Source organism: Anticarsia gemmatalis, chromosome 8, assembly GCF_050436995.1.
Source record: "Anticarsia gemmatalis isolate Benzon Research Colony breed Stoneville strain chromosome 8, ilAntGemm2 primary, whole genome shotgun sequence".
Taxonomy (NCBI): domain Eukaryota; kingdom Metazoa; phylum Arthropoda; class Insecta; order Lepidoptera; family Erebidae; genus Anticarsia; species Anticarsia gemmatalis.
In genome coordinates, this window is record NC_134752.1 from 7,301,241 (window position 1) to 7,373,329 (window position 72,089).

A 72,089-nucleotide genomic window follows, 5' to 3' on the forward strand; every position below is an offset into this window, starting at 1 on the left:
ACTCTAAGTAAAAGATTGATGATGACCTACAAACAAATTGTCTCTCATTTCTTATACTTTCTCTAAAGAACACCTTAAAAACGTTCTATATTTATACTAGCTTGTATATCTCTCGCCTAAAAAATACAGGACGTCCAAGCTGCGTTAATACTGCGGGAACTAATCTTCAATAGCATTTCATTTTCTATACTTTCTCTAAAGAACACCTTAGAAACGGTCTATCTATATTTATGCTACTAAATGATACGGTAGGTCCAAGCCGCGTCAATACTGAGGGAACTAATCGTCAATACCAATTCATCCATACCCTATCTATACTAATATTATAAATGCGAAAGTAACTCTGTCTTTTGGTCTGTCTGTCTGCTACTCAATCACGTCTAAACTACTGAACCAATTTGCATGAAATTTGGTATGGAGATATTTTGATACCCGAGAATGGACATAGGCTATAATATCATCACGCTACGACCAAAAGGAGCAGAGTACCAGTAAAAAATGTTACAAAAACGGGGAAAAATTTCACCCTTTCTCTCTTATTGGACGCAAGCGAAATTGCGGGGGTCAGCTAGTTTTCTATACTTTCTCTAAAGAACACCTTAAAAACGGTCTATATTTATACTACCTTGTATATCTCTCGCCTAAATAATACGGCACGTCCAAGCCACGTCAATACTGCGGTTTGAGGGCTTGGAATGACGTAATATCGACGACGTGATTAGAAACGTACTTAACAGCGTTTGTATTCTGTTACCGAAGGAAGTTTGACGGTCAACGCTGAATACATTGCCTTATAATATCGTGGCCGGTTTCTGTGTTTAATAATGTTTTAGTTTAAATGGTACTAAAATGAACTTTATAGGTGGTTGATGCTTTTTTTGGAAATATATTTTTTAATACAAATGTAGAGGTAATATTGGTTACAATTATAAAATCACGTCTGTTTCCAACGGGGTCAGGCAGAGACCAAAGTGAAAAACTACCTTGTTTTTAAGGGAATTTAAGGTGATTTAAAAAGTTGGCATGAGATTAAACACATAGCAAACTGATAATAAAAGGTATTGGTTTAAATACAATTTTAGTTTACTGTATAAACATACATAGTTGCAAATTTGTATACTTCGTTATAATCAACAAAAAATTAAAAAAAAATCAACAATATAGGCCAATGACCTTAAAAAGCTTAAAGCTTAAGCATATTCCGAACAAATATTTCTGAGGATAAGTTATACGATTTTTGTTCTAAATTTATCTTCTAGAATATAAATAGTTTGTGGAAAGTTGGCGCGATTTAAGGAGCGTTCTGCTGCAGTGTTGGAAACATTTTGTTCAATTCGTACGTTTGTATGATTTATCAACCACATCACGAGTGAAAATTTGGGTTAAAGCGTTGCATTTTGAAGTACTTCAAATAAATTCGGTTTGTGATGCAGAATTTCTTCTTTAGATCTTGGCTTTTGAGCTTGATTTTCTTCTAGGACTCTATTCTGCATGAAGTAGTACAGTTACGACCGAGGTGCATTGAGATTTTAGGACGCCGCGGTACGCCATGGCGTTCAAATCGTACCTAGTCGTAAATATTTTAAGTTTTTCACAATTACAATTTTTTCATAATAATGAAAATTTTATAAAAACAAAGCTATTTCAATTTACCCCTCCGTACTGTATACGATTATTACATTTCTCTATCACCGACAAAACAATCTTAGTAAGTAAAATTTGTAGTCCTAGAAATAAAATCTTTATTTTTGTTCCGAACTAACATCAGCATGTAAATAAATTATCCAGTGACCTTTTATTAGTTACTTACGGCCCATCCGAGGCCGATAGAGAATATGTCGAGTTGGCAAATAACGACAAATGGCAACTTTTAGCTGCCATTACTTGCCATACGGTTAAATTTATAGCGAAAGTGGAACTAGATAGCCGAGATAACGGCGGAGAGGTCAAAACAACATTTTACTTCGCCTCAGAGTAAACAATTACAAACAAAAGAGATTTTATCTTATTTTGTGGCGATTCACTGATAGAAAATTTAATTAAATTACCTTTAGGTATATAACAAAAAATCGCTTAAATAAAATTGCTAGCTTCAAACTAGGTATTTACAACGTAACGTACAATATTGTTGTTTTATTCAGTTATTAAATGAACTAAATGTATGCATATTTTGAATTCAACAGGTGTAGAACTAAAATAAGCGTTTAAAATTTTGAATTTATTTCTCTGCATTCAAATTAAGCACGTTTCGAATTTTCAAATTGACAACACCTCGTAAACTTTTTATTATAACACATGTGGTGCACTTTTACGAACCTTCGCGCAGATGCCCGAAACTCGATACTTAAATGGACAGCTGTGAGTAAACAACGCATACTACGGTTCCTATCCTAGTTGGGAACAAAGAAAATTACCTCGTCAGGCGTCAGCTCACCAAACAGAGGGTAATGAAATATTTTCATTACATCGCTCTCGGACAAACGGTCCTCTCTGTTCTTTTATTCTACCGTTTTGGTATGTGGTAATAGTTGATTTATTTTACTCTAGTAGAAAATTGTGCTTAGTGGCATGAACGTGACTGTAAAATATTTTTAATTGTAACTGTTTATAAGGAAATAATTAAAAGAAAACATTTTGCGACTTGATATTAAAAATGTATAAAACAAGGACTTTAAATTTTTGTTACTATATAGTTATTTAACTATCAAAGACTGGTCAAGAATATCGTAAATTTTATGGAAATCATAAATGAGAAACGAAAATACAAGAATCAAAAGTATTTATTGTCATCGTCTCAAAACTTAGAACAAAGCTTACCTAATCTGAAATTCAGAAATATACAAATACAAACCTTGTTTTGCGCCGAACATTTTCCGAATCCACTCAATTTTGTTTTATCCGCAAGAAAATCAAAGAACAAAAGCCTACAATCCGCACACGATTGTTTCCGGCCAAAGATTGTAAAGATAATAAAATTCATGTTTAACAAACTCTCGAAAAATTGAGTTAACATGGAATAAAGTCTCGGCGTCGTTCTGTCTGCCAGATAAATTCCATCAAGGAATAGTTTGTTACTCAAAGTTGCTACGCTTTATCCTCAAATTTGTATCACAAGAGACTTCATACACAATGTACGAGTAGACGACTACTGTATGTAAACCTTGTTGGCAAATTGAATTACTGGTGTCAAGTAAATTCGACGCTTTTATGTATTGAAGCTTTGGTTTACGATGCTCAGATCGTAAAGCAGTTTCACGAATTTATTTACTTTCCTTCAGGTGTCTAGATCATTTTGAGCCTCCCTTCTCTCCCTCGCTAAAGCTCTTATAACTTGCGGGTTCCAAACTTTTTTGTTCTCAAGACAAATTTCCCAAGGGAAGGATTCTTAAAAAGTTTTTAGTTTTATTAAGTCTGCTTAATATTGTGTAATATTTATTTATTGTTGAAGTTTTATCTTACAACACTTTGAAATTACTACAGGCAAAACGTTATAAATATACAAGTTTTCTGTTGTTCAAAAAATAAAGTGGTTAAATTCAAGGTAACGGAGCATCGTTTTGAGAAAGGTACTTGATTTTGAATTTGGAATTTAGTTAATTTATTTTTGATAATATTTGAATTGTACTCTACGTCCCAAGCATTTGTAACTATTTTCTAGTGTAATACCTAGTTATTAAAACCAAATAGCTTTTTACAGATACTGGCACAGACTGACTAAGCCCTTTTGCTATCAAAATGGATTGATCGAGTTAGGTAAGTGGAACCAAAAACAACAATATGTTGTGATATTAACCTCGGGGATTTATCTGCTTAAAAAGTATTAAAATAAAAAACTCTGCGTATGTCTGACAGTGACAGACGTTTCAACGTAAGCAAAAACTGGTGTTGTTAATATATTTTGTTTTATTTATTACTATATTTGAAAATGTCTGACTATACATACCCATATGTAAAGATCCGCCATGATTTTGGTAAGCAACCCATGTATTGTATGGTTGCTGAACATTTATTAGATTCGATTACGCCAAGCAAAGAACTGCAAAAACACTACGGTTTACGCAATCCCGTTCATACGGAATCTCAAGTGACTGCACCCGTTTCCGAACAACATATTAACACAGTAAGAGTTGAATATTCGACTTCTGGTGCAAACCACGCTGAAGGTGGTTGGCCAAAAGAAGTAAATTTTAATGATGAAGAAGCTACTGCCAGATATCGTCGCCGCATCGAACGGGAGGATGATTACGTCAGTGCTATACTTACTCTCACTCCGAAAATTCAACACGTTCTCGATCAAAACAACGCCATCGATATGTACAACCATTATTTCAAAGGCATGCCTGGATTAGAGACCATGGATAAAGCGGACATTAAAGTAAACCACGCATACAAAGACCCATTTAAAGAGAAACGTAGTCGCCCTGTGGCCAGCATTTCTTGGACTTTCGAAGACGATCCCAAACTAGTAGTCGCGTACTGTAACAAAACATTTTCTATAATGAAACCGCTGAATAAGAATTTTACTTGTTTGATGTGGAACTTGGAAGATTCAAACAAGCCAACCAATGAGCTCTTGCCTCCCACACCTTGTTTCCAACTGGCATGTTCACCGGCATCACCGAACATTATTGTCGGAGGCTTAGAAGATGGTCGCGTTTGTGTTTTTGATATTCGACACAGTAAAGAGCCAGTTGCTTTAAGTAATACTGACGTTGCTCATAGAGAACCAGTATCTGCGTTATTGTACTTGCAGTCCCGTTTGAATTACGAGTTTTTTACGGGTTCAACAGAAGGCAGATGTTTTTGGTACGATATTCGTAATATTTCAGCACCTACAGATCGGTTAATTATGGCAGCGAGAATCCCACCAGGACAAGAATGGGGTATGGAAAATGCCGAACCGGTAAGCGTATTGCAGTATGATCGATCATTCCCTACGAGGTTCTTATGTGGAACAGATACTGGCTTAGTGATAAACGTAAATCGTAAAGGTAAATCTCACAGTGAAGTTATGAGCGCTGTATTTGAAGCCCATACCGGACCCGTAAAAGCATTACACCGTAGCCCTTGTACTTCGAAGATGTTTATTACTTGTGGCGATTGGACAGTTCATATTTGGAGTGAAGACATTAAAGTTTCTCCCATCATAACTGGTACGGCGCAGAGGCATCAAGTACTCGATGTCGCATGGGCTCCAAACAGAGTATCTGGCTACATGACGGCGAGTCAAGATGGCAAATTACGCTATTGGGATCTTTTGCGCAAAATAAATGATCCAGTGATCGTTTTACCTTTGAGTGAATATCCGTTACTGAAGATTAAGCCTCATGAGGACGGCCGTCTAGTTGCGATAGGAGACAAGAATGGTTCGGTACATTTACTAACACTATCTGATGTTTTGGTCGAATCTGGTGAAAGGGACAAGCAGCTTATGGTACAGATGTACGATCGAGAAACTCGTAGAGAGCATATACTTGAGACTCGGGTGAAAGAAATACGTTTGAAAGCAAAGGCTGAATTAGAAGCGCCCGTAGATGTTGAGGAAGAAGTTGACCAAGAGGCTGAGCTGCTGGCGGTAGAAGAAGAATACAGAAAAATGGTTTTAGATGAAATTCGTAAGAATTTTTAACGTCGCCGCTAATTAATTTTCTTTTTAAGTGACTCAATTTTGTTTTTAAGTAACTTTGTGTACACTAAGCTGTTTATGTTCTTGTTTAAGTCTCATTGAGTAGTCATTTAAGTTTAGATTGCTTTTTAGTTTGTGGAAGGGTACAAGTAATTGTGCTTTTTTTGTTCATGGAGATTTTAGGATTCTCTCTCTCTCTCTCTCTGCCGCTATAGAGCGCTCGTTAAGATTATTATTGAATTGTCAAAGTTTACTTTAATTCTTTAAGTACCTATACTTAAAAATAATGGAAAATGATAAGATTAATAATAATAATAATTTATTTAAGGAAATATGTTAAGTTACGTCTACTCCTTTTGATAAGTTTACGTCTAGTTTATAATTATTTGCATATTAGGACCCGATAAAGTTAAAGCGTAAGTTTAGATTAAATGTTCCAAAAGCACACATTTTTTTTTTACATTATGTTTGCGTGTTAAAGGCCATATAATGTGTTACTTCATTATGACGCATACGTTCATCTAAAAAATAGCTAAATATTTCGAACACATTTTTTTATCTATTTCAAAAAAAGCTTTTAATACAACCAATTTTATTCTCCGTTCATTAACACATATCCCGAATACGATTGAAATAAGGCATTACAATATCACTTAAGCAAAATTCGCCGTAAAATGTGTGGAAAAGATTTGCGAATGTCTAATAAAATGTACGTAACGGACTGATAACACACGAACGTTCAAGTTACGTAAACGTAGAGCCGCGTGTAATGAGACCCTGTCAGGTGTTCGTTGGAAAAATATCTGCGTTCCCACTTGACACGAATATTAAGAAAATTGTAATGAGGAAACTGAATGTTTGTTTATTATACGTTCGTATCTTTATTTGTTACATATGCGAGAAAATGAGTTAATGCATGTATTGTATTTTTTTTAAATATAGTGTTTTTAGCGTGGCTGGAGAAATTTATAATCAGATTTAAAATTGAAACCCTTTTTTAATAAAATAAGGTTGCTTATGTAAGGTTTCTTTAAATACTTCTCGACCTTTTACACAAACCTATGTATCCATACAACAGAATGTTCCAATCAGTGACCACAGTCAGACAAAATTAAATGAAAAAATACTGTTGAATCATGTTTTTAATGTACAATAAACATGGTACTAACAAGATGCACGAAGCACTCAAGCTTGCTTTCCATGTCGATAGTTTCAAATAAATTACTGCAAGGCTATTATATTGTAAAGAGAGGCTTCAATAGCGAGTAGGCACTCGCTACCCATTTGGCTGCCTTTGATCGTGTGCCCGAGTTAATTTATGCAATTACGTCTTGCTCAGCAACTTGGCTTGATATCAAGAAAACGGGAATGGCCTGGACTTCCTGATAATTTTATTCAAGGTTCACACTACTAATGTGAAGGTTTCGTTTTAAATGTTGTTATTATGTTAAGCGGATTTGTGCAGCCAAATTGTAACCAAGGATTTCTGAGATACCTATCTATTCTTAATAAGTAAAAAATAACAACAAGTTAAGAAGAAGTATCTTAAATTTTTTTATGAACCATACACATACATTACGACTGCGAAAACGGTTTTTTGAGCTTATATTAAGCTCATGATTTAATATGTATAGTAAAAAACATGTTTATTTTAAATGATTGCATAATTTAAAATCCATAAGCTCTATGATTTCAAACTATGAAATCATTAACCAGTCAAAGATAGGGAACTAAAACTAGAGTACTTTAGCCCAAAGTGGGACCAACAAATTGGAAAGCACTGAACGGTTTCAGAAGCTGTAGAGTTTAGATCATCAACAGCCGGTGCTATCATCAAAATGGCATTTTACGGTTAGTACGTGAAAGTATTCTTGAATTTGAACATAACTTAGTACTACAGCACGAGCTAGGTTGTAAAGTTTCATTTAAATTTCACCGAGAAAGTCTTTAGTCATGATAGGGTGAATTTATTACATATTATAGATGATGATAGTTTCTTGTATTTACCTCACCTACTTACCTCTTTACCTTACTTTTCCATAATATGTAAAGTAACAATTATAAGACCAAGTCTCGGCAAAGTTTTTTTATACCAAGCGTTTAGTAATAAGCAAATTTCTAAGATTTTGACACAAGACAAATATAGCGTCGAATTGGAAAGTCATCCTTTTTTGAAGTCGGTTAAAGTTAATCTCTTCTTGAATCTGGTGGACTATGGAAACAATATTATTATAATCATTAATATGGTTGTTTATAAATCAAATGCGTACCTTAATGTAGATATTTATTATACACAAGCTGCAGGCAAGTCCCAGTGTTCGCGAAGTTTCTAAATTAGTAGGTAATAAACTGCAATAGTATTACTTCTTGTTGTCGCAGTATAAGGAAGCGAAGCAATACACAAATAGTACTTATAAAATATGTCTTTGAAGTTACACAATATTTCTTTACTGAAAATAATGTTTGCCCTTGCTTAATTTTTCATTTTCATCGCTCAATCTCGGTCATAAGGATTTCTGTAAATAATATATTTTTTAATATAAATATAATATACTGTTTCGTTATTATAATTTGTATTTGTATTAGCATCAAACTTCAGCATAAAATCACATGAAGAATAAGTTTTCAAGTAATATTTTTCCTTCAGTCAAGAACTACTTTCTTCAAACTCTTGTTTTCAACAAAGCACAAAAGTTTCTAAAAATGTACTTATTTCATTATTCGACGGACTATATTTCATTCTACACACTCTTCACAGAAAACATTTTCATATTCATATTTCCTAAAACTTTTCATTACAAAATTATGTTGACTACTGAACTAAATCTGATAGAATCTGCCGAAATAAAAAAAAATCCAACTAAGTACATATGTCAAAGATTTTTTCCATGGAATAATAAGCATGTTTCAGAACATATTTTTTGAAAGATTGAATAATAATATATTAAGCGACTTTTGAAGCTGACTGTACAACAGCAAAGTTATAAACAGGTATAAATCCTAGTTAGTTTGGGACTAACAACAGCGTTATAACGCTTGCAGTTTACCAAACTTTGCAAGTATTAACACTTCTCTTAGCCTAGTAATCCACATAACTCAGGTAAAGTCTGGCAGAGGCTTAACAGTTTGAATTTCCTTTGCTTTCATAGTAACGCGACAATTAATTTTTAATATAATGTCGATAGGTTGACATAATATCAAAAAAATCTTGAAAAGTCTTAATGTGGGATCTAGCATTGGAAGACTTGTAGCGTACATCGATTTAGATCACTAAATCATCGTTGCCATTGATGTTCTTTTTTCTGATATTCTTCCATTCGTGGTACTATTTTAGAGACCAAAATTATCTACTGACCTTTATCTACAAATATAAAATAATATTTCTATCCTTTTCTAAATATAAAACTTTCGGTAGAATTATAAAAGCGTATCCCGAACTCCTTTTGCCCAGTGTTTATTTATCGCCTTCGTGGCCTAAGTAAATATTAATGACCTATTCTATAAAAAGGATCGGTTAAAGGTGAATGACCTTCCGTCATGCATTTACAGAACAATGTTTTCTATCGATTGTTTGAAATCACATTCGTTTTTTGTACACCCTTTTTAAAACTATTCAACCATTCTATTGGATTTTGTACTTAGAAATTTAAATTCCACAATACGGATAAATAAATACCTTTCACATATTTAACTCAGGTTTATTTGCGTAGGCTCTGTTTATAGACGTGTCAGTTCTGTTTATTTTGTTTCAGTATTTTAGTATTTCAAGACAGGCTAAACAAGTTTAAGAATACTTAAGACAGATTCAAAGTTATCTGTCTACAAGATTCAAAAGTTAAATCCATTCAAGTCTGTAATCTTATTCGCCCAGTTCGTTAAAGGATGACCTGATAAATATGGTTCATTTGAAAAGAAAAATGTTCCTCAATACGAATCCTTATCAGTACAGTATTCTATGGGAGTTCTCTCGCGTTAAGCACTTAATAAATCTGCAAGGCAATATCAGTTTGAATTTACTGGTGTGATAAATTGATATCGAAATTGGTCGTAACTCAATAGATAACGGGACGGGGAAACGGTAAAATTAATAGCACAACCTAATTGCCGCTTTTTTGTAGTACCGGTGAATGAATTTGTATTGGATCATATGAATGCAAATGATGTAATAGTTGTACTGCATTCGTTATTTCATTAGAAAGGTTTATGCTCTCGCGTTTCTATCATATATTTGAGTTTCAACTTTTTGTACTGTTAATACTATATTCTTTTAACCTATTGATTTGACAATGAAGCATGAATACTTTAATAGACGGCGTTGTAGAAAAGACCAATAAAAATTTTAAGATACGGCAAACAGCGACCATCTGAAATTAAACAATTATATTATTTACTGTGCTGTAATGCAAGTTGTAAACATCGCATGATTTAAATATATGAACGCACAAAAATTAAGCTGTCTCGTTGCACTTGGTGAAATAAGTTTCATTACCATTTGTTTACGTTTTTGTGGAAAATGTTAACAAAAACCAATACTTGTTCAAATCTACTATGCGTAAGTAATTAAACACGTACATTTCAATTATCAAGTCACACGTTGGCTTTTTAAGGTCAAGAAAAAAACTACTACTCAAATACTTCCAGGAAAAATACTGAGTGCTACCAACTATTGTACATTTGATTGACAGATCGAGAAAACAGTTTCATAAGAAACGCTACCTACATTAAAAGTAGCAGTGACCGGTTCGGATAAAGGTATACATTGGTGACCCAGTCATGCGAAAAGGGCCACGATATTGACGAAAGGATTTATGGAGTGAATGTAAGTGGAATGGCAAGAGGACGCCTTAGAGGACCCACATTGACCTAATTGATGAGGTATTTGAAAGGGCTTGCATTCGTAACTTTAGAAGGTACGATGAGACACATTAAGTTGGAAAATGAGGGGTTTGGTATATACGAGCTGTTCTTAATTTGTTTTAACAGGTTAGGTGTTGTTTGTATTGCGAAGTGCTGTGGAAATAACAATCGAAGTGAATTTAATTCCATTCCATGGGTGTTTATAATGCAGTATTTATTCAAGCTTTTCGTTAGTGTCAGTTTCTAGAGGTATTTGATTATTATAAATATACCTAGATTCCAAGAACATTACTTGGAGGTTGATAAATCTACAAAATAACTTATTCTGTTTATTAACAGTCACGTCAAGTCAATCTACTTTTAAAACCGAGTTTATTCGTGCAATAAATGAAATCTCAAAATTGCGCTTTAAATAAAGCCTCTCGAGTAAGATATTCACTACGCAGTGCGTATATTGTCGCAACGCCCACGATGTTCTACATCATTACAAAACATGATTAATACGAAACACAATGTATAATAACTGTGAAACATACAAATACAAAGTTGATTACACGACAGCCGGCGATCATTTATTACTCCGATAACCGCATAGGTGCTGCCTACTAACAATACCCAGGTGCGTTCTGTTCTGAAAAGTTACACGGAAAATTTATATGTAACAAAATACCTCAAAGAGGGTAATATGTTATCGCGGCACACCGCTAAAGCCACATTAACGTAAGTGAACGTAGTAAGACGGGCACAACTGAGCATTGTTGTTAAATTTACCGCGAGACTTTTTTCTCGAATCGAACTTGAATGGGTTCGAGTTTTCGTGGTAAAGTTTGGAGGTTTCCGTTGTTATGTTTGGATTTCGGTTATAAACTTTGTTGTTTGTTGTAATGCTTATAGTGTACGCAAATTGTAATAGTATACGCTGTTACAAAGTTAGTGAATTCTCAGTAGCAGTCTAGAGTTTTGCAAGTGAAACTACTAGATTTACCGATTATAATGGAATCTGACATGGATAATTAATTAGCAGGATGTAGTTTCGATAACTATACATTAGGACATGAAATATTTTTGAGTAACAGACCACAGAATAAACAGGATATGAATAATTTTAAAATTGAGCTTAAATGAAATCCTTGTCCTCGATATACTTTTATTGTTTGAGAAGTATTTTATAGGAGGCCTCGTTGTCATAGGCTTGGCATTGAGTCGTCGTCTGTTCCCTTTCCATCGGAGTGCTGTTATTTTAAACTTCCAATAACCTGCGGTACAAAGCTTCGAACGGTTGAGATTGGAATTTTGTTTGTATTGTGCTGTATAGATTACAATTCTTTTTACTATTGAAACTGCAAGTGAGAACACGGTTGTTTTAGAGACATGATAAAAACTATAATAAAAAGACAAATATTGTCTAATCGAACTAATAATGAAGAAATAGACTAAAATACAAGTACGCCTCTAAATTGAGGATATCACAAATGTTACTAACATAGTTCGATTCTCTTTAATGTCTTGGATGTAAGGAGTTCTTTGTCTACAAAGTTGTCAGTAAGTAGCAAACACAAAGTTATATCATAGAAACTATTAAGATGATAGCCGATATTCGAGCCGAGCCTTGTTAAAACTTCGCACAACATTGAAAACAGATTGCTATTAGCTTAGTTTATTAAATAACCAACGAAACGAGTTGAAACGGGAATATTCATCCCGCGGCCCACGTTTTATGAAAATTAAGCGGCCGGCAACCACTCTGATTATATTTTTTGAGAGATTCCTTGCCAATCTAGAAACAAAACTTTTCAATTTACAATATTAATATGATTAGGCTGTGGATTGAAAGTAAGGCGGAATCTTTGTTTTCCATAATGAAGTAACTTGGTAAAGAAATACGACGCAATATTAAATTCTTTTCAATTCTCGCGGAATATTAAAAAACGTTCGTCATTAAATTTCAGCTACTTTATATTCAAATACGATTTTATCAAACTTCAAAAGCGAAGATAAGGCGAGATACGAGATTCAATAAAAACGTATAATTTGATTTGTCGAATAGAAATACGTATTTCGGTTACCACGTACATGAATATGAACCTTTTTATGTTGACTGTGTTGAACGTAAGTACATGTATTGTAGATTTATTTTACTTCGCAACTGATATGATCGGAAAAAATATTGGAGCTCATCTACATATTAGGTATATTCTACGCGTGAACGATACTTCGTGGAAAGAAGTTGATTTTTTTAAATAAAAAATTGGAATATAGGGGTTGAGATAACGTAGAAAAGTTAAGTATGTGGTACTCATACATTCTCGACTTTCAATCTGGTGTTTTTATTACAAAGTGACGATCAAAAGGGCAAATCTTAATCAGCAGAATTCATCTTGTGCCCGGCTCATACTCCCCGGAGATTTCACTACTTAATTCTTTTCTCTTAACAAGGAAACTTGGAAAGCGTTCGGCTTTTCTCGTAAACTTTAATTAAAGAACTGCAATTTATTTTTTGATGCAGCTTCTAAGTTTCGTCAAAGTTTCCTTTAGCAAGTATTTATTGTTGGATCAAGTTATTATTTCCTTCGGGTTTAAACCTAAAGCTAGGCGCATATAAGAAGCACAAAAAGTCGTGTTGCACGTCGTAATGAAATGCGCAAATGTTACTAACAATATCACCTATTTAACTAATAAAGTATTGGTAAGAAATTGTGTTGCTAAAGATAACAGGCTGATGTATGATCACCCTAATTTACGGCTACCGCGTAGCACGCCGTAGAGGCATCTACGATGCTCTACGACGTAAACAACACACGGCTACACATGAAACATTTATTTTAACCCTCACAATCTGGCTGTTCCCGTATTTACATTTATGCGTAAGTATTAAATGAAAGCTTTCAACATGTGCTTTATTTCATATTCAGGCACTAAGTACCCAAAACGTTGCGGAACAAAGGCAGATCATAAAGTGTACATTCAAAATAACGAAGCCATTTTCAAGATAATTAATTTTGTTCCTCGTTTAGCCATAATATAGGAAAATATTATTAATTTCTGAAGCTCTGTATATACCTATAGATAAAGCTTTATCGGTCAAACAAATAGCTTCCATAGCAATTTCCCAGTAGTCCTTTGTCCGATACTCTATTCACGTTGTTATTCTGTTCTTTGAAATCAAATATCAAAACATTGAACGTTCCCTAGTAACTGGTCGGCTGACCTCGCAACTCGCATCATTATACAAACTTAAATTGTTTGATCTCTCTCAAGACCATTTGTTCGTCCTATTTACTCCACTATTTTCGCTTGAATGACTATCGCACAGAAAATGTATTCACGTCTCATGGTTGATTCCCCAAACTCTATTTGAATCAGTGAATATCAAGTGAGTTTGAACTAATGCGGTAGTGAGGTGGTCATCCATCAAATAGTTGGCGGGAGTATTGGGTTACATTTTCTATTTTGGTGTGAGTTTCTTTTCAGATTTCTTTCAATGTAATGTAGTGTGAATAAAAGTACGCATTGAGGATAATAAGACACCTACGGTGGTACCTACAGGATATAAGCCTTCGGGCGTAAAGGGACGCGTAGTTTCATATGGTTTGTCACATACACTATAGCTAAACTGAGTCATCCGCCCAGTTACTCTGTGAAACCTTATTAAGAAACATAGTTTGTTAATGGGTCACAACATTAATACAGTGTGTTTTTATGTATTTAGTTAGTATTTTGATATTGTAGTTAAATCACGAGTTTTGTCAAATCGACTGATATAAAAGCACGTTACACAAGTGTCTGTCTCATACACTTTCTACGGTACTCTGCTTTTACAGATTCAACAGTGAACTCTACGCTTCACCTAAGTATCTGCATGAATGCACTTTCAAGTATTCGAGTACCGTATTCACAATATACTGGGAAATACCTGTCCGGCAAAATATCGTTCATTGTCCCTACTAATTTAATACGTCAGTTGCAATATTTTATGTGAAATATCGATCGCCAATGACATAGGTTATATTTTTTCTTTCGTTGGTGGGAAGTAAAGTTACCTTTTATCTATTTTATAGTGGCATAGAATATTGTACCTAATGTCAGATTAATAGTCAATTTTACCCATGAGATCTGTATAAGTATTGGTTAATTTGTCTACTGGAGTATTGTTTATACTTTATTTGTCAGATACGATGTCTGACACATGTCCGTATGTCGCAAGACTGGGCCTGAAAAGCCGAAACTCTTGTTGATTGTTTTCTTCATATAGTATACAAGCCTCAACAGTCCATTATCAAACAGAATTATAAATTCCAAATACCTTGATTTATTTTACCAGTAAAGATTTTAAATTTCAGTCAAGAATCTGAAGTTAGTATTTCACCAGATACTTATTTGGTATGTAAATAACTTGAAAACAAACGGCTGTTTTATACCTTGTACACGTATTAACTTTTAGGCTTAGACGGTTTTATTGAAAGCCACGTATTGGCTTTTAAAGAAAAGAAAAAGCAGTTTAGTATTCATTGAACATTATCCTTTAGAGAAAAGAAGTACTGAGTAGAATTGAGTTGATTTAAATCTTAGAATTTATAGAAACGCTTTGATTAAATAATTTTATTCTGAGATGCCCTTTGATATTAACCAACGCAAACATAAATCCTAATTATTAATGACATATAGAAAGATGAAAAATACAGTATTTTATTGTTAAACGTAGTTAAATAGTACCCGCCACTTAACTTTGCATGTCCGAATGGAGTGACAAGAGATAACAACAGTGGATGTGACAGAAAGTAAGGAGGCCGCCTTTATTTGGTACTCGCCTTCCTTGCTTACATCTCTCTTCTCTCAACGACTTGTTGCTAACTTCAGAGTTCAGACTTCAGTCACTATCTTCAATTGCTTTCCACATAATTAAACGGCACGTACTAAGTATGCCAAGTAAAGTAATATTCAGAAGTTTTTACATACACGTAGCGGTCAATTGATAGTGTTTACATACAAGTGACTACTATGACAGTAATGTATTGTAAACAATGATGTCAGTTCGGCTGTCCAAAACCAAAACCTAGCAAGTGCATCTGACCTAATTATACAGGAGAAGACCTGAAAGATTTTCTATTGCCATTTGGAATAGAATTACTTTTTTATACCTGTCTTTGTTTCTAATGAATAATTATAAATTGTTTTACTTTGTGGAATAGTAAAATTTAACATAAGTGCATTTAGACAATTTTTATGTGCCTTGCTAATGACTATTTTAGATACTTCAAAATATGTATGATGTTTAACCAATAGCAAAAACCTAGTAACATCTCTACCTAGGTTTTTCAATTGGTTTCTATAAACTTCCGCTTGGAACCATTCCCGTGTAAATCCCGATCCCTGGGAAACTCCGGGATAAAAAGTAGCTTATATGTTATTCTGGGTCTTCAGCTACCTACATACCAAATTTCATCGTAATCAGATCAGTAGTATTTGCGTGAAAGAGTAACAAACATACGTGCATACAAACATACTCACAAACTTTCGCATTTATATTTATTAGTCGGATATGTCCTTTATACCTGGTTTCGCTGTAGCTTTAACCATTGAGGCTGCACACGCGACAGAAACTTAAAAAATCAAGTAACTTCTCCCGTTTTCTCAACATTTCCTTTCACTGCTCTACTCCTACTGATTATAGCGCGATGAATAGTATATTTTGACCTGCCCCGGAGTATGAAGTATAACTGTAGCAAGTTTCGTTAAAATCCGTCGAGTAGTTTTTGTTTCTATCTATACTATAATACTATCTATACTATAATATTATAAAGCTGAAGAGTTTGTTGTCTGTATGTTTGAACGTGCTAATCTCAGGAACTACTGGTCCGATTTGATAAATTCTTTCAGTGTTAGATAGCCCATATATCCAGAAAGGTTATAGGCTATATATCATTACGCTACAACCAATAGGAGCAGAGTACCAGTCAAAAATGTTACAAAAAGGGGGAAAATCATGACCCATTCTCTCTTATGTGACGCAAGCGAAGTTGCACGGGTCAGCTATAAAGAATATGCAGACAGACAGACAAACAGACAGACAAACAAATATTTTGTATTGTATTTAAGAATAAAATAAACAACATTATTTTCATTGTCATGGTCCGCATGGTGACTTACTATTTTTTTGCTTTTACTTTTGCTATATACCTCAGTAGTTTTTTAAACAAAGTACGGGACGTTTCCAAGATTAAAAACCTAGTAAAATACCAATTTCAAATTCAAAAGCCTAGTAAGTTCAATTCGCAAATTCAAAAACCTAGCATGTATAGTACTTGATAGGATTTTGAATTTGGAAATGTTACTTACTAGGTTTTAGATTTTGTAACCTCCGAGTACGAATGGCACTTGCTAGGTTTAAGCATGTTCATAACTTTGATTCTATATAAGATAGAAATACAGTTGTTTTTGGAAAAGACGCAGCAAAAAATTTTAGAAATATTGGTTAAAGAAAAAGTATTTGAGTAAAAATGTCCCTTGCTAGGTTTTGGTTTTGGACAGCCGAGTTGTGGTACGTAATGATTTTAATGTCACTAACCGCTAATAATATCTGATGTTTGAAATTCTGGTGATAAATTTTAGCTTTTACCACAAAAACGTCATATTGTTTTACAGCGGATCAGAACTAAATTGGTAGACTGAATATTTTTTTTAAATGTAATAAAATTGTTTGAGAATTCCGTTGAATTTCCGAACATGAAAAAATGTATTTTATGTTGAGTAAGTACGTATGTTAGAGCGATGTTAACACATATTATTGGTAAATGTTGAATACGAATAAAAAACATTACCAGCCAGTATATAGGAGTGAAGTGGAAAAAAGGCTTTTAGCATCTTTCGAGAAGAAAATTGGGCAGAATAGTAGCAAGACAGAGCGTCTTTTACTGTCTGTGTCGTTGTATGAATAGTCGAGGTGTTGAGAAGAGTCTATTAAACACTCCAAACACTATGACCAAGGCACATACAGTGACGTCACGCCCCAAAGTGCGCTAGAGGTGTGATGTATTTTATTTTACATCTTTTTAAGGGTAAGAAATGTATGAAATTTTGTTGTATTTCACCAAGTCGAGTTTGATAGATGATGAGTTTATTAACATTGCCTGAGCAAACTGTCTTTAGGAATAAGAAAACCTCATACACTTTTATCTAACCTAGGAATGAGACAAGTCGTAAAAGTTAGTTAACGAAGCTATCATGGTTAGATCCGTGATTGCGAACTGTACATTAGTACAGGCTGCCTTTGATAAATTTGTAAGACAATATTCCTAAACCAAAATCTATTTTAGTATCCAATATAATAGATACTGGACATACAAAATGGTCAGAAATACAACGTATACAAAATTAACCGCAAGTTTGCGGCTAAACCGTCGGTACTGGAAGTTAATTTAATTAGGAACTGCTAGAACTGAGGCTGGTTCCGAAATCTGTCGTCTAAAGGTATCTGCGGACATGGACAGTAACTCTCGTCACAAACTCGTAACTATGGCAACGCGGACGTCCGAGTCCGTACCGCATTACCAACGTTAGTCGAATAGATGATTTATATATAAATTACCTCGATTCTCTACTACTATCGACTACCGACAACCGGCTAGCTATCAAAATTTTGACATTTAGAATGTACTGCCAAAATATTTCCTACGACGCCCGTCAGAGGCGCTGATCAGATTTTCATACGCAATTTCTCGATGACAGGTCGGTTGTCGGTAGTCGATAGTGGTAGAGAGATATGAATTTATTGGCTACATACTTAGCATGACGCCTGTAATACCCAAAGGTTTAGTTAGACAAAGGTGTATGAAATAATATTTATCCACGTTTCGCCATTAACAGACTTGGTTCCATGTAAGAGGGGGTGAGCATATTGCCATAAACGGGCACGTTTCTAGATTTCGGGCTAATATTGAAAACATTTACCTCTTTACCTTACTCGAGAATTGAACTCAAGACCTCGTGATCAGCAATCGTATACACTCTCGCCCAAACCACAGAGTAAGTTATAATTTTCTCGGAAATCTGTTGCTAGGAGTATTTATTGATGTTTTAGTGTGGGATGGTGTTAAATGGCCGGCGTGGAAAATCTTATGTGGTGTTTAATGATGTGTTTTATATTTCAACGTGGGAGTAGCAATTTTATTAATTGTGTCTTATTTTTGCTGCTACTAGGAGCAATTATTTGGACGTGGTTGATTACACAAATGACACGAAGATTCTAACTCGAGACAAGACACATGACAAGATGTGAATGGAGCAAGGGACGTTTGTAAGGATCGTAACGATCGTGACGTTCTGTAGTCTTTGGAAGTCTACCCTTTTGGAAAAATGACATGATTTTATGTATTTGAGATTCCATTGAATTATTAAGTTTAAACGGAATCCATCATGCAAACTTTACTTAGGTTTACTTAGTTTACTATAAAACGCATCACACCACGTATAAACCTGAAACAAATTATAATTTCACCATGGCCTCTTAATCATATAACTTCTAAAAAGTTGTCTTGCGCTACCGTGAATATATTATAACGCTGCAAGATTCAAGTAATTCTATTAAAAATCCAATTAGCGAGAGAAAATTTTGCAAAGTTTGAATGTAATTTCATATATACTTAGGCTAATTGGTGCAGTTCCCGTAGAATCAAAAGTACTCATAATGTGGTAGGAGGGAAAGTTCGCGTGAGCTTGTGCGAATCTTTTGAAATAGGAAGTTTGCTAGTTGATATAACCATTTATTGATTTAATAATGTTTATTTTAAAGACTGTTTATTTTAAAAGTTAGAAGAGAAAATATTTTTTGTGGATTTATTAATGTTACGATAACGTTTTCTCTAAATTCATCACAAATTTATTGGGAAAGACCAAAGCTGATAAAGTAATTAAGGGAAATTCTGTGTTTTGAAAAAAATAAGGTAATTTATGTGTCCATATCATTTGTTATTCTTTTGTCGAGTATAGAGTGATGTGGCAATAAGTGAACGCAAAGACATAAACATAAAGACTCGTTCGAAACTCGAGACAACTGTAATCTAGAGTGTAAGTCACAATTATGTCTCGACTTATCATAGTAGAGGTATTGACGTATGCACAAGTTTACTGGAGGAGTGTGCCAGGCGCTCGTCGCTCCAAGTGGTGTTTGACGCAGGTTTGTGGATCCTCACTCTTGCCTCCTATCGATTACGTCAAATTTTCAATATATCCGCATTAAGCTTTAAGTTATAATGACGAGAATGTTGTTTAAGTTGCTGTATTAGACGGGCTTCTAAAATGCCTATCGTTAACTTTTGTTACTCACTCGATTATCAAGGTAATGTAGGTACAAATTATACTATCGGCAACTAACGAATAGTTCACCTGAGTGGCTAAGTAATATAGATGATGAATAAAGTACTCATGGTTTTAATACTACTACTTAAGCGCTGTCAACTATGTAGTTCTAGGTGGGTAAAAATAGGTATGATGATTATGAATCTACTGTAGGTATGAAGTTGAATTGTTTAATAAATTAAGCTTTTAGTTTTCATAAAAATATGATTGACTTTTATTAAAATGGTAGCTGGTTTAATAATATATTTTCCTCTCGTAACATAAGAATGTCAGCACATAAAGTTGACGCTTTATATTTCAAAGGTAACCTCGTGCACCCATTACCATAGATTCTGTTGACCTAATCCTGACCCGTTCGTACCCATCCATAAAAATATGAGAATCTCTTTAAATATTTTTGAATCTCGTTTTAATATTGTATTTTATGGCGAATATTTTTAAATAAAAAAGCAGACGATGGACATTGTGAGCGGCTCATAGAGTAAGTAAATGGCCCAAGAAAGTCGTAGACATACGTTGTTAAATTTTGTGACGCGTTGCCAATATTATAAAGATGGGCTTTTGATTCTAAGAAGGTTATAAACCCCGGGGAAATAAAAATCTAGTTAGCCGAACAAATTTTCTTTGTCACGCGTCTCTTAAAAACTAGCTCATAATAATGTCGTCAAATCTGATAAAGAGTTTTTCGTAGACTGATTTATGTCACAATAAAATGAAGAATGCCGACAAATTGCGTTATCAGACATTCGAAATATAAAGCTTGGAGATCCAATTTAAAAAACTATGTTCAAGAGATATTTGAGAAAAACACGTCTGGCTTTAAAAACATTCAAATTTCGTCGTAAAGAAGTTGGGCACCCTGAGTTGCAAGTTTAAACTTCTTACTGTGAGACTTTTACTACTCACCGCAGTTCCGTCTTCAAGACAAGAAATTGTCTGTCGTAGATATTTTACGAGTAGAATGAATAACAATAAAACTTTACATTTTTGTCTGCGAACTGTTCGTTTTCCAACAGTGCGGCTCAGATTGATGTTGGTACATTTGGAGCAATACATCCATATCTTCGCGTGTTCCAGTCTGTGAAACGCTTTGAGTTATTTCGATGTAGAAACTAACACTTGCTTAGTTTGAACTATTCTTGTCTTGTAGGTATCGTCTTTTGTGCTGTATTAGAATAATATTTTTTTTAATATAACATGACTTTTCTGTCTGACTTAGCTGATTGCCTTAGTGATTTAAGTACCCATATGATTGTTTAATGTATAGTACACTCCTGAATTTTGCAATTTGCTGTGATCTTCTTTTATAGAAATGTTGTTACATGAGATTAAGATTAAAAGAAAATAGTTCTTCAATATTCTTTTTTCAATTACAGCTATTCTTATGATATCTCTCTCACAGTCTGAAAATGAAGAAGCGAAATGCTCTTACTTTTTTTCAATCGACGATAATATTCAAAAATTGCCAACGTAATTCAATATTAATATCATCCTCATTTATAACATTTGCATTTATATTAATCAAACCTATCTTTATATCCAGTTTGAGAAGCCACTCATTCATTTTATTTCCCTGTAAAGGCGGTCGTAAAGATAAACCCAGGTATTAATTTTATTTCGCTGCAAAATATCATAATTTGCATTGGTGAGTTGGCAACCTTAAAATTCAGGGAATCGGGGTCACCTAGATTTGTATATGTAGTAACGTAGCGATGACATAAAGACATACAATTTCGGATTGATTAAAGACAAAATAAGAATTAATAATGAAAAGAATAAGGAAAAAATTGGAGTTTGAAGAGAGACCTATATGTAACGCAGTGAACGTGTTCAGAGAAAGAGGGTGAGTCCAAACAAAAGCTCGCGACAAATACAGTCTATTTGCCACAGACCCTTTGTGTGTGTTCCAGTTTATCGCTCACTTGGCAACGTTTTAAAAATACTTTAACTGCAATCAGCACTTGAAGTAGTTTTCTGCCATTCTGACTCTCCAATAAATGTTATGATTCAAAATTTATGTTAGGACTTGGTTCAAGTTGTAAGTTTAAAAATTTCGTTGGAGTTATCGGGTATCTAATTGGCGTAATTTCAAGATGTGTTTTCAAAGAGTTTTATTGCACATCTGCTTTGGAGTTTAGTGCAGTATCTATGTAGTTGACAATACGATTCAAGGATTTACACTTTATAGGGTCTGCCAATGTTTTTTTTAATTATAGAAGGAACTTAAAGTTCAAAGGTTTAATAAACGCATTTCGGTCGATTTTTTTTGCAATTCTTTAGTTCAAAATTGGTAACAGTGAATGACATTATAAAATACATATGTTAGAAGTATCGTAGATCTTTAACATAAAGGAAATGTACAACAAAGGGTCGGACGCGAGCAGCTGCTCACGTTTGCAAGCGAAGCGGATAAAATGCTGTTACTCTGTTGATTTACTAGATAACTTTTATACAGTTTTTACAGAGCTTGGTTCACCGTTTTCATGTAAAGTTCTATGAATCCACATGATAGTAGTTTTAAAAAAATATAATGGGAATGGTAAGTGGAACTTTATGGGTAACATAAATTAAAAAAAAAATATTCATCACAATGAAACTTTTTCATGAGTCCGATCCAGGTATTATTTTGAACTTTATTCTGAATGAGAGTGTGAATTGATTTGAAAAATATAAAATGTCTCTGAAATGCATAAGGAAACTCTCTCACACACAAGCATACTAGTTTAACATTTGGCTCTTAAAGAGTTGATTTTTGTTCAAGTTTACTTGATAAGATTTACAAACTGTTAAAAGTTTTTCATTGGAAACGTAATAGATTAACATTTAAAGTAACAGTTTGTATAAAGATTGTGTTTTGTTTTTTACGTGACTAAAATAAAAATACTGGTTTTGGTCAATTTGGGTAACTTTGAATCATCTAGGTAACATTGACGGTGGGAATTTGAACTAGTTTCGATTATTTTTTCATATTAAACCAACACAATTGATAAAGGTTTATTTTAGTTTTGAAAACTTTTATCAAGTTCCCACGTTCAATGTTACCCAAATGATTCAAAGTTACCCAGGCTGACTACAATTACTTATATATTCTTACTTAATTCGAACAATAATAGATACGTTTCTTCAATTCAGAAACTACTTACAACGGCTGGAACAATTCGAGAAGGCTATACTATCGTACAACGAAGCTCTTCGGTGGAATGTGAGTTAAAACCAAACAACTTCAGATTCCATTTCCAACTGGTAAACACGCAATTAGACGTACCCTGAGCGTTGATAATGTTTGCTTCCAACTTGTTATCCAACTCAAACTGTGAACTGATTTTATCTGTCTGTATGTTACTATGATCGTGTCTATTACCGTTCGTATTTAGGAACAAGTGAATGGTAAGAACAAGCTGAACATCATTATTACATACCGATATATATACATTATTGTTTTTCCTCCTTTAGACCCGATGGTTTATCAGAGGCGTATGGATAACATCCACGTTTCGCCGTTGACAATGTTAGTCCCATGTTATAAGGTGCAAGCCTATTGCCATACACCAAACACGTTACCTAAACCATAATATTACATAAAGTAAATTCAAAAAAATATTGCCTTCATTAATAATCTTTGTTTAGCACCAAAAAAAACTTTATCCTTATTTATCATTGACCTATTTTCTTTTATTTATATTTTTTACTTTATATAGTCGACCGTAATATTCAGACACAAATAATGATCGACATCCCTATTTAACAAAATTATATTAAAGCACTTGTACAATTGAGTCACAGAAACAGCAGTTTAAAATCCTTTCTCAGTATAAACAAGCCGTGTTCCCTCTAATAAGCTTATAATAAACAGCACAAAAGAACGCTTTGTACAAAGTGCCATATAAAATGTATTGTAAACTACATACTACAATCAGCTTTGATTGTTTAGCACTCAATATGTCCGATCCCTGTAATTTATGCCGCAGTCAGGTGCTCCCTCGCATCCCTTTTCCCATCGTATCACTAACATTTTGAATGCATTACCTTGGCTATTTGTGTTGTATTCGTCTTGTAGAGTTTAATGAATTTAAAATAGAATATGTTTTAATGTTATGACTAAAATTGGTGTAATCGTTACTTTATATATTTCTTTGTATTTATTAGACTTTTGTAACTGATATGCATTTAGTCTGAAAAACCGTGAAAACCGTCATCATTGCTAATTATTATCGTAATGAAACATGACAATGTGCAACTAAAAATCTCTTAAAATATTTTTATGTTAAAAATCTTTCAACAGTTAATTAGATACCTACATTGCAGGTATAATTCTAAAATAAAAATGTAGACAACAAAGCAATATTCATTTCCGTTATTTAACTACCGGTATTTTTAGAACAACGCAACCATTTTAAAGAATAATAATGCAAAATAAAATAAAACTTAAAAGATTAAGCAACGTTTGCAAGTAATAAAGGTCTGTAGAAATATTTGCGGACACGAAAAGCTCATCATCCGAGGCCGTTTGTCAGTAATGGCTTCCTTAATTGACCTGTCTTGAGCATAACGACATTTCCATATTGTTTCAATTAACAAAATAAATCGTCTTTCATTAACGAAATCATTGAATCGTATAAATTGCATTGAATTGATAAAACGGGTTTATACCAGAGTTAAATATTTTGCGCTAGTGTTAACACACGCCTGGTAACAGTAGGCTTAATAAAATCATTGTTTTATTTTTTGAAATTTAGATTTAGAAAAAAAAGACACTAAAGCTTGGTTTTCATCTTTATCTTCTCGGATAAAACTTTACGTAACATCTTCCATTGTATCTGTTTCTATTGCTTCTACTCTATTTACTTCTATACCATCTTAAACCTTACAGCATTCGAAGTAATTACGGATAAAGGACAATTATTAGGCAATCAGCTGTTCGAAATGTTTGTGCTATCCTGCCTTAAGTCCAGTAGGAAGTAAAACACAAACATATATTTTATTCACAGAGTTCCGATGTCCGGTCGTTGCTTGGTCGGAGTTTGGCTCGAGTCAAAGCGACACACTATGCCGGTGCTTTGGCAGATGCGGCACAAGCGGCCGGTAAACGGCTTTTGATTCACTGTTAGCGAGTAGCGGATACGATAGCGACTTTAGCGGTACTTTTAGCATCATTATAACATATTATCGAGTTGAATTGTTAGTGCACGTTGGAGTTTCATATGACATTCTAATTATCAAAGCATTCCAGCATTTAAAAGGTAATAAAAACGCTTTAAAACTACAAAAGTACATCGTTTCCTCGTATAATATTTATTTGGTAACTTTGTTGAGTAGATGGCCTTTAAACAATTTGAACTTTTACGTCATTGCCATGCAAATTGGTATCTAAAAGTCTGATAAGTCGCTCAATCGCCTACACGGTGAAAAACGCCTTACCTATTAATTATGTACCTGCATTAACACTGCTACGAAAAACTGCCAATAAACGCTTAATGTTACATAAAACGGAACAACGATAATAAAGGAAGAGAATCTCGATGTAGCTCGTGAAATTTTAATAGAATTTGAAAACGTTTTAGTTCGGCACTTCAATAAATGTTCAAATTTCCGTAAACACAAAAATCAGACAAATATAAAAAGAATATAATGCTGATTGAAGGAGTCGTATTGCTTGTTTTTGGATATATTATTTAATGGAGAGCAATGTAAATATAGCAATGAAAATGATCGAGAAAGCACTCTGGCTTGATACCGTGCCGTGCGGTAAGCGCATCCTGACCACTGGAAATGTGGTTTCAGACAAAGACCTCTGTCGCTGTCGGAATCAGTTCAGTTTCCCTTCTATTTAACCTACTCTAATTGGCGACATTATTTCCTTTACTTGACCAAAGACTGCATAAATAAGGCTTTTTAGGAAAATATACAAAAAAGCGTTTGAAGACGTATTGTAGCTTGTAATTTGGTTCAGTATTCACCAATGCTTTTAATCAAATATACCATCAGATAAAACATAAAAAAGCACGTACGACAATCTGCTACAATAAAATAAAGATAAAAATTACAGACGCGAACAAATGCATAGCTTATCCGAATAAAATAACATTTTAATTCGAATGTATAATTTTCCACGACTTTTTTCCAGAATTGGAGCCTGAAAATTGCAAAGCGATGCAAATAAAGGCGCTTACGGAGTACGAAAAGAGTGCATTCGAGCGTTCTTTAGTCCTTGCACACCGAGGCCAACGTTTGAGGAGGGTTCCACCAGATTTTGCTGAATGTGCCAGATGCGCCGAGGAAACGGTAATTGAGCAATTATATGATGATTTGTTTTAAAACTTCGTACCTTCTTCTTACTATTATAAGCGAGTAAAAAAGCTTTTGCACGGTTATGCAGGAGAGTCGGAAATTTACTATAATAGGTGAGGTATTTTTGCAGATATAGTCAGTATTTTGCAACGTTAAGATCCGTTTCACCCATTGTTTGATGTACTTAATTAATTCTAGGTATAATCTTCATGCACATATAAAAATAGGTATATCAGGATTATAAAAACCTTACAATTATTAATCAGCTTTAGTCTGAAAGCTGATCAATAATTGTAAAGAATAAAAATATATTTCATAATGCTTATACAAACAAAGTATTTTATGAGACAAATAACATCATAAAAGTATTGTATCGAGATTGATATTATGCAAATACGAATGTAGACTGTCTGACTAGACAAGTTATGTTTGAATAGAATATTACTTTAGAGTTCTAATCTAAGTACATACAAATATACTATACTGAATAAACAATACCGAATCCATTTATTACAATAAGTAGGTATTATTATTTATTGTTTTACCATTCAGTCATTTTTCGTGAATGTTATTGTATGTACTGAAAGTTTCATATCTAAATTAATTACTCTTACCCAACTGTTTTACTTTCTTCGCGGTAAGGTTCGTTTCTTCGCGATATTTTATGAGTGAACTGTCAGTTTCCCAAGCTCTCAATATAAACATAGTCTGAGAGGCGGAAGAACATATTTTTAATAAGACCAATCAGTACGGGATTTGAAACAATATCCGATAAATTGGAACATTGTCCTCTAATGCTGTCATCGTATAATATTGTACGGCGTATTCCCGTATCATGTCAAAGATCCCCTGGGATTATTGACATTCCTTTATTTATTATTTATTTTATATCATGGCCGAACCCCGCGGGACTTGGTTGACGTTGTCGTTGCTTTTACGATAATTTGGAGAGCGGTCAGTGAATATTTTACGTGTTGCTGACCGCGTTTTTTATATTTATTATAGGAGATAGTATAAACAAACTATTATTTTAAGTTGTATTCAAACCTACAGAGTGAATACTCTCGACTGATATCTACATAAATTAACAAACCAATTTAATTAAAAACGGACATATCGGTGAAACCAATTCGACCCAGTAAGTTATTTATTGAATCCTTGAATGTTCACTAAAGGTAACAACTGAAATTGTTTAGTTAAAATTATAAGTACTTGAGATGGTACCAACTGAAACTGTTTAATTAAAAACTATAACTACTCGTGATGGCAAACAGTAAATCGAGAATCGCGATTGTGATCGTCATTGACATTGACTTATTTTAATTATAATAATTTCAAACTCATTGCTTCACAATGTTTGTACTCACTTAAAACCCAAGCAAGATAGATTTATTGTGCGCATTCAGAAATTCTTCTTTTATTTTATAAAAGTTCCCCTTCTAACGATTCTTAATCTGTTTGTGCAACTCATAAAGCAAAAAGTTTTGTCTATTAGATAAATAACTTATTATTGTTCGCAAAACCGATAGAATAACAGTAAATATTTTCCCTTAGTAGTAAACACACGCTGGTATACCTGTAAGATATTATTAGACCATTTTCCCATTATGTTTGATTTAGTTGTTTTTCCTATTGAAGTTCCGGAACGCAATAGATATCCAATCTGCTTCCCTTATGTAATATTATTCTCATTTCCTGAATGTGAAATGAATTGCCTAGTTACTACTATGATTTTCTCTGGACCAAAAAACAAAGTAATAAATAATTGGCCCGAAAATAATGTTAAGTCAAGCAGACATTAATTGAAAACATTTTATAAATTAACGTATAGGTAACGACTAACTTTTTACAATAACTATGAAAAATTTGAAGTATTCATTGAATGTGAGTAGCATTGAAAATAAAACCCGTACTCATGCTGAAGTTAGTTTTAAATATATATCAAATCTTTTAAAAAGACTTGAAATGACTGGCTCTTATTGCATTTAATAAGAAAATAATACTTTACCTAAAACGGCAAAAACTTACTAAAGCTTAAAACGTGAGTAACAATCAAGAGTTTTGTCCAATACTAGGGTGTTCCACAATGCCGTAATGTCAGTAATTCAAAATTGGCGTTGATCAACTGCCAGCTGTCGCCTTCTGAATGTATTTGACTTTCAGATTAGCAACAACGATCATGCATTACGTTATTAAAACACGATCTCTACCGGCTCGCGATTAATTAATGTGCAAGATAAAATATATGCGCTTTGGACGACCTGGAAGGCACTGTGTAGCTAAGCGGGAGTTTCTTAAAAAAAAGTAGCGGGATTTTCTACCACTATCTACTATCGGCAACTGAACGCCTCTAGCGGTCGCCGAAGGAATTATTTTACATTAAATTTTAAATGTCAAGCTCTTGCAATTCGATTATTCGGAATGTAGAGAATCACGCTACTGTTTTACAAAAAGCGGACATTAAGAACATCGTTGGTGTAATAAGAGAATTAAATAACATTTTTAATTTCACAGAAAACCGTACGTTTTTTTTTTTAACTTGTTTTACATTAACTTTTGTCAATAATTATAAGAACAAATCTCCTTTATTCTTCAATTACAAAATCGATATCCAGCACAATATATGTACCACGTCAATCACTACAGAAATAGGTCGTATATCAGCAAATAAGGCATCAACGATCAATCAGAACAGCATGTAATTATCTCGTTGTATGAACGCGAGCTCTCTCATAAATCGCTACAATGAACGATATCGGGAGGATATTGGTTCGTTGCGGCAAATTATAGTGATTTCACATGTAGTTACATTATTGGACTAACATGATAGTGGAACAATGACGCTGTGACATACGTTGCTGAGTTATTTGCGGTAGGAAATTTTCACTTAAATTGAGTTATTACTATAATAATTTTACTATCGTAATAGGTATTTATGTTTTAACAAAACTACTGATAAAATCGTATTAGACATCTGTCAAAATTATACGATTACAGGTGAGCCGTGAGACTTTCTTAAACTTTAAAGTACCTACAATTTAAAATTGGGTGTCGTTAATGATATTATAAATCGATGTTCGTTTTAACAGTGGTGTCGTAATTAACTGCAATGTACCAAACTTATTTTTGTATAAAACTTCTCCAACTATTATTCTTATTATAGACTTCAGTAGCAAGAGCTTTCTGAGTTTAATAACATTATATAGTTGTATATACATATACATATATCAGCTTTCTTATCTCGAGAAATCAATAATGCACAAAAGTCTTAACTGATCTGTGTTTAACTAAGCGTGATTCTATATACCCATACTTTACTATACTACTATAGAACAGACAACTAAAACCGTCTATACATAAATAATTTGCTTGCGTTCTGAACGCCTGAATGTGTAGCTTAATATGATTCTGTCGTCTGAAGGCATCGTTAGACTTTGCACTTACAAAGTTCGTTAACATCGCACATCGAGTTGTAAATTCACTTAAAGGCTTCATATAGAATGTTCTCATGTTTATCTACCATTTGAAATTTGATTGTTTAAATCATTCAAGTGAAGTAATTATTATTACTCGTGATTAATTTCGAATATGGATCGTAAGCTACTATAATATTCATAAACTATTTATATTACTGTTAAGTTTAGTCCAAATTTGTTAGCAATTTTTGAGTGAAAGAGTAACAAGCATGAGATGGATGTACGGTATCTTTTCTTTCCTTTTCCCTAGAAACATCCATATACACTTTTGTAAAATACTAAGAATAAAGTGAATATTTTTCGTGTTGCATAAAATTTACGAATAAAGCAGTCTAGAGCCGCTTCAAAAGTAGAATTCGCTGCAAAAAATAAGATCAAATAACAAAAATTTATCAAGAGAAGTCAAAAGTTCAAAAGAATCTGTTACAACACATTTAGTGGTCGAGAATAGAAGCTAGTTTAAGATAAAGCGGTCGATAGATCCGCTTGTAGAACTCGGTCATTACGTTCATTTATTTCGGTACTTATCCTAATACGAGGTCAGTCTAGAAACTAGACTATGAGAAAGAATTATAACTGGCACAGCATAATTTAGTAGCAATTTTCTGTATTATTTCTGTCTTATATTTATAGAAAACTGGACTGTTTATTTGAAATATTCTTGCTATATCTACTATTTTGATAAAGACTGCCCTGTATTTCAAATTATATTATTAACATTTCCATTCCATCAAGTATTTAAACATTAGACACGTAGTGGCTGTATTTTGTGAGTTCAAATCCTATGATGATTACATAATCATTTTACCTTTACGTTACGAATCTTTTTGATGGAGTCCAAAGTTAAGTTTTAAGCAAAATTTTGCCAAATATATTTATACTTATTCATTTATACAGGTTTCTTGACCTATTATTAACTGTATTTACAACATCAGTTTCATGTTATCTTAGGTACGAGAATGTGCCGGAAAGACAGCCAGCAAAGTGTTGGCAACAGCTGTGACTTTGCTAAGCCAAGTAGATATGAAGAGAGAAACTATAGACGAAAATGCACCGAAATCACCTACACGACTCAGACGCATGGAACCACAACAAGCACTACAGGTTTAGTAATTAACTTTATAATAATACACATAAGATTTCATATAAGACACTATTTTGTAATATTATCTGCTGTTTACTTAAACGTCTTATTATGTCTGTCCCTGTTTTTCGGTTGGCTTACCAAAAGACAGTGAAAAATACATTTGCCCAAATAAATTACCAAGCTCCCTATGTAACCACTGTTCCACAACTTCCTTATAAAGAAACTCTCTCGTTTACTAAAGTGTAAATACATCTTTGTTTACAACGACAAAAAAAAAAATATGTGAGCAATAACCGTATTTCTAGGTCCAGGAAATATCTCTTGCGGAAAAACAGAAGGCCAAACAAATCTCCCGTTTAATGGCTTCGAAATATTTGGAGCGAATGGCACATGACAAATATTTCTTAACGGCCTTGTGTAAGGACGAGCGATTGGTTTCAGCCAATAAACAAGGATCGCAAAAACTGCAAGAATTGGCCCATAAAGCTCTCGCTGATATTGAGAAACGACAAGTACCGTGTTACGCTATCTAACTTAATAAATTAACCTTTGACCCGTTGACCCACAAAATTTAATACATTGAACGCCGTCGTTGTTAATAAATGGGTGACTAAATTGAAATTTACCGCCCTCGTACAGATTGAAATCTAAACCTGGTGGTTCAATTCACCAACGGATTTGCTTCACTTAAACCTAATTAAATACCATCAAACCTTTTTATTTCTGTAGAACAAAAGTCTAGGTTACGATTATACCACGATGTATTTTGTAGTCTGTGTTTTCGTCTAGTCAATTTTAGCCCAGCGAGATATTATCATTTAGATTGCGTAAGCTCATCCCGTCATACCAAAGGCTGGAACACATTATCCTGTGACTATTTCTAGCGCCGTCAGATGAGTTCATGAATGATGGATTCTGATGGCTTTGTTTAATATGAATTAGGCGGTGTTACGTGAGCGTCGGCCGATGTACGCGGCTCGTGCTTCCGAGGCCGCCGCTCGAGCGAGGCTCTCTGCTGCACGTCAATTGCAAATGAAACGCACGCAACAACAACACGCGACCGACGCACGTCGCCTCATACAGACCGCACAAGCCTTTTCCGAGGAACGTGACACTACCAAATGCCTAGAAGCGGCTGAATTTGGAATGGAACAAATATCCAGAAAACCAATCTCATTACTTCCATCAAAAGATAAATACTTGCAGGAACTGCACGATATAGTAGCAAACGCTTTTCTGGACCAGGTTCGTTCATAAATTGTATTGCGATGAACACAACGCTAGCAACTACTAGCAAGTTTAATAAGCTTGTTTACCAAGTCACGTAGAAGTGAAAAATCTTTCTTATTTTATGTTCAGAAGCGCGTTCGAGAAACTATGAGCGAGTCAGATCGCGAGCGTCGAGCATTTATCCTCCTCGGCATGATGGTGTCTCGTGAGCCGAGCCACGACTCCGTGCTCCGCGTACGACCTCCCGCACCACCCCGGGACGCTAAGTAATTTCAGTTTTTACAAGGCTGTAGAAAAATAAATTTGGCTTTCGAGTACATTATGAAACCCATTGGGAACTCTCTAAAAAGCGTTTAAAATGTTGACTGTGTAAACGTTACTTAAATAATAATACCCTATGATGATATAAAAGCTTACATTTTATTTTTAAACGTAGTAATTCGTTATTTTATTGTTTTCAAAGTAATGGTTTTATTACCGATCCTCATTTAATTCATATTTGTGTATTAAACCTATCGTACCTCTCTTATTAGCGTATTTCACCCCTTCACATTCGTATAGTTCACACGAGATCTTGGTTGTATAACTAAACCGTGTGCCCCTGACCTTTTCTTTAATTAATTCGAGCTTTTATCTGAAGCCGTGGCTTAGCAAGCGTTATTCCTAAATTAACGTTTTACGCAATTTAATGACCGTGATTTATCTCGTATCTCTGTGGATATGGGGCCTTGTAATTTAAAATACCTGCCTGTTTTCCTTCAGCTTGAATTAAAACGGTAGAGTGCAGGATAATGCTGTTAGAATATTAGTTGTTTTTGGCTCTGTGATTAACAGCTGCTGAACGTTGGGAACATCATTTTCTTATAGAGCCTTTACGTATAGTATTTTTTTTTCCTAATTGTTCTTTGATGCAACTATATGGGTAGAAATTTTTACTTTCGTTTTAATATTTGTGATATAACTAATTAAATTATACTAGGAGCTACAAATATCCACAGATTGCGTCAACACTGTTCTGTGAAAACATTCCGACGGAAAATTTCTGTGAGCGTTGTTCTAAACTTTTGTGCAAAAATATTCCAATTGTATCTAATACAACTACTATCTGTGTTTCAATATTCGCAGAATTCGTGTACGCAATTTGGAACGGTTCCTTGTGACCAGTATGAAGCGGTCGGAGCGTTGCTACTTACTTCACGAACTAGCTCGCATATACGTTGACACTAGGAAATCGATGAAGGCTCGTTACTACGCACACAAGTGTCAAGTTGGTAAGACCTAGAATCTTAGAAACTCCTATTTTAGGTTCCTTTACAAGTAGCTACGTTCACGATACATAGCAATAATTTTATGTACTTTGAGTCTTTTCTTACTTTATCATTCGGACTTTGGTTTACTTAATAATATTATTTATTTATAAATTTTATTTATAACTTACCCAGTATTATTCTATAGATAATACTGGGTAAGTTGAGACCTGTATCAATTCGTGGATCACATTTATATCTTCAAATTATTGTTTTTGTTAAACACATATAGGTATTGGCGTAATTTTTGTTCGAAGATAAACACGTGAACATATTAGTGCGTTGAAATCGCCCATGAGTGCACTATTTTTACCTTTGTTGTACACGTATAGAGTGCTATTTGTGTTTAGTATCTGCATTGACGAGCAAAGAGTATTTAGCGTGTGACAAAGGAAGCCTGAATGTGTTCATTGGCTTTTAAGCTCGCAAAAGGCTCTAAAAATGCTTTTAGACTACGCTATGCTCTGTAATGCAGAAACGTGGTGCGCTAAAAACTTAGAATGGCAGTTGTAAAAGAAATGGTATTGTCACTTAGCATATCTACTAAGAGACTTTAAGTGCATAAGTATAGTTAGTGTTGTTATTCTAGATTAGAAAATAAAAACGTCTTTTTCTTCATTACTTCTGTATTCATATTAAAACTTTCATTATTATGCCATATGTTGCTAACGCTTTAGGTATAAATGGATTCAAAAGAAGCGTTGATCAATTGGTAGTGGGTATGTATTTTATGTAGAGGCGATTATGGCGTAGGAATATACAAAATGTATTACATACCCGCTAGAAAATCTCGCTACAGATCAGGAAAATCACTTTTGGAAATGCTGGTGTTTGTTATCATTTATGTCAAATTCTTAAGCAACACACAATATTAAAATTTAGTATTGCTATTGGTTGACATATTCTTAAAATTTCAAAAAAAAAATCTTGAGTACCAACGAGCTACTCATTCATTCTTTTGTCGAAGTACAATATATCAGTCACTTTAGTGTCAAACCGTAGTTAGTAATTTTCCACCAGTAAGCATGAGTGATTTCAAGTGTCACATCGTTTGTAAACATCTCTAAAGGTCAAAGGCCTTTCCTTTGTATATAACAGCTGTGGGCGACTGCAAATACTATTAACACCCACGCAGTATCGAGTTAAATGTCATGGAACATATTTACGGACATTTTAATTAGTATTATAGTTATAATCTGATGAATATTTATTAAAAGAAGTGTGTTTGATGTCTAGCTTTGTAAAAGATGTCACGAATAAATAAATAAATATTAAATAAATATTATTGGACAACTCACACACGGTCATTTGATTCCAAACTAAGCAGAGCTTGTACTATGGTAACCAAATAACTGATAAACATACTTATATACTTCTAAATACATACTTATATAGATAAATTAACATCCAGGCATTAATTAACATGTTTTGATAATATGAAATAATTACACATTTTGCTGTTAGTATTACATTTTTAATTCTATATTCATGAACAGTCATTTTATGTTGCGTCCATTTTTATATTTCCGAAGAAAATACCAGTTAAATTGTGGCTTCAAAAATGTATAAAAATAAGAAACTTACCAAATAAAATTGCTTCAAACCAATTACGTAATAGACAAAATAAGTTCAACTTTTAGTTAAGGGTTAAATACTAAGCAATAACGACTGTCGTATAATATTGTCACTTATAAATTAAATTACGAAAATAATAAAGTGGATATAGTTGACCAAAATTCATCGATAATTCCGAAAATCTTTTAGCCAGTAAACCAAAAGCCACTGCTTCTAGATTAATGAACACTTTCCAATATTAAATAGGTATTAAAATTAATAATTAATGTTTCGGCGGGGAATACCGCATGCACTTTATTACTCGCAGCATACGTAGTAAAAGTAGCCAGTGATAAAATACATCCGATGTACAATTTACTACCTTTTAAATAACGGATAAACTGGATATTCTGATTATGTAGGGAAAACTTTATTCATTACTTTAATATGATTTTAGGAAGCCAATATGTTACAAGCTTGGTATAATTTAAGTTTAGTATTTTATATGCAATGCAGGTTAATAAAGTGTTGCTAACCCTATTCAATAAGCCGTATTAAATTGTTTGCGATGTCGATTTTCATACAGTCAAATAATAATTTTAACAGGGTTTTTATCATTTTTGGTATATTTAACACGTGATATCTTTATATATATAATTCTTCTGTAAGTATGTATGTCACTGAACTTTTTTTAAACGACTGGACCGATTTTGATGAAATTTTTTGAGTGTGTTCAAGGGGATCTGAGAATGGTTGAGATTCACAATTTTGTCCGCTGGACAGTGTTCTTTTAATTAATTTTTAATTTATTAGTAACGTCTAGACAGGACAAAGTCTGTCGGGTCCGCTAGTATGAGTATATGATTCAAAATAGATACTGTCACCCTGGACGATTTTACGCGAATCAGTTCAGCAAATTGCCGTGACTGAAAGAGAAACAGACTTCAACATTAACAAGACTACATATAAAATAAGGATTATTGATTTAGTGTAATAAGCAGCATATACAATAAAACTGACTAATCAATCTGAACATTTAATTCTCAGAGGCTAAAGCAGGCAACCAACGTGTATGGGTTCTCAACGGACTGTTCCTGCTAGCTCGCTGTCACTTACTTCAGAACAACAGACCTGAGGCGCGAGCTGCACTGATGGAAGCAGCAGGCTTGGCAAGAACCTACGGTTATTCCGAAGTAGCTGAGTTTTATGATACCGTAAGTATATTAAAATGTCATATTTCGGACTGCACAAACACAGCCGGGATAACTAGGTTTCGTAAGGTGAAAATAGGATGCTTTTTTTCCAAAATTTATAATCGAGCTTCGTGTCTTAAATAGTTGCTTAAATAATTACGCACTATATGACTTTCAGAGAACTATAGCGCTCATTGTCATGGCCTCACATTATATTGTGGCTGTGTATTAATAGCATTACATGATCCGAGGTTCCATATCAGTTAGAAGTAAGTAAATCGGAAAATGGGAAAATATCCAAATAGTATTAAAACTTTCATACTTTTTAGCCAATTTCAGATCACCAATTTCGAGCTATTCCTATTAAATACCAAAAAACTAATACCACTGGTATTAGTTCATTATCCCAGTGAATTTCTATTCCGAACGAATACCACTCAAACGTATCACAAAATTAGTAACCTGATCTATTCCCAACGAATACCAAAACATAACTCCTGGTACAGTAACAGAAAAAAAAAAATGCTTTTTAAAATTTAACTTATGAACGTTAAGACAATAAAATAAGGTCTGTTTTTCTACGAATCGTTGTCCTTGCACAAATATTTTTATATTGAATGTTGATTTTATTACTGAATGTACCTTCATACCATTTTACAAAATTTTTTCGTCTGTCGTCCGTTTATGAGTGGTATTCGTTCGGAATAGCAATTAACTGTGGTAATAAACTAATACCAGTGGACGCAGTGGTATTAGTTTTTTGGTATTAAATAGGAATAGCTCACAATTTCCTTTCAAACATAATTACATTTTCAATAGTTTGCGATCGTCCCACAATATTCTCTCAGACGTTCTATGAAGCTCGAACAGTGCTTTGTAAGCGGCCAGTCGGATTTCCTATGGTTTCTCCAATGTCACGGAGTTTCATGACACTATAATCGGCTTAGAACAAGTGCCTTTGTCGGTTGATGTTCTGTTGAACAACAAAGTTTGAACCGGCTTCTATTTGTTCACTTAGTTAGGGCTTTCAATACTTTACGTTTATAAGTCAAGCGCTTTGTGGTTATGAAAGATTGATAAGTAATCATATACTTACACATTAAATCGCTTTTGTCACATAGGGATAGGACAAGACTAAGTAATATAAAAATAATACCTGTTAATTTAACTTTTATACCTGTATTAAATAGATTTTGGGGTATGCAGGGATCCAAAAACGCCATTTGGTGCGATCCATGGATCGTTCATGTTGTAAAACTGAATGCTATTGCTAAGCATATAATAAATCTACATTTTTATTCATAATTTTATATTTTTCTTAAATAAATTAGTGCATGCTGAATGAATAAAATCCGGACTGTATAATTTTATGACGAGCAGTTATTAAAGTTTGTATTTTATTCATAAACGCATAAAGGGGTGAACTTAATAACTGGTTATGAATAATAATACATATCCCTGATTTAGGAGCCTCCGTTAGACTGCAAATAAGTCTATTTTCATATATCTGTAGGCGACAGCAGAGTCGAATCGGAATTTCATTTGCATGTTCATTTCCATGCATTTGACGCTCAAATTAAGCTTCAATATATAAACAAATCTAATTTCAGGTTGTTATAAAAATAATCATAACGTCGAAAACCGCGGGCAAAAATTCTATGCATATTTTTTTAACGCGATAGTTAAATGTCAATCACAATAGTGTCTGTTCTTTGATGGTATCCAATTAGTTAAAAGAAAGAATGAAATACGGCAACGAATATAACGACGGCTAAAATGGTAGTGGGTTCGATTCCCATACGGAACAAGTAGTTATTTTGGTACTTTATGTTTGTATGTTTGTAAAAATACAAGAGCAATTCTTATTGCGCCAAGAATTGTCATCTAACAAATAGGTTTGCATGATATAAACAACTAAAAATACCAAAACTAGGTTCTTGATGATGTTTTCGTTATTTGTAACTTACCATTAATAGACAATTTTAGTACCCGCTAAGCATTACATCTCGTTTTAAAGTGTCTTGAATATATAGGAACATACCATGAAGTTCATCTTTGAAAAATGTTCTTCCGCCAGTAGTAGAAGTGAGGTTTTAGTATAAATATTTAAAAAGTACTTCAAACTTTGCGTTTTTCGCAACTCTCCCAAAAACTCGAGTGATTCATGTTTAATAAATATAGTTTAGCTTGATGTCTTTTAGAGAGGATAAGTTATATAAGGAAAAAACTCAAGGAAAACTCTAGAGCTTTTTAAACTTGTGTACTTTTTACTTGAAATTGATGCCTAGAACCCATTAAAAAAACATTAAATATTTAAAACATTACACTTCTGGGCCTATCCTTGAATAAATACTTGGAAACTACGAAATTCGAGTTCTTTAAAAGTGGTTTTTATACATTTTGAATGATAGACTGTCTGACTCTTTTAGAGTGAGTAATAATTTCCTAAAAAATTACTCCTTTTTGGAAGAAAAACGTTAATGTTATTGTCAAGAGAGAAATGTAAGAGTTTAAGTCGGATTTTGAACTAAAAAGTCAAATGAGGTCAAGTTACCACTTACCTAACTGGATTTTGACTCTCTAGTCAAACTTCCGTGCCTAATATTGTACTGTACCACCCAAAATAGAGTTCCAACTTATATGACTATGCAATAGCGGGCAATTAGCATCAACATGTTTTAATTTTTATTCTCTTCAGTGCGTAGAAGTATGCCTGGAAGGTGAAATAATCACGACACAAGACGCAACAGTGGAAAAACGACGTAAAGACCTTGTCAACCTCATGCAAGATGATGACTTAAAATCAGAAGCTCTTCACCTCTTTAAACGAATGTCCCTCGTACCGGCTTCCAGGTGAACGACCTCTTACTATTTCAATTAAATGTGTTTCATAGAAAATGAGCAATTACGGGCTTCTGCTTTCATTCACCCCTAATGGTATCTAGTTATATAAATTGGATTTGTATTTATTAAATGAGAAATATTTAAGTGAGTCTATTTAATAATTCTAAAGGTTTTTATTTTTCATTTTGTAAATATAATATCATAGTACGAATTTTAAAGTTGCCATTACAACAGTTTAGAAACTTTTTTAAAGTATACTTCTCAAGATAGAGCATAATATTGTCGGCTTTAAACAGATAAAACCTTCAAATAAAGATAAGATTATAATTAGCACTAAAGATTTTTTTAGCTGTTTATTTTCTCATAAAATATTCGTTTTACAAATAAATCACTCTCACCAAACTTTGACGTTTGAGAATTGGAATGCAATCAAACGTTCCAATAACTCATTCATATTGCCTATAACGAACTGATATCGACATTACGTGATTGCACATACGATTTAATATCTTCAATCCGCATGACAGACAGCCAATTAAGCTCACAAGAGGTGTTGATTACAGGCGATTCTCGGTACTGCCGGGCTCTCGCGTCGAGGACAATGTCCCGGCCAGTGCAGCCCGCCGACGGCAGTCCATCATACCGACAGCGGCGAGGCCCACTACGATCGCAAGAAGGAAAACACATCCTCTGGGCTTCCAAGTTTTTGATCTATAGATAAAACGGTTTTATATAAAATATGCACTGTAGACCATGGCAACTTTGCTTACCAAGAGAGTTGAAAGCACTTTATTATGTGTGTGTTATGAGTTGTGTCTTGGTAGTATTGTAGCGCGATTCTGTGTAGTTTGTGTAATAGAGTATCGAGAGTTTGACATTTTAAACATACTGCAAAAATAGTTCCCATAGAGCCCGCTAAAGGCGCTGATCAAATTTAAACAAAAATTCTCGGTAATCAATGATCGATAGTGATAGAGAATCGCGTTACTAATGATTAAATGCTAGTGTGAAATAAGCACGTATTCTTCTTCAAAAATTTTAGCAGAGTATATGCAATGTACGGTAAAAATACCATGGTTTTCTGTAGCTGTAAAAAATGATTTTGATGCATTTTACTTTTTAATAAATGTTACACAATTAATCGAACGACATTTTCAAAGACCGTTAGTAAAGTGCATCAATTTGTTCGCTAAAAAAATAAATTCATCGGACAACTTATTGAGAAAGAGGCGCATTAAGTGCTTAAAAAGAAAAGGACAAAGGGAATTTCCTCTTTGAAACTTTTACTTCCATTAGAATACTAACGACTGTTATGAATAATAAAGTTTGAATTTTTCGAAACATTTTATTATACTCTTCGCTATTTGCAAATTAATGATTGAATTTTAATTACTTTAATGTTTTTATGAGTGTACTCTTGTTTCGTTAATTAAATATTTATTGTTGGAATTTCGAATACTTTTCTGTAATTATTACGCTGTAATCAGACTCTTTTACATTCATTTACAGGCCATTGTTCGTGGAGGATAATGTATTAAATGTATACTTTTGAACACTTGATTGCGTATTCTATTAATTAATTAAAGTAACAATAGTGTCAAGAGATATATAGAAAATAGTTTGTTACTTTTTAACACTTAACTACTAAAAGCATTCTAATCGGCACGAACATAGTTTGTCGCCTGAATTAATAAGTAAAATACTTTTTTCCCAGATAAATCCTTACTTGCAGACGAAATCGCGCAGCTGGTATGGCAAAATATTAGTAAAACTATTATGTAAAAAAATATTATACTTTTCGTATAATAACAGTATCCAATCTATCATCAGCGTTGTATTTTACATCGACACGCATCATAAATGTTCCCAAGCATAATACATCGATGTAGCGAGGGCATGTAAACCAAGATAGGCATTGGATGTCAGGTCATATCATGATACGAGACAGCCACTCGATTTATCCATCAAGAACCGATAGCTCAATGAGGCGTTCAACGCACAACATATACCTACAACAGCTTCGTACATATTTTACTAACGAATATTTCATATATACTTACAAAATTTCATAGGGATACATGTTTTTTAACAAATCTTGGGCATTTGCTGGCTTGCTATTTGGCTTGTCAATCAGTACCGCTAGCACTCAAGATTCACATTCAAAAGTCAATTGTTTTAAACTCTTTTTCACAAATGAATACGTAGTTCGGCTTCTACCAACCATATCGGTCATAAAGTTGCATTTGACTATGTATCTGGCCTACATGACGGGGTTAAAGTATTTCATACACTTTCGAGAACTAGCACTATACAGGTAGTTAAGTCATTCAGTTTTATAGATATGTTGCAACATACTCGTTTGTTTCCGAACTATGCAATCGAGTTCACAGTTCAAACTTGTTTGTTTGACAACGTGCCCCATTGATGGCAATATTTATAGCGATCTACAATAAATAATTGGGTACAACCAAATTGTCGGCAAAAAAAAAGTGTATTTTATACAATATTATGAGGTGCAGAAAATAAAAACATAATTTTATTTTGTAAAGCTCAGTGTCAGTCCGCAGGTTGTTAAGTCATTCGGTTTTATAGATATGTGTTGCTATATACTCGTTCGTTACTGTATACTATGCAATCGGGTGAGCGTTCACAGCTCAAACTAACAGGATTCACTCGGTGTTTGTTATAACACTTTTGTTAACAACTCTATGGAAAACCATATCAATAACTGTTACGTTTTGTTAGCTTTTCCGTTACGTAACCGTCTATTTGCTGACTCTTGTATAGCTTGAGATATTTTCTGCTTGATTTTGTTAGCAAGATGTTTAAAATATCGCTTTTAACTTGGTTATTTGGTAACTAGTTTATCTAAACAAATATTTAACTTATGAAACGTAACGCAAAACGTTGCGTAACCTCAACGAAAATTATAATCTTCAGCTCACGTTGCTTTAGATGCCTTTCGTTTTTTCTTCGGAGGCTTTTAACATTGCTGGTAACTTTAGACTCATAAGGTAGTAGTAGTACTTCGAATACGTCACACGATAAGGTGCAACCGCAAATTGCAAGTGACGTGGCTCACGAGTGGCTCATAAATATGAATTTCTGTTATAATTAATTCCAAATACGGAGACGCTCTCTTGAATTTTGACACTGTCAGATTACCTTTCTTGATGTTGTACAATAATTATACCAGAACACATACGTGATAATCGCCGAAAACATGTTAAAGTGTACACACAGAATAAATAGGACAACTCACATGTTTATACAGATACAACGATAGTGACAGCAACCAATACCGGTCATGTCTACTGACGACAAATATTCGTTTATTTTCATAAGAAATATATTTGACAAGCCTCATACTTTAATAGACCATTTCATAAAAATAAAAACACATTACGGCCAAGTCTCTTGAGGCTTCGACAGTCCAAAAGCTTTTACTAGAGAGTAAATTTTATAAATGCCTAAAAGTTACGGCCTTTATTAGAAAATTTATGAAGACACTCGTAGCAATTTCGTCTAATAGCCATTAGAAAAAGGTAGCGTAAACTTAAAATATAGCGCTTGTTAGTATTAAAACGAACGTTTTTGTCGATACAAATTCTAAGAAAGATTGTTTCTTGGAATTAGGGGAATTACGGTGATTGTAAGCAATCGTTGTACAAAAAACAAGTAAAGTCCGGTCTCAGCGTGACTTTTCCCAGATTTGTGCGCAGTAAAATAACAAGAAATTATTCAGCTATCTCATATAAACTAATTATGAAATGTCTTAAAGGCAACTCAGATTTTCGGATACTCAAAGAATAAAAGTGTGGCAAGAATATGGAAACTCTATTGTAGAAAGACATACATAAAATCACGTCTTTCTTTTTCTTTTAGCTGTAGGCTGCCGTAGAGACCAGAGAACAACATTTGGTACGATCATTACAAAATAATCTTGCCTCATACACATCCATACATCTTGTCATACAGGACGGCCTGTTACACATACATACGTAGCCATTTCTTACGTAGTAAAGACTTCTTTAAAATGTTCATTCATGGTACAAAATCTACGTTTGTCCGTTTTCCCAAACATTAAAGCCAATAACATCAGTTGACCACTATAAACCTGTACGGAAGGCAGCAATATTCAAAGGCGAGCTATAAAAGCCTGTGGTGCTCCGACATGCTTACGTTTATTGGACTGCACTTTGCAATTGGCTTTAGAAGTAATGGTCATGGATGTCGTACGTATTGAGAGACTATGAACAGGAAGGTAAGAGCAATGCAACTTAATGTGCGCACAGTAGTAATGCTTTCTAAAGTGTGTATTGATAAAACTATTCTATTGCGATATTTGAACAAAATATGATCGATTGATATTACGATTAGTATTGTAATAAATATGCTTATGCAGTAATTTTTAAGCTAGTCACCACCAAATCATCTTTTGTGTATAACCGACACTTTTACGAACTAACATTGATGTTTTCCAAAAATAATGTTTCAGGTATAGGTATTTGCAATATCTTGCTGCATGCACATTAAATGATTGAACATATTTTTATAATGGGTGGTTTGCTACAATGTTTATTAACCGTGCAAGAAATGTGTTACTACTTGTTACTGGACATATTTCTTTCAAGGCGCCTGAGCAACTAAAAGCGCTGCTGTTGTCCAATAGTTCCTACAGTACAGTACTGCAATCTTTTGCAGAATTTTCAATAGCCATCTAACGGCTTTCATCAAAAACTAAACCAATTTCGCTATTTTATTAGCAATTTTGGCAACACCTGGTGATAGGTACGCTTAGTTGACCGATGGTGATTGCATATTGATGTTATTACTCTACTCTGATAGAAATAATTGCATCAACGTCCACTGGGTCAGTAAAAGTTATTGTTAAATTTACGGCAGCTTTTCCAAGTATTATAAAACACGTGGAAATGTGTCATTTTAAAATACACCGTATGTACAACTTACATTTTATTTGTCACACGCATTGCAATAAAAACAAATATTGTGAATATTTGTTTTTATTATTCTTTAATTTATTACATTCTAGCAATTTATATGTGTAACTATTTTCAAATAATTCCCTGAGTACCAAGTTACCAAAGATATTATACTATATTCTTTAGATTCTAAGTATATTATACTTCAATTGATTTTATAGAATCGAGAAGGCTAACAACGCGCTTCAAAAATTGTTAAAATAACAATTATAAAACTCACAGCTTAACAGAAAATCTAAAACGTGAGAAATAGAAGTTTCATTTTTCCAATAACGCAACCCAGTTAATACTGACAGCTGCTGATTAAATCTCTGATTGCCCAAAAAAGAAATAAGCGTCATACTCAGCGAAACGTGTGACATGCCAAGATTATTACACGAACACAATTTCATTTGGAACTCGTTTCGACGCCGGCGGATCCAGTACATGTGTTTAGCGTCCATAATATCACGTAGTGAATCAAGGGCTGGCTACGTACCTCGCAAATCTCCTAGTCTGAGTTTGTCGACAGGAAATTAAAGTTCGCGCATTTCAACCGCACGCGGCACCGAATCAACTTCACTTTGTAAAATATTCAAAAGTCGGTTGTACAAAAAATGTAACGTTTAATTATTTTGACGGTCGAAAGGATTTGCCGAAAATAACTTTGTGGTTAAATAAATATGTGACGATATTCATAATTCTGTTTTTCCACGAAACAGCCATTTTTATTCAATTCAATTATTAAAATAATTATGTACGTGACATATTTCCCCGAAATATTACAATAGAGCACTAAATTCTAGGTACAGTAAAATAATGAAGTATTGGTTGAGCACAATATGAAAATAGTCATTGAAATTTTGCGGAATGCAAACATTCAATACCAGGTAGATATAATCGTTCTAGCTCGCTACTGCAAAAAGTTTTTATGGTTTCGCTCACCACCTTGATTGTTAGCTGACGCAGGTTTTTCGAACAACAAAATGAATAGAGAACACACAGTCATTTATCATCAAGTTATTTCATTAATAACATGAAACATTGATAAATTACTAAACGTAAATTCACACCTGTTTCTTCTTTCTGATAAACAGAGTACAGATTATTCATCCTCGAAACACAGACAGGCATGTTGCGACAACAATAACGGAAATCTCGAATTGAACATTAATCATACAGGGTACTGTTACAAATTTGTCACGGCACGGTGGCCCTGCGGCGTCACCAATAATTAATGAACCCATCCCGAAACAAGTAATTAGAGTCGGTCATTGCCATTTTTTTATTGCCACTCTCCCGTTTGTTTCAACTGAAATATAGATGCCAATGCTTTCCCTTCTAGACGCGTTCATTTACATAAACAGACAATCAGTATAACAAAAGACGTTGTGATGAAAACTCATTGTCATAATTTTTCGGTGTCTGCTCGCCAAATATTCCAAGTTGGATTGTTACTTGTATAGAACGCGTGAACGCTGTTCTATTTAAGCATAACATTCTCTTCTTTGTTGAAGGACTTGGAAAAATGTTCTTGTAAGTTGGAATAAATATTAAAAACTTATGATAATAACAGAAACTATGGAAACTTTTATGACAGAAAAATCTAGTTATATTTCACATAGTTTAAAATTACAAATTGTAAACCGCAGAATAAATCATGCTCCAAAACATTATCTTCGATATGATGCTATGATATTATGAACGGAAAACATACATTATTGCCAACCCACATAACTGCATGCCGTGACGCAACGAAAATTCATTACGTTCCACAATCGATTCGCAGATAGAATGAATTGGTTCCATAAATATGTAATTAACATCCCGCGTCAATAAATTGAATGATAGCTGACACGTTATTACGAAAAGTTAATGGGGTTTGTTCATTTTACAATAAATATCTGTGTGAATGTATTAATTATTGAACGCCTTTTACTCGTTTCCATGTGTCACGCCGATTGCCAATTAGCGTCGTGAACATTAACCCTTCAGTTCTCGCGTAAAACCCACTTTTTGTTATTACCTCATTTGAATTTTAATGAATATTGTGAATTCATGGACGAAAATGCCTTTTCTGTAGCTTTAACTCGTTTTGATAGGTGGCAATTTATAGGAGAGCAGTTAAGTTTAAGTGCAAACGTAATTCGCTTTTAATGTGAAAAGATTTGGTTTTTGTAAAATTTATTGACTCTCGTTACTATTTAAATAGCAATTAAAGAACTAACCTTTGCTCATTCTTTCGTTTGCGCAGATTTTTCAATTATTTTTGCACTGAAAATAACGCTTTTTTAACAGCCTCGTTCGTCAAGTAGCGCAGTTCTTTACAGTCGGTACTGTAGAGTATTGAGAGTTTGACATTTTAAATGTACTGCCAAAATAGTTCTTACGGAGCCCAGTAGAGGCGCCAAACAGATTTTCGTAGCCGGTTGTCCGTAGTCTATATGAGTAGAGAATCTAGCTAAGATCACTTAATTCAAATCAATCAGTCGTAACTACGACTGACGAACAACTATGACATCTCATTCCTAAACATAAATAAAAAGAGCACATTAGAAATACCAATAGTACTAATAGTTATAGTAGTATTGTCAAACGTGGCGCTAACCGTTTGTGTTGGCCCGTGACATCGATCAGCATGCGCCGGTGTAATGAGAAAAAGCCGCAACGTGGAACATCAATCAACGCGCGTAATCTACACAAGTGGTTATCCCTAGGGCAAAACTGTTAGTATAACTGCTATAACAATGGTTGAAATTAATAGACATTTATTATAGAGGTACCTTTGGAGCTTTGTTTGAATAATGTTAATGATTCTAGTTTACTGCCGGTATTGCTTTTTGTATGTTAGGTTTATGTATCATCACAGGCTAGTGAATTTTATGGGCAAAGTATTCTAGAAAGAAATAATTACGGAAGAGAGAGAAAAATAAAAAAATGGTTGTATATTTACAACTAAAACTACCCGTCCGTATTATAAGTTCTACGCATGTATTCAAATTTTACTAGCTGCCCCTATCTACTCGACCCTTAATTACCTATTATGTAATTTATTTTTGTTTTGTATTTCTATTATCTTATAAAATATCAATCACTTCAATGCATATCAATATTTTTCCCAACTTAAATAAACATGCAATGTACTTTTTCCTTCAATTTACCCAATACAAACACAAAAGCAAAAAAATCTAAAATAAATCAAGTTTCTTCTATTTCTCCCTATATCTTATCTGCATCACTCTTATTAATTCAAACGATTACTCTTCTCAAATATGTTGCACATAACACGCTCGTACAAATTAGTCGAGCGCATTTAAGCTAAGGTTTAAGTCAAGGCGACACTGATGAAGGCTCCTACCGTGCTTACTTTAAGCTGACAGTCGGATTAAAGACGTACGAGGTACAACTTAGCAACATTTCCATACGGTACCTTGCAAGGTGTAAGCCGCCATTGTAGCGTTGTTTTTGTTTTGTTCCCTAGGATATTGTCTGCGCTAGCTCTTAAGAAAATATTTCCGTTAATACATTTTCTAGAAACTGAATTTAATCTAGGAAATAAGATAACATAGGTTTCTTAAGAATTGTTTTTGTCAGTAAGCAGCTTTATATTTTCTAGTTAGTTTATTTTAAACGTAGTATCTTTACTCGTTTAAACTTTTGCGCTTACTATATTTCTTTATAAATTTAACATATATTTCATTTGAAACTTCTATCTTTTACATCATTTAGATTTTTGCATTCATAAAACATAATTAACTCATTCCGGTTTTATGTCTGATAAACATACCAAAGCGACGTAAAATCTTAATACGCATCACGGAAACTCACCCAAAACATTACTTTGTCCCAAAAAGCATATCATCACATCCACTTAATTTGATATCACAGGAAACGTTACCTTTATTGTGCGTTCCCGTAAAACGTCAAATAATTGTGGATCCTCCGAGCCGGGATTACATATTATGTCATCAGATAAGATGTACGTTTAAATATTAAAATCGCTTCAGAATGTTCCAAAATCCAAAAATGTCACAGCGGCTAATTATACCCGACGGCATACATTACTGTGCGACTTTCAGCCTTATATTCATAGCGTTAAGAGTTATGAAATTTATATGTGTGAGTTCGTGATGTGAAACGGAGACTTGACATAATTGCGACTGTGCCCGGAAGTTAATTGCGTGTTCGTTGTCAAGCCGCGGGTACGGATGATTCAGGACAGGCGGTTTTCTATGTAGAACACCCTTATAAAAGCAAGTAATTTAATAAATTTATAAATTATGCTTTAATGTAAATACAAATATATTATTGCCATTAACTGCGGGGAAAAATAATGGCACATTTGTACGTCTGAGAGTTATAGCTGTCTGAAGGTTGTCTTGTGCGTTAGGTTTAAGTCTACGCTTATAATATGAAAAATATACAGAACGGCTGTGGAAGAGCGATGATCTATAAGATTTACATATATTAAGCACGATATTAACTTCGAAAAAAATACTTACTTTCGTGATTTTCTATAATAATATGTATTAACAAAGGGTGCAACTTAGCTTATTTTCTACTGGCACTTAGTTTATTCGCAATGTTCAAGAAAAAGAAAAAACACAATTTGTGTAACTGGCCAAAATAAAAAATCAGACTGACAGACGACTTATCCAAATAACCGAAAACACAAGAATTAATGTAACTGAATTTTCGTCCTGCCAAGATATCAAGTATTAAAAGTCACTTTCCCAAGGACTGCTGAGTTTACTTTTTTTTGCGGATGTCAAGGCATCCACTCATAGGGGTCGAGGGGCTGACTGCGCACCCTTAATTGCCCAACGACCACGCGTGATAATTTACCCCCCAAAAAATACTGCGTAGGTAATTACGCTATGGAGGTTATTACTTGGTTATATTTTCTTTTTTATTTCCACGCAAGTATCTTTTATGGGCCAGCCGTAAAATGGGAGTAAAAAAGTATGTGGAAAATATTTCCGTTTTTAAATGACCTTATGCTTATGTAAGTAGTTGAGTAGTAGCCATTATTGCTATTTCATATACTTTTAGAGTAATATATATTGCATTTTGATGGTCTCAACAGGAGAATATCTCATAATTTATTCGTTGAATTTTATGAAAGAAGATTCGAACAAGTACCTTTTTGGAAGATTGTTTCTTGAGAAATCTTTAGTTAAAATTGACAATCATTATGATAGACATCGTTAACCTTAAAGAACTTTTGTCAGAAAAACAAAGAGGAATATCAGCAAATAATTGGACTCAATAATTTCGAATCTCAAAATAGAATCATATTAAACGTAGACGCAGACAAATGATTATTTATCGGAGAGTCTATCAAGTGTAAATCGACTACACGGTACGTCTTGCTCGAACGAAGATAGCGAGCGTCTTTAAAACAATACTAATAATAATCTTAGATATCGCTCACTCTGTTAAATAAGGGCATAAGTACAAATACTTCAATATTTTTTAATACAATTTTTTAATCGTACTTGTATTCATACGTAGGTTTCTTTTCGTAAATTTTCGGTTTTAGGTACCAAGAAAATTAATATTTTTTTTGGCAGTAACTCGGCACGAAAATATACCTTACATACTTACCATTTTACTGTTCATGTAGTAAATATAGGTACAAATTTATTAAATATCTGACGTTTAACCAGATATTTATGTTCCCGATTCTCTCAGTTTTTTACTTATCCTATAAAGTAAGTGTATTCTACTTACGACTTTGTTTCCCAGGGTGTGTGATATTTGAGTATGAAATTAAACCGAATGTCTAAGATATTTGCGATGAGACCAGACTAAATTTAAATCAACATTCTGAAGCACTATCATCTGAAGTAATTGAGTTAATTATATTCGCTAATTGCTTTTGCTATAAGCATTTGTGTTAGGTTGATAAGCTGCTTATTTAAGGCTCTTATTCTGAGGCTTGGTTATAAATACTGTTATTACTTTCACTTGATAGACATAAATAACGAAATGTTTCTTAAGGTTTCAGTATTGAACGGTTTTATTGTTGGTAGTTATTAAAGCGTAAACTATCTAATTAGTGCTCAAAAGCTTAGTAAAAAATATTTATTTTTTCTTCTTCTTAAACAATTGTAATAAAAAATGTACACCCGTTAATCTTGAAATGCTTATTTAGGTCGGATTTAGTTAATTATTATCTATACTAATATTATAAAGCTGAAGAGTTTGTTTGTTTGTTTGATTGTTTGTTTGTTTGTTTGTTTGTTTGTTTGTTAGAATGCGCTAATCTCAGGAACTACCGGTCCGATTCGAAAAATTCTTTCAGCGTTAGATAGCCCATTTATCGAGGAAGGTTATAGGCTATATATCATCACGCTACAACCAATAGGAGCAGAGTACCAGTAAAAAATGTTACAAAAACGGGGAAAATTTTGACTCATTCTCTCTTTTGTGACGCAAGCGAAGTTGCGCGGGTCAGCTAGTACATTTATAAAATCACATTAGCTCTAAGCAATAACTAACTTTATAATGAATTCGACGATGTTAGGTAAATAATATCTGGTATTTGAATAATAATTTTGTTGGAACTGGTTACTGTCTTCTAGAGAATAGACTTCTTGGAACTGTGTGTTGTCTAAATCATAATTTAGCTTTTTAGTAGTGAAATATTTTTCTCATATAATCTTAACAAGTTATGTCTTTGTAACGTCAAAGTATTTAGTTAAAAGTGATAAGACTAAACTAAGTGCTGTCTATTTACGCCACTTTTTACATAAGCGAAGGCTAGAAACATTAGTCAGTTTATGAAGTTTTAAGCGATTTTTTTTCGTAGCCTGGTTAAGTGTCCCGCTGCATGGCAAACGCCTCTCTCCTTTACTCCCAAATTTTAAACAAGTAATTAAAATATTAATGTATACTAATATTATAAAGCTGAAGAGTTTGTTTGTTTCTTTGAACGCGCTAATCTCAGGAACTACTGGTCCGATTTGAAAAATTATTCCAGTGTTAAGTAGTACGCTACGATCAATAGGAGCAGAGTACCAGTAAAAAATGTTACAAAAACGGAGAAAATTTTGACCCATTTTCTCTTATGTGACGCAAGCGAAGTTGCGCGAGTCAGCTAGTGAGTATATAAATAAATTGCTTAAAATATAATATTTCGTTACCATATAGAACATAATACATTGGTGGTTTAACATTAAATGAGTTCTCGGAAGCGGCGAGAGCTCTCGTCGGTCCTCAATACGTAAACAGCGAGCGATACTTGACCGAGCGTAACTATGGACATCGACCCGTCCACACAATAGACCGTATAAGCATCGTTATGTTCGGAAAATATTCCTTTCAGCTATATAATTTTAAATTGATATTGGGTTATTGAAAAATATAATGTACAAAGGCAAGTTAACAATTTATTTGGAATAGATCTTTATTTCTTTTGTAAGTTGTTTTGTGGTGCTAGTACAGGCTTTTGGTAGGTGTTTCCGTATTTCGAGTGCAACTAATCCTAAAAATAGTTATTTTTTGTCTTGTCCTTATCCCACGTTAAGTGGAGTCGGCCCAGTCATGTATTTTTCTCAAAGTACGCTGTGATTTGACCGATTTTTATAACTGGTCGCCTCGCAAACGTCAACCGTATTGGGACATCCTGAAAAGGTATAATTCACTTAAATTTTAAATTAATAAATGTACAATGTAAGCAGATGTCGCTATATAATAAGCATTTGTATGCTCAAGGTTTTGAGAACAAAACTGGTATTTTTATCAAGCTCATATTGATAACCGCCTTTAACAAAGTAGGTTTAGTTGGTTTTCATGTAAAAACTTAAAACAGACTTCGATCTTCCTTACGATATTTGTTCTTATGTTATTTCTATAATATTTTCCTTTATTCGTAAACACGAATAAATTTTCAATGCTAACACGTTTCAATGTGTAGCAATGCATAGTCGAGCGCATCCAGTCTTGGTAGCATCGTCTGTGCTATAATCCGATTCCGACACACTATATATTTACATAGGCACAGCTACTAAATCTAAATGTCCATAGTAAGAGAATAAATACGTATAAATATCTAAATTTTCCTCGTGAGTGAAAGAGGTGTGTAGTTTATTAAATATATCAATGAACTAGGTTTTCTGAAAACAATAGATTTACCAAGACTTAAACTTTGTGCTTCACAAAAAAGCAACCTAAAATCGCCTTGCGATCCAATACTGCACAATGCACAGCACATACTGCCAATCTATAAAAAAATAACAAAATATAAGCGGGAGTTGAAAAACAAAAGTCACCTTATTGTCTCAATAAAAGGCTCCATTATCTTAATTTTAGCTTACATAATAAAAACTTTCAATTCAATTCGTTCATCGACTACACCTTTTTCTCCTTATTAAAAGGATTTCTTTGACACAAATAAGCATTGAAAGAGAAACAGCGGGATGCAGGAATAAGGTTAAGCCTCGCGTCCGAACACCTATTTGTCCTGTGAGAGATTTCCTGGTGCCTCTACTAATTAAATCGCTTTCTCGCACCGGCAATCTAATGAATGCAGTGCCATTACATTTTATTGGCTAACGTAATATATAGTAGGGGTGATTTGCTTTCCTTTTCGCTCATACGATATTTTGTCCTTTTTTACGAGTATGATCAACTGATCAGATAGTTTAAGTGATTCTTTGGTAGTGCCTTTTATGTGAAGTTATTTTTGAAAGCTAAAATGAATGTGTTTCTTACTGTTGTTGTGTAACGATACTGAAATTAATGGCTTGTCTATCAATGCCAAGGTACTACGTGCTTTGTGAAATAAATTAGCCTTTAGGCGTCATCGAACCTAAGACGCGTGGCAGCAGAATTTATTCAATATTTTGTTATAATATTTATGTAATGGTAAGAATATGAAACAAAAGAAACATTGAATTTATCACAGCGTGCATTTTAGAAAACTATTGGAACGTAAGTAATCCTTTTCGGTACACTCGTGCACAGCTTTGCGCGTTGCTATTCGAAATATTTTTCCGGATGCCATCGTTTCGATATGTATCTCATAGAATGCAGCAGAATAGCAGATATAAATTTATATTGGAATGTCCATTGTAGTGATGCGAACCACGAAGATTTGTGCGACCCACGCCAATGGACTACAATAGAGGACTTTCAAAACCTCTCTGCGATATTATTGGCACGTAAATCTAATAGATAAAATACTGGATGTCGTAGACGGGCTTGCATTATATGTTTGATATATAAATTTTTGAAAGCATTAAGCTCATACGGTATTGATTTTCAGAATGGGTTCTATACAACGGACTCTATTTTATGAAAATATTTTAGTTTTTAAATATTGTTGATGTGATAGATAGATTTCTATTCGAACCATTAAAGAAAATCAAAGACTTAAAAGTAATATTGTTATAAATTGATTAAAATTTCTTAATAAAGCTAAATGTAACGACTTCCTTGCGTCAAAACGTAAACACAAACCTACCAATATCACAGCCAAAGTACAAAGGATATTTAATTAACCGTTTCTTGATACAATATTTGCCCAAAACAATAACAGCCAAAGGTATACAGATTTGAAACGAAACAAACAAAGGGCTTGACATTCGGCCTTTATTCAAATAAGAAACGCTTGAACACTCATAAAATACTTAGGAATTATAATATGAATATTTCGCTTTATCGCAGAGCAAGATAAATTAGACATCTAAATAAACAAGATTTCAAATGGAATGTTGCCAAATAGAGTTGCGAAGATCACGGAATCTTGGCCCGTTCCTTTCTGTTTAATAAACCATAATTCCATTGAAGTACTTTATTTACAAACTGGATTTATAAGATTAACATAAAGGGGTAGGTGCGCAATTGTGTTTCAGGTTTAAAATGTAAAATTCATGAATGCCGGTCGCTTAGTAACAAACTTCTGTTGCGTTATTTTAAGACAAGAGAGTGTATTAAATTAATCCGTATTACTTAGGTACGGTTCGGCGACTCGGTATAAATAGGCTTTGTAATTAACCAGCTTGATGTAATAAGTTTGTGTTAAGGGAAGAGACAAAATCTGATAGCAAGGATCTATAATAATGTTTATCAAAGATAGGTAATTAAATTGAATAGGATTTCACCATTATTCTGGCGGCTCACGAAAATAATAAGTATTTTAACGTTATAATAACAAATGAAATAGAGTTCTTGGAAATTTTAATTATTAATATACCTACAACAGGAAAAACATGTGAACGCATTAGTCGTGTATAAGGATAAAGCACTTCAAAGCGTGAATTTAAAATAAAAGATTATAACAGTTACGCTCTGGGCCTTTATATACTATTCCAATAATTGGCATTTAGTAATGTTACGTTCCCAATGTACGTTACGTTCCCAATGTCTAAACGTAAGTTACTCAGCCATGTCATGTAATAACATGCAATGTATTAAGACATTACTACAACAGAATTATAAACTATTGCCTGCCTACTTAATTACTATAATTAGGCACATCCCGGTTAAACACGGTGCACCACTTAGTGCTGATTACAAACCACTGCTCGAGTACTATGATTACCTACAGCCCGGTAACATGTAGCTGAGATAATAATAGATAGGTCTTGATGACATTCAGTGATAGTACAAGGCATAATAGCCATACTAGACATATGAGGAGATCCTCATAATATATGTCTAGTACCTATGCATAAAAACTTGTAGAATACATACATACATAAAATAACGCCTTCCTTCAATAGGGGTGGGCAGAAACCAGAAAACACCATTTGGTACGATCCTTACAAACTCCCTTCACTTCATTCATATCCATAATATTGTCTTTTAGAATGCATGTAATTAATAAACTGTCCGTTGCAACACGAAAAAAACACGTTGATATGTATATATTTTGCAATACAATATTTCACGTAAATAAAATCTTTACCAGTATAGTTTTAAAATACAATTAAACAGTGGTTTTAAACAAAATTATACTACTTTTCTTTCATATAAAATAAATTATTTAGGTATATTATCGAAGCTCGTGTAACCCTCTAATTCCTATTTCCAAAAAATAATACCCAGAATCTCAATAATCAATCGAATAACATTTTATCCGTCGCTGTCAGACCCATATCATCCAGCTTGCTTTATTTGCGGAAGGGTCATAGTAGCCCTCACGAGCTACTCCTATGTTGTTTTAATACCGAATATATCCGATTCACGCAGCCAACGTGAAGCTTAGCCAAAGGCAAATTTACCTAGCTCTTGGAGTTGGAAAAATCCGAATGCGAGAGTAAAGAATGTAAACCTCGATCTGGTATTATACGAAAATTGTGTGCGCCACTCCACTTGATTAAGGAAAAAAATATACGATTTTTTTGGGAGATTTACGCAAGTACAAATTCGTAAAACGTTAAGTCCTTTTCATGCCAACGATACTGGCTGCTTATGATTTTTACGATATTCAAAATATATGGCTTCAATACAGTTTACAAAGAGATCCTGTGAGTCTAAAGAGAAGAGTTCTCTTCTATGCATTGTGCATGAAAGGTCTTATTGTATAGGAATCGTTGAGAATCAGAACGTTCGTGGGTTCAAGATATTGGATATTGGTACGAGTAACACGAGAGAGGTAAAATGCAATAGGTACAATGCGTTTCAAAGGATTCTTTTATTCAATTTCTGGGGTTGTGGCGCTGGTATGTTTAAAATTCGAACTCGCGTAGTTGGTGAGGCGTTGCATTGCACACCTTTGAAAACCGATGCAATCTGAATTCCGATATCGATTTATTTCCATTTTAATAAAAGTTAAACGCATTATGTTTATATTGTGCTGAAAGGTAGGTAAATCATGACTGTAGCCTTGTTTTAAATCCTACCCATTAATAAAAACAATACACCCAAGGAAATATTTTAAGCGGAGTAATTAATTTAAATAATCTTAGCCATTCCCAAAAGCGGGGACGAAAAATGAATAAAAACAAATGCTATGCGCCTTCGCAAATATTACAAACGAGGCATCCGGTGAATCCCTCCAATTTTATTAGAGAGAAAAAACTGCGTTATCGCTACGTTCCGTAATTTTAAAGCCCCTTGTTTCAACCCAATATAGCGGAATAATAAAGAATGAAATACATTTTTTACTCTTCCTTATAATTTTTCTGACATCCTGTTCGGAATGATATTTGAAGCTCTTTTCTAAAAGAAAATATAGCCTACATATTTTCGGTGTTACAACAAAAATATGAATATTTTTTTACGCCCTTTCGTTTATTTTTCCGACCTCGTGAATAGCGATAGATACTTGGCCTAGTGGTTTATAGTTTATTGGTAATTCTTTAGTAGGTACGTCGTACGGAGGTTATAAAAGGTTGCTATCCCATAAGTATATCTTTATTTTATATTGTTTTGAATATTGTGGTCATATTATAAATAGATTACTTAATTCTAAACCGTCTTAAGTCTGTATTTATGTGTATACATAATAAACATCACAACTCGGGTTGATGATTCAATGAAAAAACCCACGACGTTCCACCGTCATAACTCAGCTCAATTTCCTCATCCGTAACCGAGCTTCTAAAATGCATAGCTTCTTTAGTATGCATGTAGATGGCAAGATAAAACCATGGAGCATACTTTTGTTTCCTCCGAGTAACTCGGTCACATCACAACAGAAGTTGCGTTTTATCTCTGAATCTCCTAGCCTAGTGAATGCGGCTAGAAGTTTTTCAAAACACGTTTTGTCTTACTTGCTTCGTTCTGCTTGAGAAGATTTATAGGTAAGAAACTATTTTAGTTGAACGTGCGAGAACGTTTTTAACACATGTTTCAACCTAAAAAAATATATTTTGAAGGAGAAACTTTGTACAACACACTCACTGTACAACTAGTCTTATTTTTTAAATAAAAGCGTGATGAATACGTTTTATGACTGTCTTTATATAGATATTTTAGTTGTTTGTAGATACGTCAGAGCTATATTAAGATAAAGTCTACCTACGTATTTTTTGGCGCTATGTAATGTTACGTGTTTACGCAACCCATTTAAGAAAATGATGCATTATGCAGTTTCGTGCATTGCATTAAACCACGTGTTTACATAGGACATGAAGTAGGCTACCGAGTATAATCACAGATAGGAAAACACACATAGATGTCTTTACTTCTCGCTACCCGAACAAAAAAGTATTTAGCGCTAATATCCTATTCGGAGGGAACGTTACCTGTAGATTCTCTACTAAATGCGATAAAAGTTAAGCTATGATGTAGGCCTGTGATTACGATAGATAAATACGAGTATTATGATACATGGTACACCTATGATAAAGAGCCGTTAGCGTAATGTTTAAGCTTTAATCTTGCGAATTATTTTTAAACACGGATATATTGAAACGATGAAATAGTTACAGCTGTATTTGTGTCACACAGCATCTCTTTTGTATGATTTTGAAACGTTTTACGAGAAAGCTATGTATCAAATGGCAGTGTGCAAAAAATTGTCTACCGTCTGCCGTATATCAAATGTTACAAAAATAGGTTAGGATCCTGATATTTTTAGGACGTGAGAGATAAAGACCTCATCTGTTAGAAATATGTTTCTATTAGAAATGTCAGGATTTTTCTCTTCGTACGATTTATTATGAATTACTTGGATAATATAAAATCTTTTGTGTAATATTTTTTGGCCAAAATATATCTTGTTCAGTCTTGAGTGTATTGGAAAAGAAATGTAACTGCGTAACCGTCAAACTTATGTTCTTACTCCAAATCACGATGAAAAGTCAGTACCAGCTAAAACATTTACAATTATTAACGAAGTGATATCCACTACCTGTCCCTAAATTACAGTCCAAAGTTCCAGATTCTAAAAGAAAGCTCGCGGCCAATATTGGTAACTCTTTTATGTAAGTATGTTGAACAAGATCAGCTAGACGTATTCCCAATGTGTAATATACAATATATATAAAAGGATATTAGTTTTAGGATCATAGATCTTTGTAATATCGGACACGCCCTAGGGCTTTTACTTTCTAAGAGCAAAATCTAGATAACTTTTTGTTAGACCTTAGATGCGAAACTATTTACCAAACAGCCGGAGGGATAAAAGGCAAGTAAAGAAAAGATTTAAGCATTCAAAACTCGTAATAAGATACTCATTCATAATAATGGTGGATCATAACACCGCTTATTGTAAGCACTCGGGCTTATTGGAAAACTTTGATCTTCCAAAACGGCTTTTTAAGAAATATTTTCTGTTTATTCAAATTCAAATTTTAAATAAAGGTATGCGGAAATTGAGAGGAAAGAGTGTCCTTGTGCTTTGCCGGCTTATTTTGTGTTTATAAAATTCTGTTTGTAAAAATATTCTTAACATTTTGTTTTTCTTTTGTACTTTTATTATCATTTCTTTGCATTTACTGTAGGTATCAAAAGGTAGCTTGTTCCTTATTGTTCGAGGAAAATGGTAGAATAGTAAAAAAACTCTTTATTGTAATGAAATGAAGGTGCTTGTATTTTGAGTGCCAGGGGTTAAGTGGTTGTTAAGTTATGATTCTTATTATGAGGCGCACAATACTAGTCATTCCGTCAACGCTAAACTCAGAAACGCTTAGTAAAGAGCGGCCTCACATGCATCATTCGCATAACTTCCGACAGTTTTGACAGATTTTAGACAGTACTTACTGTCGAGTGTTGGTAGTTTGACATTTTTAATGTTTCCTATAACTAGTTCCTGTGTTTCTAGCTAGGGGCGCTGGCAGATTTTTTAATAATGTCGATAGCTAGCTTGTTGTATTGTTACTGTCATAGTCGCTGAGATTAGAACTATTGATTGCAAGTCTAATAATATTCATGTTCATTCATTAGATTACTGCCGCTTTCTATTAATTAAAATGAGAATCACAATTGATTCAAAAATATGTATAAGGTCATAATAATCACATTTGCGTTACATCATCTATACTAATATTATAAAGCTGAAGAGTTTGTTTGTTTGATTGTTTGTTTGTTTGTTTGAACGCGCTAATCTCAGAAACTACTGGTCCGATTTGAAAAATTCTTTCAGTGTTAGGTAGACCATTTATCGAGGAAGGTTATAGGCTATATATCATTACGCTACGATCAATAGGAGCAGAGAAGCAATAGAAAATGTTACAAAAACCGGGAAAAATTTTACCCATTCTATCTTATGTGACGCAAGCGAAGTTGCGCGGGTCAGCTAGTATTATATATAATGCGTATTCGTTTAAAATCCATTGTACTTACGGATTATCAAAGCCTTCATTTAACCATTGAACTACTCCCACGGTGTATAGTATTATACTCACGTCACTTGGCAAACAAACCGCCATGCGCCAGTCGAACTTGTTGATGTGATCGCGGTAATATTCTGAAATTAATACGTTGTTGCGAGCGCTTCCTACTAATATTAGTTTTGATACACGCTACTTGTACAGGTTTGTTTGAATGTTGTTTTTAGATACTGGTTTATCAGTGAAGTAAGTTTATCGGTCAAGTCTTTCATCTATCTATCTATACATCTATACAAATATATAAAGCTGAAGAGTTTGTTTGTTTGTTTGTTTGAACGCGCTAATCTCAAGAACTACATGTCCGATTTGAAAAATTCTTTCAGTGTTAGATAGCCCATTTATTGAGGAAGGCTATAGGCTATATATCATCACGCTACTACCAAAAGGAGCAGAGTACCAGTAAAAAATGTTACGAAACCGGGAAAATTATGACGCATTCTCTCTTATATGCCGCAAGCGAAGTTGCGCGGGTCAGCTAGTTAATAATAAATATATTAGGTTTAAAAACTGAGAATGTAACATTTGTTGTTGTACAAATCGAGGTTTGTTTTTGTGCCTGAGTAATAATATTAAGAATAATTTATCTTCTAACCTATGTCATCTTATGTCTCAAATTACAATTTTAGTAAATAAAAGTATAGCTTCTTTAATATTAAGCAGACATGGTCCAGTTACTGATCATTTTTCTAAAAAAATCATAAAATAGTAAATTCGTAAGGCCTTGCTAATTTTGATTTTAATTACTATCTCAGTTTAACAATAACAAACATCACCTAAAAAACTCCTTAACAAAAAAAAAGTTGAATATATAAACTACAGAAACATCTTTACCTATCCAAAACGCGGTACATACCGCTTGAAGCTCAACATCGCCGAACTCGACTATTTATCTAGCTCCCTATTAGCACTAGTGACTTCATTCCGTCGAGTATGCATTTTATCATGCTTACAGTGAAGGCAAATTTACAGAGCCATTGAATGCACTGGCCATTCTCTAGTACGTCACTTGAATAACAAAAGCAAATTATATTGGACTTAGTTCTCCCGCTTTCTACTGACCGAGTCTTATTAGTTTTCTTGTGGAACGATATTGGCTTGTTGTTGTTCTACCAAGCTTCTATTTCTGCTTTACTTGGACGTATGTGGTTGATTTGTTAAGTTTGTTTTACGTACTTTGTCTGAGTTCAAGTAAATTATAGCGACAGAGCATTGGCGGACGACAGTCGGGTACTACTATAATGTTAGAAACTGTTGGACTGAAATGTTTTAAGTTTTGAAGTTTAATATTGCACTTTGTAATAATCTAATTCCAAAAGACCATTTATCAAGAAGAATGGAATGTAAAACAATTACGCATTTTGCGTTCTAGATCAGTTCTATAACCTACGAGAGGCTGTAATTCTGTGTCAACGAGGTGCTAAACTATCACTACCTAAGTAACGTTTAGGAACTCCAGACGGCCGTTATTGGACATGACGAGAACGCCAATAACATCTCACCGTAACCGACGTGAGATTCAATCGAAGGCAACCAAAACAATAGAACTAATAGGGCGATATTCCAGTGCATTTGACTAGTATTATGCCCTGTCTAATACACGTATCATGCTCTCAAAGGTACAGTAAGGTATGTATAATGCCGATTTCATTGATTAACGCACTCAGTCGTAACAGAACGCATAGAAATAATTGGCTTGGCCGTGTTCACATTTACATTATGCATTATTCCTGAATAACTTTGCTGTCGGAAGGGTTTGGTCTGAGTACGGAACCCGTATAATTTGTTAGTATTAAGTTTCTTGAGTGTTTTTCTTAATAGTTTAAGCGGTTTTACGAAGCTAATATTATAGCATAAGAAAACACGTGGGGCTTTTGTAGCTAATTACACTAAGTGTACTTTAAAAGGTTTTTAAAGTAAGCCATATGCTGCTTAGGATGTTCACGATCCCTTTTACATAAATCATCAAATAAAGTTAAGTGTTTTACAAAAAAAGTAATTTTGGCATTATTATTAATCAATTCTTATGACACGTTATAATATGTACATACTAAACCGAAATATAAACAAATAAACTAGAAACATCACACGATACTTTAGTTACCTGATAATGCCTTGACAAGCTTCTAAAGCTCTTACCATAATAATATGTACTTCAAAAGAGTTATGTTAAACCAAAAAGGTACAAAGTGATATCATGTTAAACAGCCAAAAAGTCTACCTTGAGTCTGTGTAATCGAGTGACGTATTTACACTCTAATATAAAAGGCATATAGGTAATATTACCACGAAAATCCTTTGCGGCATTATAATACCTTTGTTGTATGGACGTAACAATTGGGTTGAGTGTATTACCGCCGGGATCCCATTCAAATTTCCAATAGATCAGCTGGCGGCGCAACAAATTGCTGTCTGGTTGTACCCAAATCGTATTTTCATTTCTCCAGGCCGAAACTTCCTTTGTTCCACGCAAATCAATTTGGAATCAAGTCTATGAAGTATCGGATTCAATTTTTGAGAAGTTCTTGTGTGTGTAAAGAAGTGATTGATGTATGGGTGAGAGGATTTATCTTTCGTTTGCACGGTTTTGTTGATGTACTTGTTCATCGTTTAAGTTTTTGGGTATTCTGACTGATGTATATTACGATTCGTTTTTAAAGAGCATATTAAAAGTTTGACAAATAGGCCACTTTATTTTCTTTATTAGACACACAAAGTAGGATACAGTCAATATATTCTTAGTTAATAACAGTGTATAATACATAGGAACATCTCTTTAAATGTAGTTATGTAGAATATAGTAATCAGAAGTTAGCTGTAACACAAACCCAGTAAACTACAAAGAAAAGTCTTATGGGTTTTGTTGAAAATAAACTTCATAAGCGAAATAGGTATATGAATATAATAATTCCAGTAAAAGTTACTACTATCCAAAGTAATTCAGTACCTATTCTATTTACGGGATACCTTATCTTTATGAAGTTATAAAACAGATTTAATAGTCTTCAAACATGAGTATCGTATTATAAAACACGTAGGCGTGTCACCCACGTTCCCAATTTTGAGCAATGACTGAGGGGTTTTTCTGGTTCGCACAAAAACAATTACATTTACCCGAAGTAAGATTTAATCCTAATATCTTTGAAGTATGAGTCTGGTAAAGTGCTTGTTAAATAAAATGACCGTGAAAGAGATGGTGAATTTATTCATATTTGTTCTTATTATTAAAAGAGGTAAATATTTGTTAAAACCTATTTTTGAAACTGCTCAATATTTAAGTCTTGCACAGTATAGAAAGTCACATTAAATCTATGGTACTTTACAATAACAGTAGTTGAGTGGGGTACTAGGGTATTTTGCCATTAAAGAACTTACCCCCGTTTTCTTATTTAGCAGTAGTTTATCTTCTCAGTAGCGTTTAAACTCATATAAAAGAAGCTATTGAATAGATAAACTACCGCTAAATGAACTCGGAAACCGGGGGTTAGTCGTCAGAAAAGCAAACGTAACACTTCACATTTTCCTTTTTCGAATTACGTGAGTACTATAAAAATAAACAACGATATAGATGTTTCGAGCGCCAATTTGTTTAAATTTTGAAGAAATAAATTAATCGAAACATAATCAAGTTAATAAATCATATACAAAATGACTGAAGATTTTAAAACTGTGTTTTATTTTCGTCTTTTTGACGTTAATTTAAATAGTAACAGGAATGGATTCAATCATGCTCGATATTTACTTTCGGATTGACATTTTGACCCAGATTGCTGGCTATAAGTTGACAGGCACAGCGATCACTGAGTTTATTTGTGTTACGTATTTTAATCGAAAAATATTACGTTATTTTGGGCAGATAAAGACAAGTCTCGGCTGAATGTTAATTCTGTTACTTTTAGATAGAGAAGATAAGACACCAATTTGATCGCAGAAGACAAATCACAGACTAAAAAGTACTTCTAGATAATAATCAACTATTTAGAGGAATGAAAATTAAATGAATGCTGAATTGATGGTAACTTCAATGGAATTTTCCCCGATATTTTTTCTCTGAACTCAGACAGTCGCCTTGTCAATTTAGATTCTAAAGTGTTCTTTGAATCTAATACATTTGAAAACGATTCTCTACCACAATACAAATAGATCCAACATAATTAACACTCAATGTTTATTCCCTCGGGGCTTGTAATTCTTAGAACCTGGGTTGGTAATCTATACTAATATTATAAAGCTGAAGAGTTTGTTTGTTTGAACTATTCTCTCTCAATCTGAATCTCAGGAACTATTGGTTCGAATTGAAAAAATCTTTATGTATTGAATAGACCATTTGTCGAGGAAGGCTATTTAACATTACGCTACGATCAATAGGAGCAGAGTACCAGCAAAAAAATTAACAAAAACGGGGAAAATTATGAACCATTCTCTCTTATGCGACGCAAGCGAAGTTGCGCGGGTCAGCTAGTCTTTGATAGTACTTTACTCGTGTTCTCCTGAAAATGTTCTAAATGCGGGCGAATTACTTCTAAATAAATTTACACGAACAAGCGCGTGCGGTGTTTCGATTTCATGGTGTTAATCGTGAATTCTTGAGAATCTTATTGTTCTACCGTTGTAATAAAGGAAGGTAGATTAGGGATTATGACGTTACAGTTAAGATAAGTCGTTGCTGAGAATTGCGCTGAGATGGGCTGATTTTATGCTGAATAACGCAAAGAATCATTATATACAAATATTGTAGAACTAAATCCTTTTATGAGAATTTCCCAATTTTATTGTCAACCTCTTTGTTGTTTTTATTTTAGTATTCTTGCCATCTGCTTTTCAGCTTAGTTTAGCACGCAGTTTGGTTTAAAATCCTAAAAGTAAAACATTCGCAAGGAAAAATCTACCTAAAACGAGTAATAATATATTTTTAAATTTATAGATTTGGTTTATTTCGCGGAAATATATGAGAATACACAAGATCTGTATCTATAATAAAAATGCAACGAGATTCGTGTTTGTGCATGAAAATATTAGATTTTAAATTGGTTCGACACAGAAGATGAAAAACAGCTTTTTGCAGCAATTTTTGGATTCACATTGGTCGGAGATTACACAGCGTACAATTGTGAAAACATGTTTTATACTTTCATAAATATTAAAATACAACAATGTATTTTAAATTTCGGTTTAAAAGTGTTTAAATAATGGTTCCTGTTGTGAGAATAAACATATACGCAAAGTCGCGAATAGTCGCAAACAACAAAGAAAAACTTGCTATCTCATTTGATAAATACGCGGATTTGTGAATGTCTGCGGGGATCTAAATTCTATAAGAGAAAACACTGAAAACTCGTTATCCATACTTCCATACTAGTAACTACTAACTCTGTCTGTCTGTCTGCTACTCAATCACGCCTAAACTACTGAACCAATTTGGATGAAATTTGGTATGGAGATATTTTGATACCCGAGAAAGGACATAGGGTACTTTTTACCCTGGAAAGTGACGCATTTCCATGGGAAAACTCAGGTGGCGGACGAAGTCGCGGGTAAAAGCTAGTAGTAAATAAATTCTTTACCACTATCGACTATCGACCTAACTAACCGGCTAGCTTTAGAGTAAATTTTGTAAATAAAACCTGTAGCGCTATTCTCTACTATTATCGAATATCAACAACCGGCTGTTGTAGCTGTTGAGAAATTTTGTAAAAAAAAACTGATCAGCGCCTCTTGCGGATGCCGTAGGAACTATTTTTGTTGTTGCACATTTTAACTGTCAAACTCTCGTCTACTTGATAATGCCGACTGTAGACAATCGTGCTATAGTTTCCAAGGTAACGCTTCACATTAACAACTTTGCGGTATAATAATCAGTTAATAAAGATCGTGGAATCGTGTAGCAATTTGGATATTCCTGTAATAGGTACCTACGAAATTGCTTATTTACAAGTAATTGAGAGGTTTCTATGAACGGCGTTAGTTTCTACAACTGTATGTGTCACACCCGTTTTAAACAATAGTTATATACCAACGATGGCTTTTAATGAAAAGCTGATTAGTTTCAACACAAATTTAGGATTACGATGAATATTTTATGTACACTTAAATTATCGTCATTTAAATCTAATAAATTATTTCATAACCCTGTTTGGAGATTCATTAACTCAATTTGAGTTGGCTAGTGAGCTCATACTTTTAAGCAAATTTACAGTTTAGATTAGGGGTTTGTGTAACTATTATTTGTAATCATTTTTTTGTGTTTAATAATGCTACGATAGGCTAACTATCTAAAAAAAATGTATAAAAATCTGATCAGCGCATCTAGCGGGCGCCGTAGGAACTAGTTAAAACGTCTAATTCTCGATACTCATTACTGCCGAATATTCAAAATCACGCTACAAAACCACTCAATAATAATTTTAAACTATTTGACCGACCGCTTAGTAGTTTAATGAATTTCACTTTTATACCGAAATGGCGTTTCCAATATCGAAACCGATCGCTGGTAAAACGTTGTTAGGGAATAAAACCGGCTGTATAAAAGTTAGGCCCACGCTCTAATAGTTTTACTACATGGAAAGGGTGGTATTGATAGTTCAGAGCAAATAGACTCAAAACATAAAAAACGACACATGTAAAAAAAATATAAAGTTGGGTTTAAACCACACAGTAGTGTCGTAGAATTTTTATTTTGAAAATGTTTTTAGAGAATAATATAAAACTTAACAGATAAGTATCAAATATTGGTAAGTATGCTTTTTTAATAACTTTTCGTTGATTATTTCTCAGGAATCACACTAAAAATTTTGTAGATTTTGAGTTTATTGCGAACTAAATGATAGACAGACAGACGCAAACTAATGTTTGTGATTATTTAATTTCGTTTCATTTCATTATTATTTAGTAGCGAATTTCATTATTTCTATGGTCATATTGAATATATTATTATAATGATTATTTAATTTCCTTTCATTACATTATCAATTCGCAGCGTACTTAATTATATCATATTAAATATACAAATCAATTAAACAGTTCAATCGCCTCGTACTCAATAATTAGAAGCAGTAAAGCTATTCAAACAACCACAACTTTTAAAAGTCATTATACTATTTTATTATTAAATAAACAAATACCGAACTCGTAACTACAATTCTGCAAAATTAAACAGCCTGTATAAAAGGTGTAAAAACTCTCGTAAAACTAATTACCAATCGTAATCATACTGTATAAAAGTTAAAGTTATCCTCCAAGGCTTTAGTCAAATGGATAGAGTATTAAAACTCTATATTGAAGTTTATTGTAAAATCGTAAAATTTTCAAACTGAATAAAATTATTAATTATTTTTTTTCATATTTGAAATTAATTGTATATAAAATGGTTTTCAACGCTTTTATATCCCACAAACTTTTTATAGAAGTCATAAACTTCAATATTTACTTTAACCAACATAGGAAAATAAACACAACAATTGTTGTGTTTTTTTTTTAATTATATACCAAGCAAAAATTGCTGGCACAAATCACGGCAGTAAGATCACCCCGACCACTGCCTACGAACGTTTTTGTCGTGGTTTTTTAATTAATAATAAAATTGATAGAAATAATAACCGTACTTTAGAATACGCGGTAAGTAACTAAATAATTCTTATTCTAAAACAATCTTGAAGCATAAAATCAATCAAAATAACCCAAAACAGCGTGAATATACCGAAGGTGAATATTCATCGCTTCATACACAGGACAAAGGCACTAGAACGAAGCTAATAGGATATTGAATCGAACGGATTGTGTCAGGGTATACGTTCATAAACTGATTACTGATACTGTGTCGATCCCAGCGGATTTGCCAGACGTCTCGACGTATCGGTGAACGGATTCAAATTATATTATTAGGTTGTAATGATATTATCATATATTCGTTGTTATTGAAATAAAAAAGATATTCTTTGATATTAATACGAATATTAGAACTAGTCTGGAATTTTAATGAATTCTGACAGTTAATCAAGTGTGTTCTGAATTTCAAATTCACTTTGACTACAAATTCATTTTTGTTTCAAACAAGAGTTAACTTATTTATTTTAGAAATAGAAAATGTTTTAATTAAAAAATCACTATTATGATGGTTAATCAAATAGAATATAAATTATATAAACCGTTCACTCTGGTTGGATAAGATCAAACCGATCAGTAAAGAAGACTATGATTCAACTTCTTATCGTGGGGAGTGGTTGGACGCATAATTGACCAAGTGCGTGTCGTATCCAATCACGCAAAGGCCACTTATTATAGACATAGCAAGCGATGTCACGTACAATTTATTATTGTCTGAACAAGCAACAACGTTCATCGTTCAGAGAAATATTACTCCATACAATGCTACAAAAAATAAACTTTTGGAGAAAATATTTTTTCTTGAGACATCTTTTTGCTTCGTATTCGAATGTTTGCTTTTACTTAAATAAATGAAAAGACGCATTTGTTACTATTAGCGTCGTCTACGTCATAACAAACTGTCTCCGGTCTGACCCGGTTCATTCGAGTCCGTGACTCGATTACAAAAGAATCGGTTCAATGAAGACGACAAAAGTTTTACGGTCCTTCACTAGGGAGGAAAAAGCTACCATTGAATTCACTTGTTTGTATGGAATTAATGCCAGTGCTAATTTAGTACACAAAGAGTTTATAGGAATTCTCGTTGACTGAAATACGAGTGAAAGTCGATAATGGAACATTGTATTTTTGCGACGATAATTCCCTTTTTGTAATTTTATACGGAAATCGTAAATCGGATTTAATGAAAACTTACATTGCATTTTTACGAGTGCCTGGTAAGGCGGGCTTATGAAGTAATTTATTCGCATCATGATACTAGGCATCGTTCAGGTACAGGGCTAATCTATAGGTAGGAATTCTAATTAAATAGTTTTAATATTATGTTAGATTCATGATTTATTAAATGACATTACTTAAAAATTCAAACGCGAGAGAGAACGAAGCGAAGGAGAGAACGAATTTAACTAGCTTTATTCAAAATAAAGCTAGTTAAATTCGTTCTCTCCTATTATTTTCTCAATCAATAAGTTTAATGTAGAATTTTTCAAGCCAAGCTGTTTTAAAACAGGGATCTCACGATTTATTTTTAACATAATGTTTCACGGAAAAATCTGAACTCGTAAACTTTCGAACACGAGTTAAACATGTTTCGAGTTTATAGCGTCGACGCGCTACAACTTCATTCAGTACATTTCGTGTCCTGTGAGTTTTTCCTCAATAACTTCGTAATATAATTTGATAAGTCATCATATTTTTTTTAGTCTCATCTGCATTTCCGAGAGTAAAATATTTCCATCCATTTTGGTTAGACACATAATTTTAATACATGCTTTTTCAATCTTGACTCATATTTTATACAGTAATATACAGAGGACAACTTTATATTTTATCCTGAACAAATAAATTTAATAATACTGAGTGGTCACAACTTTTCTCAGGTTTGCATACCTGACAAAAATTGTGACCTATTACAAGCTAATTATTCAATTCAACGTATTGACATCTCGTATTCAAACTCATACCATAAAAAGAATGGTACATTGTTATACAATGTATGTATACAACTAGGTGGTCATACATAAGTCCTCAATACAGTCAATTCCAATACACCACAAACAGCTACACTCCTATAGCCTTCAATTACTTAGCAAGGTTTAATCACATGGGTATTGCTACTTGCAATGTTGGAGGTAAACCAATAGAGACATAATGTTTAGTGAGCGGACGTCTTCGAGTGAATTACTCAGGTGCCTTTATAAGCGACCGGCTCCAGTGACCAATGGTTCCTGATGTTGGTTCAAAGGCTTTGTGTGACGAAGGAAACTAGGACCTATATTTTCTATAGTAGTAGATGCAGTATATTATGTCTAGCTTTTGCCGGTGACTTCGTCCGTGTAGTTTGTGTCTTAGGACAGAATTTTTCATCCCCTATTTTATTTACTTGGGGGTAGAATTGATCAAAATCCTTTCTTAGCAGATGTATACGTCATAACATCTACCTGCATGCCAAATTTCAGCCCGAATAGTCCAGTGGTTTGGGCTGTGTGTTGATAGATCACTATGTCAGTCAGTCACCTTCGAGTTATATACATTTAGTTTTAGTAGGTAATATAAATACAATTTAGTAGTTTGCACATAAAAGTATAGGATTTTATTTACCGGCTGCAGTGACTGCACGTGCCGCGACGACAGGCTGTATTATTTTTAAGTAATTATTTGTTAATTAATTAATTAATTGCTTGACAGTTTTGTATTTTTTTACACAGAGTGACAAGCGTAGTCTCCTGTAGATTCCTTCGGTCGTCTGTCATTTATAAAACAATAAAATATGAGTTAAACCTTTTTTGAAACACTTAAATGCTAACGATTTACCACAAATTATTTTGTTTTTTGTGCTATACAGTACACTAATATGTAGTAGTTGTGAAGTATCTTTACAATGCTTAGTTACATAATTTATAACAATAAAATCTTCTGTCACAGTTATATTTTAAGCAAATGATTTTCATTTTCATCACAAAAAAAGTATATACAAAAAGGGGTCTACAGTCCGCAGAAAAGAAAAACATTATTTTGATTACTTTACAGAAAGGTTCTGTCAACGTCAATCCCTGAAACTGAAAACTCCATTGTCTCCAAACATTCTTCATTATTTCTCTTGCGTAACATTTTAATTTGCATACACATTTATTTTCATGCAAAAATATTTTTTTATATTGTAATACGACGCGTCGTGCGTTACTGTATCGTATCATATCATTATAGAATGCGACGGGCCTTATTTAATTGCAGTAATGATGTTTTATTTTGTTGGCAGTCTGCCGACGGTATAACAACAAAGATGGTAAACAGTAAACTCGAGGCCTGGCCTTTATGACGCAATTCAATCAATATAATGTATGCGTTAAACATTGTACAGATACATCGATAAGAAAGAAAAGGGTTGGGATTTCTATGACGTGTCGTATACATTGTGATTGCTATATTATCGATATTGCTTAATCAATTATTGGGCCGTTTTATTTGTGATTGTTTATTTTAATGTACCATTAACTAACTACTAACAGAAGATCAAAATAGAGATAGAAGTTTGTTAATATACCTGGTAAATGACTTTAATTAAAAGCACTAATAGTGAACTATTCGAAATTGCTTTGAAACATGAACGTAAATGTAGAGCCTAAATGTGAGTAATAAAACAACTCAATCAGAGCTGTGAATTGTACTTCGAGATCACAATACAAGCAAAGTTTACTGTTATAGAGAGGGAACTCGTAACGGGATTTTTACGACTTGCGTGGGACGATAACCAATTCATTTGCGACCCATGGGGCCACGTGGAGATGAATTTACCCCACTGTAACCTTAATCAAACATGGTATAACACACCTCGATCTTTCCCATACGGAAAACACATACATACGTTATCTTGACGATTTCCATTTCACATCAGAATATGGTAATGATACGCCTCAAATTTCGCGCACAAATATCGTCTTTATACGAATTTGGAACAGAATTATCCAATAAAATGTATTGGAAAACGAATAGCCATATAAAACGGTTAGCATATGGTCGTAACGACAAAAAAGTTGGTGCTATAAATTGTAGTTAGGAACCACAGTGCCTGCAATATTTTGTTAAAGTTGGTGTAGTTATTGAATTTTCGAACGTCTGGCGTCGATTCCTAAATATTTGGAGCGCACGGAAAATTGGTCCCGGCGTTATCGCTCCGTAAGGTACCGGCAAAATTTGCCTAAATGATAAATACTTTAGGCACCTACTAACAAACATGTTAAGCTAGGTACGTGTTCACGAACAAAATACCTTGTTTAGGGTTTCATAACAAAATTACCTTTAATATTTCTAAATGTAGTGGGGTATTATAATACTGATATTATAAAGGGTAAAGTTTAGTTTAGAATTTTCTAACATGCTTAACAACAGGGCTTATAATGTTAAAATATTATGTAGTAAAATGTTGTTATGAATAACCAATGTTTTACTACGCAGTAAATAGAATTTTGCAAATATCTGGGGGCACGGAAGTGCCCCCGCAAGTCGAGCAAAAAAAAAGCGGCACGGCCGTAACATCCTTTTCTCGAAGCAATTCGGGCTATTTTTGACACCCCTATAATTTCGTTGTGGATAAAACTAGAAGCCTGGATTTTCAGCAACTAATCAGTCATTGTATAAACACGGTATATTTAAAATTTCAGTCAATTTGAACCAGTAGTTTAAGAATAACAACTTGTTAAAATTTTGAATTTTGTCACTCACTGATTCACTGACTCACTGACTCACCGATCATCAAAAGTCTAAGGTACTTCTAGCAGACTTAGAAGCTTAAAATTAAGAATACAAATAGGGTTTAGTGTCTTAATCATGGGAAAAATTTAATATTTTCTAATTTCGGTCCAGTTTTCTAAATACACCAACTGCAATAATAACTTTGTAATCTCATATAAATGTATAAGATTACAAGGTTACATTTGCAGTTAATGAATTATTACTGTAGAAAATAAAATGCCATCAAAAACATTCTGTAAAAACTTCAAGTCTCGCCGTAAAAAGTTGTGAGATCTATATAATACCAAGTCGATTAATCTATTTAGTCTCTACTTAAAGGACCTTCTGTCTTAAGTTATTACGTATGTTATTATCATGCCAATTTAAAAAAAAACCTTTAAAACAAATAGACCGACCTGGCCATCGCATGATTTGATTATTAGAATGTATCACACTACACAGCACTGCGAGAAGTTAATGCTCCTGAAATGTTAATGGCGAATTTGTGTTTTCTTGCGATGACCAAGTCGATCTATTTGTTTTAAAGTTTTTTTTTTAAATTGGCATGATAATAACATACGTAATAACTTAAGACAGAAGGTCCTTTAAGTAGAGACTAAATAGATTAATCGACTTGGTATTATATAGATCTCACAACTTTTTACGGCGAGACT

The 72,089-nt window shown here is 33.6% G+C and overlaps 1 protein-coding gene and 1 pseudogene across 1 annotated transcript; both read left to right on the top strand.

Annotated features, from left to right (window-relative positions):
• The first annotated feature begins 3,925 nt into the window (after positions 1–3,925).
• On the top strand, positions 3,926–5,629 carry LOC142974891 (dynein axonemal intermediate chain 2 pseudogene; annotated as a pseudogene).
• Positions 5,630–21,535: 15,906 nt separating this feature from the next.
• Positions 21,536–40,262, top strand: LOC142974650 (outer dynein arm-docking complex subunit 4-like). The gene is made up of 12 exons (XM_076117099.1): positions 21,536–21,680; positions 22,970–23,039; positions 24,826–24,919; positions 25,962–26,119; positions 30,553–30,705; positions 30,994–31,200; positions 31,631–31,933; positions 32,048–32,184; positions 33,044–33,189; positions 35,827–35,993; positions 38,671–38,825; positions 39,380–40,262. The coding sequence occupies exons 1-12, from the start codon at positions 21,604–21,606 to the stop codon at positions 39,531–39,533; spliced, it is 1,821 nt and encodes a 606-aa protein (XP_075973214.1). The 5' UTR covers positions 21,536–21,603; the 3' UTR covers positions 39,534–40,262.
• The last annotated feature ends 31,827 nt before the right edge of the window (positions 40,263–72,089 follow it).

Excerpts from the sequence above, each read along its gene's own strand:
- LOC142974650 (XM_076117099.1), top strand. The coding sequence starts at position 21,604 with ATGAAAAGAATAAGGAAAAAATTGGAGTTTGAAGAGAGACCTATATGT. Across the intron at positions 33,190-35,826 it reads CGCACACAAGTGTCAAGTTG|AGGCTAAAGCAGGCAACCAA; the intron begins GTAAGACCTAGA and ends TTTAATTCTCAG. Across the intron at positions 38,826-39,379 it reads TCCCTCGTACCGGCTTCCAG|GCGATTCTCGGTACTGCCGG; the intron begins GTGAACGACCTC and ends TGTTGATTACAG.